General features: G+C 44.8%; 3 protein-coding genes, 1 long non-coding RNA gene and 1 pseudogene across 5 annotated transcripts; 4 read left to right on the top strand and 1 right to left on the bottom strand.

Annotated features, from left to right (window-relative positions):
* Window positions 1-23,924: 23,924 nt before the first annotated feature.
* On the top strand, window positions 23,925-26,718 carry LOC125543255 (endoglucanase 2-like). The gene is made up of 7 exons (XM_048706547.2): window positions 23,925-24,247; window positions 24,341-24,553; window positions 24,669-24,869; window positions 24,957-25,046; window positions 25,142-25,946; window positions 26,016-26,057; window positions 26,163-26,718. Exons 1-7 carry the CDS (start codon window positions 23,951-23,953, stop codon window positions 26,474-26,476), a joined length of 1,962 nt encoding a protein of 653 aa, XP_048562504.2. The 5' UTR covers window positions 23,925-23,950; the 3' UTR covers window positions 26,477-26,718.
* A 338-nt stretch (window positions 26,719-27,056) lies between these two features.
* Window positions 27,057-31,150, top strand: LOC125543256 (uncharacterized). 2 transcript variants are annotated; one of them, XR_007298360.2, is made up of 3 exons: window positions 27,057-27,227; window positions 27,325-28,439; window positions 28,529-31,144. It is a non-coding gene; the product is annotated as an uncharacterized LOC125543256 (long non-coding RNA). The 2 variants fall into 2 exon arrangements; XR_007298361.2 differs by having other exon boundaries at window positions 27,061-27,705; window positions 28,272-28,439; window positions 28,529-31,150.
* An 8,393-nt stretch (window positions 31,151-39,543) lies between these two features.
* LOC125546727 (cell division cycle protein 48 homolog) lies at window positions 39,544-46,513 on the bottom strand. The gene is made up of 2 exons (XM_087516686.1): window positions 46,460-46,513; window positions 39,544-41,786 (listed from the first exon to the last, which is right to left on the bottom strand). Exons 1-2 carry the CDS (start codon window positions 46,496-46,498, stop codon window positions 39,570-39,572), a joined length of 2,256 nt encoding a protein of 751 aa, XP_087372812.1. The 5' UTR covers window positions 46,499-46,513; the 3' UTR covers window positions 39,544-39,569.
* A 6,510-nt stretch (window positions 46,514-53,023) lies between these two features.
* On the top strand, window positions 53,024-56,234 carry LOC125548161 (putative protein phosphatase 2C 8). Its single transcript, XM_048711837.2, has 3 exons — window positions 53,024-53,634; window positions 55,550-55,652; window positions 55,755-56,234. The coding sequence occupies exons 1-3, from the start codon at window positions 53,077-53,079 to the stop codon at window positions 56,147-56,149; spliced, it is 1,056 nt and encodes a 351-aa protein (XP_048567794.1). The 5' UTR covers window positions 53,024-53,076; the 3' UTR covers window positions 56,150-56,234.
* A 4,283-nt stretch (window positions 56,235-60,517) lies between these two features.
* On the top strand, window positions 60,518-63,077 carry LOC147978932 (serine/threonine-protein kinase BSK1-2-like; annotated as a pseudogene).
* Window positions 63,078-71,928: the final 8,851 nt, after the last annotated feature.

Below are 71,928 nucleotides of genomic sequence, written 5' to 3'. Positions count from 1 at the left end.
AAGTCAAACGGGCCGGCCTTTTCACAGAATGGGCCTCTGTTGGGCCATGCGACGTGTCGACGTATCATAGGTGCCTTCCGTCCAATGAGTGGATGACATCTGTCCCAATGATGAGCCGGCACGTGTTTCCTCCAGCCAATGATGATTTTACACGTGGAAAATCCCCATTGGTCTGTTAACGGGTTATCGGATCCAAAACCCGACCCGATAGCTTAACGACGTTCCGTTACGGTGGATGCCACGTGTCGGTCACCCTTGACGAAAGCACTTCTGTGACGCGCGATTTATCGTCATGGAAGTGGACACTTCTGTGATGATAATTTTGGTAATGTCATGGAACACTTCTATGACAGCATAGGTATGACTATCTTGATTCTGTCATAAAATCGTCATGGATGTACATGCATGACAAAAAAACGCGACCTACTATGACAAACACGTATCATCACGGAAGTGTATTTTTTTTGTAGTGCTAGCTACTACTTAGATGCAAACTGTTGATGTCTAGTTACATACAAGACATGCGGTGTTGTAATATCTTGTTGTAGTGGTGAGGTCTAGCACACACACTCATCATAGGCACAACATAACAATCTGAACAAGCATTAGCCAAACCATAGTCATGATAACGATAGTCTTAAACAGACATGCCCCTAGGGATTAACCACACATATCTTTAAACAAAAAATCACTATTAATGAAAATACATTAACGAACAGGCACAAGTGCCCCGTCGTGCTTCTTGTACATGACCATCACCTCGCTATTGGAAAGGTTGAAGGCGATCACCTTGAAGGTGATGGGAGTCAGCACCTTGAAGGTGACGAGGTATCCAATCTTCAGCTGGTGAGCTATGGTGAAACCAACCAACCTTTTATCAAGGTTGAGCCTATCGTTGACCATCCAGAGTGTGATTTGATACGTATCCATCATATATACTTTTCCAAACACTTTTGCCCTTGTTTTGGACTCTAACTTGCATGATTTGAATGGAACTAACCCGGACTGATGTTGTTTTCAGCAGAATTGCCATGGTGTTATTTTTGTGCAGAAATAAAAGTTCTCAGAATGACATGAAAATCAACGGAGAATATTTTGGAATATATAAAAAATACTGTCGAAAGAATCAACGTGAGGGGGCCCACACCCTGTCCACGAGGGTGGGGGGCGTGCTGATACGTCTCCAACATATCTATAATTTTTGATTTCTCCATGCTATATTATCTACTGTTTTGGACATTATTGGGATTTATTATCCACTTTCATATTATTTTTGGGACTAACCTATTAACCGGAGGCCCAGCCCAGAATTGCTATTTTTTGCCTATTTTAGGGTTTCGAAGAAAAGGAATATCAAACGGAGTCCAAACAGAATGAAACCTTCGGGAACGTGATTTTCTCACCGAACATGATCCATAAGACTTGGACCCTACGTCAAGAAATAAAGAAGGGACCCACGAGGTAGGGGGCGCGCCTACCCCCCAGGCGCACCCTCCACCCTCGTGGGCCCCCTGTTGCTCCACCAACGTACTCCTTCCTACTATATATACCTACGTACCCGCAAACGATCAGATACGGAGCCAAAACCCTAATTCCACCGCCGTAACTTTCTGTATCCACGAGATCCCATCTTGGGGCCTGTTCCGAAGCTCTGCCGGAGGGGGCATCCATCACAGAGGGCTTCTACATCAATACCATAGCCTCTCCGATGAAGTGTGAGTAGTTTACCTCAGACCTTCGGGTCCATAGTTATTAGCTAGATGTCTTCTCTCTTTTTGGATCTCAATACAACGTTCTTCCCCTCTCTTGTGGAGATCTATTCGATGTAATCTTCTTTTTGCGGTGTGTTTGTTGAGATCGATGAATTGTGGGTTTATGATCAAGACTATCTATGAACAATATTTGAATCTTCTTTGAATTCTTTTATGTATGATTGGTTATCTTTGCAAGTCTCTTCGAATTATTAGTTTGTTTTGGCCTACTAGATTGATCTTTCTTGCAATGGGAGAAGTGCTTAGCTTTGGGTTCAATCTTGCGGTGTCCTTTCCCAGTGACAGTAGGGGAAGCAAGGCACATATTGTATTGTTGCCATCGAGGATAGCAAGATGGTTTTTTTAATCATATTGCATGAATTTATCCCTCTACATCATGTCATCTTGCTTAAGGCGTTACTTTATTTTCATGAACTTAATACTCTAGATGCATGCTGGATAGCGGGCGATGAGTGGAGTAATAGTAGTAGATGCAGGCAGGAGTCGGTCTACTTGTCTCAGATGTGATGCATATATACATGATCATACCTAGATATTCTCATAACTATGCTCAATTATGTCAATTGCTCAACAGTAATTCGTTCACCCACCGTAGAATACTTATGCTCTTGAGAGAAGCCACTAGTGAAACCTATGGCCCCCGGGTCTATATTCATCATATTAATCTTCCAATACTTAGTTAATTCCTTTGCTTTTTTAGTTTTCTTTTATTTTACTTTGCATATTTATCATAAAAATACCAAAATAATTATCTTATCATATCTATCAGATCTCACTCTCGTAAGTGACCGTGAAGGGATTGACAACCCCTTATCGCGTTGGTTGCGAGGAGTTATTTGTTTTGTGCAGGTACTAGGGACGCGCGTGCGCAACCTCCTACTAGATTGATACCTTGGTTCTCAAAAACTGAGGGAAATACTTACGCTACTTTGCTGCATCATCCCTTCCTCTTCGGGGAAAACCAACACAGTGCTCAAGAGGTAGCAAGAAGGATTTCTGGCGCCGTTGCCGGGGAGGTCTACGCAAAAGTCAATATACCAAGTACCCATCACATACCCTTATCTCCCACATTACATTATTTTCCATTTGCCTCTCATTTTCCTCTCCCCCACTTCACCCTTGCCGTTTTATTCGCCCTCTCTCTCTCTATCCTCCCTCTCTTTCCCTATTTGCCTCTTTTTGCCCGCTTGCTTTTTGTTTGCTTGTGTGTTAGTTTGCTTGCTTGTCATGATGGCTCAAGATAATACTAAATTGTGTGACTTCACCAATACCAACAACAATGATTTTATTAGCACTCCGATTTCTCCTCTTACCGATGCTGAATCTTGTGAAATTAATGCCGCTTTGCTGAATCTTGTCATGAAAGATCCGTTTTCCGGCCTTCCTAGTGAAGATGCCGCTACCCATCTAAATAGCTTCGTTGATTTGTGGGATATGCAAAAGAAGAAAGATGTGGATAATGATATTGTTAAATTGAAGCTATTTCCTTTTTCGCTTAGAGATCGTGCTAAAGCTTGGTTTTCGTCTTTGCCTAAAAATAGTATTGATTCGTGGAATAAGTGCAAAGATGCTTTTATCTCTAAGTATTTTCCTCCCACTAAGATCATCTCTCTTAGAAACGATATTATGAATTTTAAGCAACTTGATCATGAACATGTTGCACAATCTTGGGAGAGGATGAAATTAATGATACGTAATTGCCCTAGTCATGGTTTGAATCTTTGGATGATTATACAAAAAGTTTATGCCGGATTGAATTTTGCTTCTAGAAATCTTTTAGATTCGGCCGCGGGAGGCACTTTTATGGAAATCACTTTAGGAGAATCTACTAAACTCCTAGATAATATTATGGTTAATTATTCTCAATGGCACACCGAAGGATCTGCTAATAAAAAGGTGCATGCGATAGAAGAAATTAATGTTTTGAGTGGAAAGATGGATGAACTTATGAAATTGTTTGCTAATAAGAGTGCTCCAACTGATCCTAATGATATGCCCTTGTCTACCATGATTGAGAATAATAATGAATCTATGGATGTGACTTTTGTTGGTAGGAACAATTTTGGTAATAACGCGTATAGAGGTAATTTTAATTCTACGCCGTTTCCTAGTAATTCCTCTAATAATTATGGTAATTCCTACAACAATTCCTATGGAAATTATACTAATATGCCCTCTGATTTTGAATCTAATATTAAAGAATTTATTACTTCGCAAAAGAGTTTCAATGCTTTGATTGAAGAAAAATTGCTTAAGATTGATGAGTTGGCTAGGAACATTGATAGAATTTCTCTTGATGTTGATTCTTTGAATCTTAGATCTATTCCACCTAAGCATGATATCAATGAGTCTCTCAAAGCCATGAGAATTTCCATTGATGAGTGCAAAGAAAGAACCGCTAGGATGCATGCTAAGAAAGATTACTTTGTGAAGGCGTGCTCTTCTAGTTTTCATGGTAATAAAGATGAAGATCTAAAAGTGATTGATGTGTCTCCTATTAAATCTTTGTTTTGAAATATGAATCTTGATAATGATGAGATTGAAGATGAGCCACCTTTACCTAGAAGGCATTTCAAAAATTCGGAGTTTTTAGATCTTGATGCTAACATTGATAAAAGTGAGATTGAAGAGATTAAAACTTTAAATAGTAATGAACCCGCTATTTTGAATTTCAAGGAATTTAATTATGATAATTGATCTTTGATAGATTGTATTTCCTTGTTACAATCCGTGCTAAATTCTCCTCATGCTTATAGTCAAAATAAAGCTTTTACTAAACATATCGTTGATGCTTTGATGCAATCATATGAAGAAAAACTTGAGTTGGAAGTTTCTATCCCTAGAAAACTTTATGATGAGTGGGAACATACAATAAAAATTAAAATTAAAGATCATGAGTGTTATGCTTTGTGTGATTTGGGTGCTAGTGTTTCCACGATTCCGAAAACTTGATGTGATTTGCTAGGTTTCCGTGATTTTGATGATTATTCTTTAAACTTGCACCTTGAGGATTCCACTATTAAGAAACCTATGGGAAGAATTGCCATGATGCTCTTATTGTTACAAATAGGAACTATGTGCCCTTATATTTCATTGTTCTTGATATAGATTGCAATCCTTCATGTCCTATTATTCTTGGTAGACCTTTCCTTAGAACGATTGGTGCAATTATTGATATGAAGGAAGGGAATATTAGATTCCAATTTCCATTAAGAAAAGGCATGGAACACTTCCCTAGAAAGAAAATTAAATTACTATATGAATCTATAATGAGAGCCAGTTATGGATTGCCTACCAAAGATGGCAATAGCTAGATCTATCTTCGCTTTTATGCCTAGCTAGGGGCGTTAAACGATAGCGCTCGTTGGGAGGCAACCCCATTTTATTTTTATTCCTTATTTTTTGATCCTGTTTAGTAATAAATAATTTATCTAGCCCTGTTTTGGTTGTTTTTTTGTGTTTAATTAGTGTTTGTTCCAAGTAGAACCGTTGGGAAGACTTGGGGAAAGTCTTTTTGATCCTGCTGTAGAAAATAGAAACTTTAGCGCTCACGAGAATCGCTGCCATTTTTATTTGGAAGGTGATATTTAGTTAATTATTTTTGCAGATGATTAATAGATAAATTCCTCACGTCCAGCAATTTATTTTAGAATTTTTGGGGTTCCAGAACTTGCGTTAACTACAGATTGTTCTGTTTTTGATAGATTCTGTTTTTCTTGTGTTGTTTGCTAATTTTGATGAATCGATGGCTAGTAAAAGAGTTTATAAACCATAGAGAAGTTGGAATAAAGTAGGTTTAACACCAATATAAATAAATAATGAGTTCATTACAGTACCTTGAAGTGGTGTTTTGTTTTCTTTCGCTAACGGAGCTCACGAGATTTTCTATTTTGAGTTTTGTGTTGTGAAGTTTTTCAAGTTTTGGGTAAAGATTTGATGGATTATGGAACAAGGAGTGGCAAGAGCCTAAGCTTGGGGATGCCCATGTCACCCCAAGGTAAAATTCAAGGCCACCAAAAAGCCTAAGCTTGGGGATGCCCCTGAAGGCATCCCCTCTTTCGTCTTCGTCTATCGGTAACTTTACTTGGAGCTATATTTTTATTCACCACATGATATGTGTTTTGCTTGGAGCGTCTTGTATGATTTGAGTCTTTGCTTTCTAGTTTACCACAATCATCCTTGCTGTACACACCTTTTGAGAGAGACTCACATAATTTGAAATTTATTAGAATACTCTATGTGCTTCACTTATATCTTTTGAGCTATATAGTTTTTGCTCTAGTGATTCACTTATATCTTTTAGAGCACGGCGGTGGATTTGTTTTATAGAAACTATTGTTCTCTCATGCTTCACTTATATTATTTTGAGAGTCCTTTAGAACAACATGGCAATAATAAAAACTTTCATACAAGTGCATTGAATACTATGAGAAGTCTGATACTTGATAATTGTTTTGAGATATGGAGATGGTGATATTAGAGTCATGCTAGTTGAGTAGTTGTGAATTTGAGAAATACTTGTGTTGAAGTTTGTGATTCCCGTAGCATGCACATATGGTGAACCGTTATGTGATGAAGTCGGAGCATGATTTATTTATTGATTGCATTCCTTATGAGTGGCGGTCGGGGACGAGCGATGGTCTTTTCCTACCAATCTATCCCCCTAGGAGCATGCGCGTAATACTTTGTTTCGATAACTAATAGATTTTTGCAATAAGTATGTGAGTTCTTTATGACTAATGTTGAGTCCATGGATTATACGCACTCTCACCCTTCCACCATTGCTAGCCTCTCTAGTACCGCGCAACTTTCGCGGGTACCATACACCCACCATATACCTTCCTCAAAACAGCCACCATACCTACCTATTATGGTATTACCATAGCCATTCCAAGATATATTGCCATGCAACTTTACACCGTTCCGTTATTATGACACGCCTCATCATTGTCATATTGCTTGCATGATCATGTAGTTGACATCGTAGTTGTGGCAAAGCCACCGTTCATAATTCTGCATACATGTCACTCTTGCATCATTGCACATCCCGGTACACCGCCGGAGGCATTCACATAGAGTCATATTTTGTTCTAAGTATTGAGTTGTAATTCTTGAGTTGTAAGTAAATAAAGTGTGATGATAATCATTATTAGAGCATTGTCCCAAGTGAGGAAAGGATGATGGAGACTATGATTCCCCCACAAGTCGGGATGAGACTCCGGACGAAAAAGAGAGAGAGAGAGAAAAGAGGCCAAAAAGAAAAAAGAAAAGCATGCCCAAATAAAAAAATGAGAGAAAAAGAGAGAAGGGACAATGCTACTATCCTTTTACACACTTGTGCTTCAAAGTAGCACCATGTTCTTCATATAGAGAGTCTCCTATGATATCACTTTCATATACTACTGGGAATTTTCATTATAGAACTTGGATTGTATATTCCAATGTTGGGCTTCCTCAAAATGCCCTAGGTCTTCGTGAGCAAGCAAGTTGGATGCACACCCACTTAGTTTCTTTTGTTGAGTTTTCATATACTTATAGCTCTAGTGCATCCGTTGCATGGCAATCCCTACTCACTCACATTGATATCTATTAATGGGCATCTCCATAGCCCGTTGATACGCCTAGTTGATGTGAGACTATCTTCTCCTTTTTGTCTTCTCCACAACCACCATTCTATTCCACCATAGTGCTATATCCATGGCTCACGCTCATATATTGCGTGAAGATTGAAAATTTTTGAGAACATCAAAAGTATGAAACAATTGCTTGGCTTGTCATCGGGGTTGTGCATGATTTAAATATTTTGTGTGGTGAAGATAGAGCATGGCCAGACTATATGATTTTGTAGGGATAACTTTCTTTGGCCATGTTATTTTGAGAAGACATAATTTCTTAGTTAGTATGCTTGAAGTATTATTATTTTTATGTCAATATCAAACTTTTATCTTGAATCTTTCAGATCTGAACATTCATGCCACAATAAAGAAAAATTACATTGATAAATATGTTAGAAAGCATTCCACATCAAAAATTCTTCTTTTATCATTTACCTACTCGAGGACGAGCAGGAATTAAGCTTGGGGATGCTTGATACGTCTCCAACGTATCTATAATTTTTGATTGCTCCATGCTATTATATTATTTATTTTGGATGTTGATGAGCTTTATTTGACACTTTTATATCATTTTTGGGACCAACCTACTAACCGGAGGCCCAACCCAAATTTTTGTTTTTTTTCCTATTTTAGGGTTTCGAAAAAAAGAAATATCAAACGGAGTCCAAACGGAATGAAACCTTCGGGAACATGATTTTCTCAACAAACGTGATCCAGGAGACTTGGAGTGGCCGTCAAGAAACAAGGGAGGAAGGCACGAGGCAGGGGGCACGCCTACCCCCCCGGGCGCACCCTCCACCCTCGTGGGCCCTCCGTTGCTCCACCGATGTATTTCTTCCTCCTATATAAGTCCACGTACCCCCCAAACATCCAGGGGCACCACGAAAACCTAATTCCACCGCCGCAACCTTCTATACCCGAGAGATCCCATCTTGGGGCCTTTTCCAGAGCTCCACCGAAGGGGGCATTGATCACGGAGGGCCTCTACATTAACTCCATGGCCTCTCCGGTGATGTGTGAGTAGTTTACTTCAGACCTACATGTCCATAGTTATTAGCTAGATGGCTTCTTCTCTCTCTTTGGATCTCAATACAAAGTTCTCCTCGATTCTCTTGGAGATCTATTCGATGCGATCTTCTTTTGCGGTGTGTTTGTCGAGATCCGATGAATTGTGGGTTTATGATCCAGATTATCTATGAACAATATTTGATTCTCCTCTGAATTCTTTTATGTATGATTGGTTTACCTTTGCAATTCTCTTCGAATTATCAGTTTGGTTTGGCCTACCAGATTGATCTTTCTTGCAATGGGAGAAGTGCTTAGCTTCGGGTTCAATCTTACGGTGCTCGATCCCAGTGACATAAAGGGAACCGACACGTATTATATTATTGCCATCGAGGATAAAAATATGGGGTTTATATCATATTGCATGAGTTTATCCCTATACATCATGTCATCTTCCTTAAAGCATTACTCTGTTCTTATGAACTTGATACTCTAGATGCATGCTGGATAGTGGTCGAAGTGTGGAGTAATAGTAGTAGATGCATAATCGTTTCGGTCTACTTGTCTCAGACGTGATGCCTATATACATGATCATACCTAGATATTCTCATAACTATGCTCAATCCTATCAATTGCTCGACAGTAATTTGTTTACCCACCGTAATACTTATGCTCTTGAGAGAAGCCACTAGTGAAACCTATGGCCCTCAGGTCTATCTTCCATCATATTAATCTTCCAATACTTAGTTATTTCCTTTGCAGTTTATTTTACTTTGCATCTTTATTTCTCTTTATCATAAAAAATACCAAAAATATTATCTTATCATATCTATCAGATCTCACTCTCGTAAGTGACTGTGAAGGGCTTGACAACCCCTTTATCGCATTGGTTGCGAGATTCTTATTTGTTTGTGTAGGTGCGTGGGACTTGAGCATGGTCTCCTACTGGATTGATACCTTGGTTCTCAAAAACTAAGGGAAATACCTACGCTACTTTGCTGCATCACGCTTTCCTCTTCAAGGGAAAACCAACATAGTGCTCAAGAGGTAGCATGCCCTACCCCCCTGGGCACGCCCCCTGCCACGTGGACCCCACGTGGGGCCCCTCCACTTATTCTTGCACCCACACACTTCGTCTTTCTCTAGAAAAAATCATTCACCAGCTCAAACCCGAGTTCTAGCTCATCTTGCTGCCATTTTCGATCTCCTTACTCAAAGCTCCATTCACAAAACTGCTTTGGGGGATTGTTCCTCGGTATGTGACTCCTCCAATGGTCCATTTTTTTTTGTTCTAGTGCTTTATTTATTGCAAATTTTTGCTTCTTAGGTGACCCTGTTCTTGAGCTTGCATGTCACATTTATGTGGTCAAAAGTAGTTTTAATGCATAATGTGGCCTCTATGCACTTGTAGGAGTAGTTGCTATCAATCTTGTTGAGTTTGGTTCATTTTTACTTTTGAGTTACTAAAAATTTCAGAAATTTTTAGAATAAGATGAAGAGATTTTTGAGGGGCTCTTCAAGCCGAAGCTTGAAGGATAAGCAAAATGAAGAAAATAAGAAGCCCAAATATAACCGCCCTCGCACTGCGGAGGTTTGGCCGTGTGAATGGCCTTGTGATGAGTTCTTGAGAGAAGTCAGGATTTATGAAGATTTTTATTATTCGGCTTAGAATGTAGGCCTCACCGACTTCCTCCACGACCCGTGAACAGTATCTCCTACTCACCAATATTTTTTGCACAATTTTCATTTCTGTGCTAGGAGATCGCCACCTTCGGTGGAATTTTATTTATACGATGAGCATAAGGAGATGTCGCTTTATGATTTTTGCTGGGTTTGTAGGATACCCTTTGTGGGAAGCATAGAGTAACCACATCATAATGATGTGGAGGGATTTATTGATATGATTGCTGTAGGGGAAATGAGGAAAGTTTCCGATGCAAGAATCACTAGCATACATTTTCCTGTTCTACGTTACTTCGCAATATTTGCTAGTAGATGCTTAATTGGTCGCAGGAACTGTGGAAATCTTGGTGCCCCTGATATTGTTATTTTGCGCCATGCTTTGTTTCATGATACCACTTTTAGTTTAGACGCTATTGTTGCTACACTGTTAAATCTGAACCGCACAAAGGGTCCCGTCTTAGGAGGCATCTTCGCCTCGCGCCTTGTTGCACACTTTAACATACCTATTAGGCATTATGAGAAAGAGGAAAAGTTGTTGCCTCATATTTTTCTAGGTTATAAGAGTATGGTAGCACATGATTCTATTGTTAAGAATAAGAAGAAGCTATTTAACTATAGACTGATATTTGATAAAGACTACTTTGAGACTATTACCTTGCCTGCTCCTTCTTTGTTCCACATATTTTCAGGAATGTACCTTGTTCTGCCGGAGGCCATCCATGCCCACCGGAGCCTGACATCAGCTCCAGAGCCCAAGCCGGAGCCACCACTTGACCCTCACCGTCAGTCTGTTTATCAATGGGATCCGGAGGAGATCGCTAACCAGTGGCACCCTGAGGATCCTCCTCGGTACACCGGAGAGGGCAGCTTCGATCCGTGGGCATAGACCAACTTAGGCCAAAAGCCTAAGCTTGGGGAGTACGTATTTCTCACTGACTTTACATTCATGTTCACACACTCATGCCAGTTGTCGGTGCTCATACTTTTTCATTGTAATATCCATGCTAGTTTAATTTCCTTTTTAAGCTTTCTTCTTGTGTGTTTTAAAAACCTTAAGAAAAACCAAAAAAATTAGTTGTAGCTTTTAGCTAGTTTACTTTCCATGCTTGTAGTAGTAGTAATTAAAAAGAAAACCCAAAAATATTTCTCGTTCTTCTTTTGCTTGTTGGGAGCTTTCCCATGTAAATAGTTTTGTTTCTTTTCCTTTTCTTTGGGGGCCGAGAGGAGAAGACCATGATGAAAATGTTGAGTGGCTCTCATATGCATTATTGTTGATCTAACAGAGAGCCCATATTACCTTGTCTTCTCCCTTGAATGCTTGCAGATTCCAGCTTAGTCCAATGCACGTGCACTATTATTATTATCCACACCGTTCGGTCGTGCAAGTGAAAGGCAATAATGACGATATATGGTGGACTGATTGAGATGAGAGAAGCTGGTATGAACTCGACCTCTCTGGTTTTTGTAAATATGATTAGTTCATCGTTCCTGATTCAGCCTATTATGAATGAAACATGTTTGCAATGACAATTAGAGATTATAGTTGCTCATGCCATGCTTAATTTGCTAGGAGTTTATAATGGTTTACCTTGCGTGCCAACATGCTATTAAAATGGTTGTGATGTGGTATGATAGGTGGTATCCTACTTTGAACGATTCGAGTGGTTTGACTTGGCACATGTTCACGCATGTAGTTGAAACAAAATCAACATAGCCTCTACGATATTTATGTTCATGGTGAATTATATCCTACTCATGCCTGCATTCATTGTTGATTAATTTTAGTGCATGTTCATGACTGTTGTCGCTCTCTAGCTGGTCGCTTCCCAGTCTCTTTCTAGCCTTCACTTGTACTAAGCGGGAATACTGCTTGTGCATCCAATTCCATAAACCCCAAAATCCATATGAGTCCACTATACCTTCCTATATGCGGTATCTACCAGCCGTTCCAAGTAAATTTGTATGTGCCAAACTCTAAACCTTCAAATGAAATTCTGTTTTGTATGCTCGAATAGATCATGTATCAACTAGGGTTGTCTGTATCTTCCATGCTAGGCGGGTTATTCTCAAGAGGAGTGGACTCCGCTCCTCACTCACGAGAAAATGGCTGGTCACCGGGATGCCCAGTCCCATGCTCAAACCAAATCAAAATAATTGCAAACAAAACTGCCCCAAGATTGTTGTTAGTTGGAGGCACCCATTGTTTCGGGCAAGCCATGGATTGATGCTTGTTGGTGGTGGGGGAGTATAAACTTTACCATTCTGCTTGGGAACCGCCTATAATGTGTGTAGCATGGAAGATATCGAGATCTCTCGGTTGTTATGTTGACAATGAAAGTATACCGCTCAAAATATTATTCATCTCTATTTCAAAATCGAGTTCTGGCACCTCTACAAATCCATGCTTCCCTCTGAGAAGGGCCTATCTATTTACTTTTATGCTGAGTCATCATCCTCTTATTAAAAAGCACTAGTTGGAGAGCACCGCTGTGATTTGCATGTATTACTATTAGTTTACATTGAGTATGACTGTGACTGGATCTCTTTTACCATGAATTACAATTTCCAGTCAGCCCTTGATCTTTAAAGATGCTCTGCATTTATGTTTTGCGGTCTCAAAAGGGCTAGCGAGATACCATCTTGTTATATCATATTATGATTGTTTTGAGAAAGAGTTGTCGTCCGAGATTTATTATTATTGCTCGCTAGTTGATTATGCCATTGATATGAGTAAACATGAGACCTAAATGTTATTGTGAATATGGTTAGTTCATAATCTTTGCTGAAATCTTGAATGCTGGCTTTACATATTTACAACAACAAGAGCAAACCGAGTTTGTAAAAGTTTTTCTTTATCACTTTCAGTTTATCAACTGAATTGCTTGAGGACAAGCAAAGGTTTAAACTTGGGGGAGTTGATACATCTCCATAGTATCTACTTTTCCAAACACTTTTGCCCTTGTTTTGGATTCTAACTCGCATGATTTGAATGGAACTAACCCGGACTGACGTTGTTTTCAGCAGAATTGTCATGGTGTTATTTTTGTGCAGAAATAAAAGTCCTCGGAATGACCTAAAAATCAACGGAGAATATTTTTGGAATATATAAAAAATACTGGCGAAAGAATCAACATGAGGGGGCCCATGATGTCTACTACACAACCTTCTTCTTGTAGACGTTGTTGGGCCTCCAAGTGCAGAGGTTTGTAGGACGGTAGCAAATTTCCCTCAAGTGGATGACCTAAGGTTAATCAATCCGTGGGAGGCGTAGGATGAAGATGGTCTCTCTCAAATAACCCTGCAACCAAATAACAAAGAGGCTCTTGTGTCCCCAACACACCCAATACATTGGTAAATTGTATAGGTGCACTAGTTCGGCGAAGAGATGGTGATACAAGTGCAATATGGATGGTAGATATAGGTTTTCGTAATCTGAAAATATAAAAACAGCAAGGTAACTAATGATAAAAGTGAGCACAAACGGTATTGCAATGTGTTGAAACAAGGCCTAGGGTTCATACTTTCACTAGTGCAAGTTCTCTCAACAATAATAACTTAATTGGATCATATAACTATCCCTCAACATGCAACAAAGAGTCACTCCAAAGTCACTAATAGCGGAGAACAAACGAAGAGATTATGGTAGGGTACGAAACCACCTCAAAGTTATCCTTTCTGATCGATCTATTCAAGAGTCCGTAGTAAAATAACATGAAGCTATTCTTTCTGTTCAATCTATCATAGAGTTCGTACTAGAATAACACCTTAAGACACAAATCAACCAAAACCCTAATGTCACCTAGATACTCCAATGTCACCTCAAGTATCCGTGGGTATGATTATATGATATGCATCACACAATCTCAGATTCATCTATTCAACCAACACAAAGAACTTCAAAGAGTGCCCCAAAGTTTCTACCAGAGAGTCAAGATGAAAACGTGTGCCAACCCCTATGCATAAGTTCACGTGGTCACGGAACTCGCAAGTTGATCACCAAAACATACATCAAGTGGATCACATGATATCCCATTGTCACCACAGATAAGAACGTGCAAGACATACATAAAGTGTTCTCAAATCCTTAAAGACTCAATCCGATAAGACAACTTCAAATGGAAAACTCAATTCATCACAAGAGAGTAGAGGGGAAGAAACATCATAACATCCAACTATAATAGCAAAGCTCGTGATACATCAAGATCGTATCACCTCAAGAACACGAGAGAGAGAGAGAGAGAGATCAAACACATAGCTATTGGTACATACCCTCAGCCACGAGGGAGAACTACTCCCTCCTCGTCATGGAGAGCACCGGGATTATGAAAATGGCCACTGGAGAGGGATTCCCCCTCCGACAGGGTGCCGGAACGGGTCTAGATTGGTTTTCGTTGGCTATGGAGGCTTCTGGCGGTGGAACTCCCGATCTATTCTCCTCTCTCATGTTTTTAGGGTATATGGACATATATAGGCGAAAGAAGTCGGTCAGGGAAGCCACGAGGGGCCCACGAGGGTGGGGGCACGCCCAAGGGGTAGGGCGTGCCTCTTTGCCTCGTGCCTCCCTCGAGGCTTCCCTAACGTCTACTCCAAGCCTCCTGGATTGCTTCCGTTCCAAAAATAAGTTCCGTGAAGTTTCAGGTCAATTGGACTCCGTTTGATTTTCCTTTTCTGCGATACTCTAAAACAAGGAAAAAACAGAAACTGGCACTAGGCTCTAGGTTAATAGGTTAGTCCCAAAAATCATATAAAATAGCATATAAATGCATATAAACATCTAAGGTTGATAATATAATACCATGGAACAATAAAAAATTATAGATACGTTGGAGATGTATCAGCCCACACCCTGTCCACGAGGGTGGGGGCGCGCCTACCCCCCTGCCTCGTGGGTCCCCTGACGCTCCACCGACCTCAACTCCAACTCTATATATTCATGTTCGGGGAGAAAAAAATCAGGAAGAAGGATTCATCGCATTTTACGATACGGAGCCGCCGCCAAGACCTAATCTCTCTCGTGAGGGCTGATCTGGAGTCCGTTCAGGGCTCCGGAGAGGGGAATCCGGTGCCATCGTCATCATCAACCTTCCTCCATCACCAATTTCATGATGCTCACCGCCGTGCGTGAGTAATTCCATCGTAGGCTTGCTGGACGGTGATGGGTTGGATGAGATTTATCATGTAATCGAGTTAGTTTTGTTAGGGTTTGATCCCTAGTATCCACTATGTTCTGAGATTGATGTTGCTATGACTTTGCTATGCTTGATGCTTGTCACTAGGGCCCGAGTGCCATGATTTCAGATCTGAACCTATTATTTTTTCATGAATATATGTGAGTTCTTGATCCTATCTTGCAAGTCTATAGTCACCTATTATGTGTTATGATCCATTAACCCCAAAGTGACAATAATCGGGATACTTACCGGTGATGACCGTAGTTTGAGGAGTTCATGTATTCACTAAGTGTTAATGCTTTGGTCCGGTACTCTATTAAAAGGAGGCCTTAATATCCCTTAGTTTCCATTAAGACTCCGCTGCCACGGGAGGGTAGGACAAAAGATGTCATGCACGTATGACTATATTCGAAATACATGCCTACATTACATCGATGAACTGGAGCTAGTTCTGTGTCACCCTATGTTATAACCATTGCATGAGGAATCGCATCCGACATAATTATCCATCACTGATCCATTGCCTACGAGATTTTCACATATTGATCTTTGCTTAGTTACTTTTTCGTTGCCTTTGTTACAATCACTACAAAACTGCTACTGTTACTTTTGCTACCGTTGACGCTACTATCATATTACTTTGCTACTAAATACTTTGCTGTAGATATTAAGTCTTTTAGGTGCGGTTGAATTGACAACTCAACTGTTAATACTTGAGAATATTCTTTGGCTCCCGTTGTGTCGAATCAATAAATTTGGGTTGAATACTCTACCCTCGAAAACTGTTGTGATCCCCTATACTTGTGGGTTATAATGATTCTGCTGGCACAACCGGTGTTCGCCCTCATAACGACTTCTGGTGGGACGATGTACATGTACTTGCTGAAGTCACAGGGGATCGACAGACACTCCAACTTAGTTGCTTGAATGATCTTGCAGAAGTGCGATGGAATTGACTCCTCGTGGAAATGACCGTAATTCCTCGACCTGACATAAGCCTCTTAGCAGTGCTGCCCTCCTCCGCCTCCTTTTCCTTTGATCAGTTGCCCTCTACCACCACCTTGCCCTTCAGGCAGTTGCCCTCAGCAGCATTGCCAAGGACAAGCTTCTCGGTAGAGCACTACATTGAACAACTGAACAATACCAATGGAGCTTTTATTTAACAATCTAACCCTAAATTGACATGGTGATCGTCCAAAATCTGACCCTATATCGACATGGCAACTCACCAAGATCTGACCCTATATTGACTACATATGTACATAGGAAGTCAACAAAATATATATGTATGTCAACACCCAAATCTGACCGGACTTCAACACTGAAATGGATCCCTAGACCCCAAATCAACCCCTTACCTGACACCCTAATTGAACACCAAAATGGATGACCAAATCATGCTCTTAACTGATACCCCAAATCAAATCCTAATCGAATGCACGAAGTTTAAATCCATGCCTAAATACACCGCAAATCAAATCCTAAATCAGGGAGACAAGGCTTACCGCCATTGAATAAGAATTGGCGGAGGGAAGATAAAGCGATGATGAAGCTGGTGGTTGCCGTCAGTGCTCGCTATCCAAATCTTTTCCCCTATAATGCTCTCCACCACCTATGAGAGAGTGGGGAGAGGGGAAAGTGAGGATTGAGATAGGGGTGAGGGGATTTATGGCGCGGCTCCAGGAAACAATGCGCCTTCTCTCACGTGCTCCCACACCTGTAGTCGGCTGCAGCCGCATGGCCTCTTTGTGCTCGCTCAGGCCAGGCTCGCTGGAAACGGCCGATTCAACTATTCCTATGGAGCCAGGCTTTGGAATGCTTTAAGTTTGATGCGATGCAGGCCAACACGCTAGCGTAGACAACCAAACGGGCCAGAATTGCATCACCGGGGCAGGCTGAGGGGGATTCATGCAACCAAACATGCCCTAACCAACGCTAAAATGAGGAAGAACATAACTCGGAACCTCTACTACTTAGACGTATACCCGCATTGTGCATTAAGCTGAACCATGCCGGTTCACATGTAAAATAAAACCAAAGGACAACTTCAAAATGCTAACTTTGTCAAAAGGTTCACTATTTGCAACACAACAAAGGTTCACAACAACAATAAATGATCAGAATACATAAAAGGTTGGCAATGTGAGATGTTCCGATCCGGTGGGCATTAGAGGGATGTATTGCTGAACTAGTGATTGGGGTGAGGCTAGGGTGAGGGTTCAAGAAAAGGATAACATGTGTATGTGTGTGAGAGAGAGAGGTGATGAGAGGAGAGGTGTAGGCGGAGGCGGAGACTTACCCTTGGAAGGAGGTGAAGTTCTACAACACTCATCGGTGTCTGAACAAGATTACATAGGAGAAACCTGAGGTTCTGAAAGAATTGGGGTCGGGGAAGAGAGGAGTGGAGAAAGAGGTGAGTCAGCTCACCGAGAATTCTCGCCAGCAATGGGGAAGCTGGACAACATGGGGACGAAGTGGAGGCGAGGAGGGAAAAAGGAGGTAGGGGAAATGTGTCAGGGTGGGAGGTTACAGGAAATCCAAAGGAATGATAACTGAAAGAAGCGAATCTGTTTTAGCTTTCGTATCCCTCTATGGAATCTTATATTGAGTTCCTACACCCAATTCCGGAATAGCCAACCATGTCGATTTCATAAATCGAAATTGAATTCCATGAACTCTAACCCAAATGATGGGTGCCAAATGAGCTTTTAATAAATGTTGCTTCATTTAGAATGGACTTGTCTTAAATGTTGGTATCATTGCGTAAATATATAGTGGGTTCTAGCCAACATGAATCAATGTTAATCATTCATATGACAAGCTGATAATACTTTACTCATTAAGTAGTAGGGGGTTAGTCGGTGTTTGCAAACTTAAGTTCAAATATCAAAGAAGGTGTTGGTATTGTCGAAGGAGAGGAAGTGTTCGTAAGATGATGGTAATATTGAAGGGGATGAAGCATTGAAAGTTTACATCAGTTCTGTTACTAAGATATTTTTGGACCACATGTTGAGAACTTGGTTTTTGTGGATGAGATGAAAATTATGAAATACTATGTTACAAGTGGATGATAATGTTACTTTAGAGGTTGAACTCTCAGAACATGAGGTAATAAACTCGAGCATTCCGATGGAGCATAGTTAGCCCTTTTGTTCAGATCGTTTTCCCACTATATTCCACCATCATTTTTGGGAGATTATTAATGGCAATATTCTCACACGTTTTTGGATTTCCACAAAGTTACATTTCCTATGTATAGTTTGAATTATGTATGAGCCGCCTAAAGGTCCAAATATTTTCAAAATAGCAGGCCCCAATCGGGGTAAGGTAGTGGTTGAACATCATTCAGCCAACACATATGATGGCTTTGAGGAGGGCTACACCATGGGATGTGTAGTTATTTTGCATGACACTATTCATGGGTAACATGAAGATGGGTGTGGTTATTTTCAAAGTTGACCTCGAGGAAGCTTATGATAAGGTGTGATGGTTTGTTTTGGAGAACGACATGTGAATGAAGTTTTTTTTCTTGTTTTGGAGGGCTTGGTCAACAACTTTGTCAAACAGGGCAACACTGCCATTAAGTTAAATGAGCCAATGAGGAGGGTTGTTTAGCACTCTTATTCACCACCTAGTAGATGAAAAAAATACATTGTTTACAATGCAATGCTGACGCGAGTATTTTATGGATCATGTTTTGGCCATAGTAGCTTATGTGGAATAAATATAAGAGTGTTTGAACAACTATCTAGGTTAATGATTAATTTACACAAAATGGAGCCATGCAGTTTTGGAAAAGCTAAGGAGCATGAACTCAAGTATACCCAAATTTATGGCAGTGGGTTGAGTCCATTCCCCTTTAAATACCTTGAAATTCCAATACCCTCTGAGAAGCTTCATCAATGGGAACCGAAGGCAATAAAAAATCCTCTTGAGAAGGGTCCTATTATTGGTGGTCCAAGAGCCTTTCCTATGATAGTCATCTATTCTTGATTAAGTTAGTACCGAGTAGTCTCTCCTCCCCGTTTTGGAAATCCTGGAAGGGGTTCAGAAGAATCTATATTTTAAGCATTCTCTAGCTTCTTTTGGTAGTAGGATTAGCATAAGAGCTATACCGTTTAGCACAATGGGAATTTTTGCGTACACCTAAGCACCAAGGTGGCCTAGTTATTCAAGATTTATATATCAAAAGGAAGTGTCTATTAAGTAAATGCTTTTTTGAACTATGAACTGGTGGTGGGGTTTGGCAATGCTCTTGCAAAACAAGTACTTGGGGTCAAAACCACTAATGTCAATTAAAGACAAACTAAATGATCCATATTTCTAGAAGGGCCTCAACTAGAGGATGTGTTCATTCATTTTGGTTTGTTTCATATAGGGAATGACAAATCAATGAGATTTTTTCAGAGGACCGTGGATAGGGGACATGCCCGTTTCGACTAGGTACCCATGTTCATTTAATAATGTTTGTTATGAAGACATCATGATAGTCGTTTTAATTTTGAGTGGAAACCCTAGAGGTTGACTTCATTAGCCTCTTGGTAGTCATAATTTATGAAACTGAAATGAAATCGTCCTCAAGATTTCATATGCGTAACTAACTTAGAGGAGGAGTTAACTAAGTGGGCCCTGGATACCAGCGGATTTAATTTCTTGCTGGTCTCGCGGCGGCCCGCGAGCCTTCTTCGCTGGGCATGCTTGGGTATAACGACACCTCACCTCCCAAGTCCTGGTTAACTCTCTTGCATTCTTCTTTCAAGATATTCCTTTGTACCAAAGTCCTCTATTTCCCGTCGCGGTATGTATGATAAAACCATATATGCGCTTCTTGATGTCATATCTGGTCCTTATGCCTCCAGTCATATTCAATGTCGTTGTTCCTTCCAAGGATTATACGTCTTGTCTCCTTGGGGGCAGGGCACATGTGAACGTGTCATACATTTGGAAGCGATGGATCATGCAACATATTTGTGGTGGCCTATTAATGTACGTTCCCTGGCCTCCTTTTCTCTTATTCTATGTTGGGATGTCTAATCTTGTCATATTTCTCGCGTGCTTGAACCTTGTGAGGTTGTCAGAGTATTGGCCGTTCTCCTGCATTCTACAACTATATTTTACTTTGTATTTCATCGACAAGATCCTCTGGGGCACTTTCCTGCTACAGTGGCTCAGCCCTAGAGAAGTTTCATCGGGACCATTTTCTCCTGGGTCTCATATTTGACTGTTGCATTCTTAGTGAAGGAATATCTTGTGATATGAAGGTTGCGACATCGGTAAGAACTACACTGTACCTTGGTCAGTCTTTTCTTTCTTCATGCTGGCTATTTAGTCTTGTCAGATTACCATATTTGGCCCATATGGAATATACATATGTCATTGACCATATCCTTTCTCTTCTAGCGTTAAGCTACTTCTTGTTGTTTCTATCACATGGAAGGCATCAGGTGCTTATTTTCCAGCTAAGCCCTTGTGCTTTTCTTTGGTTTGTCCTCGTGTGCCATAGTTCTTGATGAATCCTCATCCAACGAGGATGATGAAAACAAAGAAATATATCCCACAAAGCTACTGTCATTCAGATGAAATCCACATGGCAATGATGACTACAAAGAAAAGAACCAGTCACAAGAAGAGCCTTCACTAGTATTGATCAAATGCTCGACCCCTCTTTCTTAGCTAGTGCCAGACGCATTGAGACATCAACCATTCCAAAAGGGGCGACTCTACGAATCATACACCCCCTGCAGTTTGAAGTGTAAGGCATATTTCGATGGTTCAACATGTCATACATAGGTAATTATTGTTGAGCCAGACGCCAAAGAAATAAATTCAGCTTTCAAGGAACATGATTTTCCAAAGTTGTACCCTATCCTTAGAAATACAGTCATTATTGGATGATCCCACTGGTTCCTCCAACCAATTACCCCTACCGCATGTAGTTTGTAACAACATTTTGTAGGCTGAGTAAATAGTAACCATACTTTTTTTCTTTGCTCTAAGACCAAAAATCTGAGATACATCACGTGCAAAGCGATATGGACAACATATCGTTGGCATCTATGCTAGAAAATATTCCGTGCCATCTCCTCCCTCCAGCATGCAGACGTCTCATAAAAGAGTTCACGGACAACTTAAGGGCCATCAATAGGTGGAATAGTGATCGGCCGCATAAAGCTCTCCGGCGGGAGCTAGTTGTGGCTCCAAATGTTAGTGCTTACACTATATTCTATTCTCTTAATAGGGTTCTATGCTAGAACATCTCAACCCTCCAGAATTGGTGTCCACACATGCGATGGATGGATTCCCAAATTTGCATCATGAATTTTGGTATGAGGGAATTAAACACTTTTCAAATTCTTGCACATAAGCACACTCCATGCCTATCTAGCCTACAAAGAAAGTTGAAAAGTTCCAAATCACGAAACCCAACACCTCCCATGAATCTTTGTCTAGTCATAACCTCCCAAGATATACCCATGCCACTTTTCTTGCTCCCCATTTACTTCCCTACCATAAATTTCAAATGACGGAATTTATATGCTCGCACAAATCCCTCGGGAGTTTGAAACATGCCATGGAGTACACTGGTATGACTTGGACAACATATTTAACCAAAACCTCCTTGCCTCTTGCAGATAAAAGTTTATCTAGCCACCCTTGGACCTTTTTGCAAATTATGTCCTTGTGGTATTTAGAAGTACCATGCTTGGATCTCCCTACATCATGAAGGCACGCCTAACTACTTTTCACTTAGGGATTCATTTGTGACATTCAGTGAGAGCTTTGCCTCCTCTCTTTTGGTTATCCATTATGAAAAAACTAAAGACTTTTCAAGGTTAATTCTCCGACCTAAAGCATTGAAATATATATCCAATAGGTATGGTAGCTTTGCCGCCCTTCGTGACTTGCTTTTTAAAAACAACATACTATCATCTGAAAAATGTAAATGGCTCACTGCATAGATTCCTCCACTTTGCTTCCACACAAATTCGATGACTGATCATTAGCTTCGAGGAGGCACAAAAGTGCCTTTTTGCCAATAAGAAGAGACAGGGTAAAAGAGGATATCCCTGGCGGATACGTCTTGATGGTTTGAGTCCATCTAGTTTTTTTTACCATTAACATAACTGAGAAAGAGACTGAGCCCACCATACCCATCACTACAAAAATCCACTGATGATTGAATCAAAGTTTCTCTGTGATTGTCTGAAGATAAAACCACCCCCCGGTCATATGCCTTCAACATGTCTAATTTGAGAGCACATAACATGTGCTTCCTTGCCCTATTTATTTTCATGAAATGCAAAGATTCATAAGCAGAAATTATATTATCAGCAATTAAACGTCCTGTCCAAAGGCAGATTACTCCTCTAAAATGATTCCCAATATAATTTGCTTCAAGCGTTTGCAATGACTTGGAGGATATCTTGTATAGGACATTACAAAGGCTTGTTGGACGAAACTATGACAAAGTGGAGGGGTTAACTGCCTTTGGGATGAGCACGATAATGGCGCTATAGACTCTGGACTATCAACCCCTTACACTATGCGCAAAACGACATTAGTAACATCATCTTCACACATGTCCCATTTGTTCTAATTTTTGGGGGATGGATAAATGTTTGGACACAGAGATTTTAAAGGAAACATTTGAAAAAGAGATATTCTCACCTCTTGGAAGTAAGACACTGTGAGAACTGAGGTCATAGCCTCTGTAACCTTAATTGGAACTGCTTAGATACACCCTCTGTCTGGAAAACATTTGCATCGAATTTAGTAATCAGAACTTCCATCTGAACTGTGTCTTCAATTACCAGACCATTCGCATCAGCAAGGCTTTAAAAAATGTTTCTCTTGCTCCTCTTATTAGCTCTGTAATGAAAGAAGTACATGTTTTATCACCCGTTCATAACCATTCTTTGCGAGCTCCCTATCTCCACATGATCTCCTCCATGTGTTTGAGTTATATCAGGTTTTCATTGATCTTTAATTCTACGTGGTCAAAATCAACCCTACCAACCCTATTCCTTAGCCGGTCCAGCTTGGAACCAGGGACGGACCTGCACCCATGGTAGCCTGGGCTTTAGCCTGGTGCTTAGGTCCAAAACTACAATAGATGCTCTTTAAAATGTAGAAAGAAACATCTATAGAGTAATATAGCCCACATACGTGACCCAGCCTGAGGCTCAGCCCAAACCGAACGTCCGAACCAGGGTCGGTCCATTTATGTAACACCCCAATAATAAAACTTTAGATGACCTACAACTTCGTATTTTTTTCGAGATCTGGTACCACATATCTATTTTTTTATGATATTCTATCATTACTTAATTAGTTTTAATACTTCCTCAGATCCAAATTAATTGATGCAATCTCTATACAATGTAAAATAGACATTATATAGAGGCTGCGTCAATTAATTCAGATTGAAGGAAGTGCTCGTTTTATGTCATGAAATCATGAAACTCGGATACTCTATTTCAAAACCGAAGAAATTAGGGTGCATTCATTGTTTATTTGTAGAACTATAGATATGATTTTGAGATGTGCACGATCTGTCTCATTTGCTTTCAAATATTTAGTGTGCGCTTTTTCATTTGTGCAGTCACCATTTAGATAGCCAACAGATTAAAAAACCAGACCTCCGCCACCTTTGAGCGCCGTCCTGGCGTCCTCTTCCTCCCGACGGGACACGCTATAAATACACATGCCCTCGCGCTCCAGAGCTCCCATCCAAAGCACTACACAGTGTGGCATTCCCTCTTTTGCTAGCCTCATGGCCTTCAACCAACCAGCCATAGCCATGGGTCTCCTCGTTGGCTTGGTCCTTTCCGCCATGGCACAGGTGGCGTACTGCGCGGGTGGCCGCACCACCCAGAACTACCGCGAGGCGCTGGCCAAGAGCATCCTCTTCCTCGAGGCCCAGCGGTCCGGCGTGCTCCCCGCCAGCCAAAGGGTCGTCTGGAGGTCCAACTCCGGTCTACACGACGGGAAGGCCAACGGGGTATGCAGCTGCCTACTGGAAATCTCAAATCTGGGTGCAACTAATTAATCTATGTACCAGTATCAACATTAACTTCTGCATTTTCCAACCCAGGTGGACCTTACGGGCGGCTACTACGACGCCGGCGACAACGTCAAGTTCGGGCTGCCGATGGCATTCACGGTGACCATGATGTCGTGGAGCGTCCTCGAGTACGGCAGGCAGATGCAGGCGGCCGGCGAGCTCGGCAACGCCCTGGAGGCCATCAAGTGGGGCACCGACTACTTCGTCAAGGCGCACCCGGAGGCCAACGTGCTCTACGGAGAGGTAATTCGTACTTACTTTTCTGAAGCACTCGAGTGCATGCACGTCGGGTTTACGAGGTCATACGCGTAGTCGGTAGCTGACCAAGTGTACGCATTTCGAACGGATTCTTGTGCAGGTGGGAGACGGTGACTCCGACCACTTCTGCTGGCAGCGGCCGGAGGAGATGACGACGAGCCGTCAGGCGTACCGCCTCGACCCCCAGCGCCCGGGCTCCGACCTCGCCGGAGAGACCGCCGCCGCAATGGCCGCAGCGTCGCTCGTGTTCCGCCGCTCCAACCCGGGATACGCGAACCTGCTCCTGCAACACTCCAAGCAGGTTTGTCCGTTCTAAACTAACCATCCATGCTGAAATGATCCAATAGTTGATCCTGATGTTTCTTGGCACCATTGGTGGATGGCTCAGCTGTTTGACTTCGCCGACAAGTACCGGGGAAGGTACGACGCCAGCATCCCTTTGGCGAGGAACTATTACCAGTCAGTCAGCGGATACAGCGTAAGCAATCAGATCAGATGGACACTCCGCCATGCATGTTCAACATTTGGCATCCCGTCTTGATCTGGTAATTAATCCGAGTGGTGCGGTTTCAGGACGAGCTGCTGTGGGCGGCGGCGTGGCTGTTCCAGGCGACCGACGACCGGCGCTACCTGGACTACCTTGCTAACAACGCGGACGCGATGGGCGGCACGGGCTGGTCCACCGCCATGTTCAGCTGGGACATCAAGTACGCCGGTGTGCAGGTCCTCGCCGCCAAGATCCTACTGCAAGGCAGAGCCGGCAGGCACGCAGCCGTGCTGCAGCGGTACCGGCAGAAGGCCGACTTCTTCGTGTGCGCGACCCTCGGCAAGCAGGGCTACGGCAACGTCAAGCGGACGCCCGGCGGCCTCTTGTATCACCAGCAGTGGAACAACCTCCAGTACGTGACCAGCGGGTCGTTCCTCCTGGCCGCCTACTCAGACAGCCTCGCCGCCGCCCGGCAGGCCGCCGTGTGGTGCCCGGCCGGGGCGGCGTCGCCCGCGCAGATCATGGCGTTCGCCAAGTCCCAGGTGGACTACGTCCTGGGGAGCAACCCGAGGGCGACGAGCTACATGGTCGGGTACGGCTTCATTTACCCGCTGGAGGCGCACCACCGCGGCGCGTCCATCGTGTCCTTCAAGTCCAACCCGTCGTTCGTGGCCTGCAAGGCCGGGTACGCGATCTGGTATCCCCGCAAGTCCAGCAACCCGAACCTGCTCGAGGGCGCCATCGTTGGCGGGCCGGACGAGTTCGACAACTTCGTCGACGACAGGAACAACTACAAGCAGACCGAGGCGCCCACCTACAACAACGCGCCGTTCATGGGCGTGCTCGCTCGGCTCGCCGCCGGCCGCCGGTTTGATCAGTCAATTCCAGATGGTACGTACCCGATTTTTCAGAAGTTATTATCTCAGGCACCAAGCATCATTTGATATTCTGTTCTTGCAGGGCTTGACAACCAGACCTCAGTAGTGCCATCTCTTTCTGCTGGTAATAATCTACCTAACATCATGGCTTTCTAGATTCAGTTCAGAGACAGGCTTGTGTTTTTACAACCCAATCAGAGTTTGATTCTTCACCATGTGCGCGTTGCAGCGGCCGATCAAGGTGAGCACGCGTCACCGATCGTGATCGAGCAGAACGCGACGGCGTCATGGACGGAGAAGGGCCGGACGTACCACCGGTACGCGGTGACGGTGACCAACAGGTCGGTGAACAAGACGGTGCACGAGCTGTACCTCGGCATCGCCGAGCTCTACGGCCCGGTGACGGGGCTCGACAAGAATCGGTATGGCCACCTGCTCCCGGACACGGCCCCGTCGGTGCCCGCCGGCGGGAGCGTCACGTTCGAGTACGCGCACGCCGCGCCGCCGGCAAACGTCTGGGTCACCGGCTACAAGCTCGTCTGAACTGAAACCAATGCTAGCCAGTTTGTCAGGTTACAATTACAATAGGGAAGTTGGAGTGATGGGTCTAGTGACAATCTCTCAGTCATCCTCCATATTCCGTTATAATGAGCTAAACTATGCTAGGAGTAACTAGTGGCTGCGTGTTATCGTGGTTGAAAATGTAAGAGGAATGGTGTTGTTGCGCTATAAAGTATAAACGAATTGGATTATAATTAAAAACAATCTCGGTTTCATTTTTTAATTTTTTAACAAGAAGCTAATCCAGATAAAAACTAAAGAAAGAGCTATACAGCAGAGAAATTATACAACAAAGACACTGCTACTGCCGTTGTGGAAAGGATTGGATATTCTAAATATACTAAACCTGGCCAGGTTTAGTTTATCAGGTTTTTTTTTTGACTTTTTTCTATTAGTAAAAATCGGGCCAATAGGGTAGTGACACGTTAATTTGTGGGGGAGCTAGCGGGGTGCGCTTCTGGATGCGTTTAGCGATTTTGCCGTGGATAGATGGTCAAAGTTTGGCTGTTGACTATAGATTGTAATTGACTGGTTTGTTAGTACGTTCGTATAGTCGGTCGTCGCTGAAATCGCTAGCAATAGGTACTTCGAGAGAGGCCTCGTCGATGTCAAGGCCACCACGGCACCGCCGAACAAGACTATAAATAGACTTCCTTCGCTCCGCCTCACCTTCCTCCCCGCTCCACAGCCGAGCTCCTGTTCCCTTCATCCGCCCTGGCCGGAGTGTGCCAAGGTGAGGAGCTGCCATGACCATGGATCCCCCAACCTCCTCTGCTCCTTCTAACCTCTTCTACCCCTCCCTGATGTGCTACATGCTGCCCTCGCGACAGAGACGACGGCCAACCTTTGGTTGCACGGCGCGGTGGCTCGCCATGGGACTCGACGGTACTGTCGCCGGCGCTCTGCACCTTCCTCCGGTGTCTCCTGTACGTGCCTAGATCACTCCCTGTACCCTGTCCCCGCTACAGCCGGTGGGCCTCCACATGTGGGACGAGAACGAGGGCACTGACGATCATGGCCAGTCCCATGACACCATGCCTCACCCACCACTTTCGGTGGCTTTCTGCTGCCCCTGCGCGGGGAGCTCAACATGGAGGGACTCGCCATGGATCGAGCATCGCTCTGGAGTCTAGACGCGGCTGCCCACTGCCCTGCAAGTTGACTGTTCCAACGCCCACCAAGTGTTTGACGTAATGTTTTGACGGCTGTAGGTAAAAGAAAATACGTTCTATCCAGAAGCTGTGTTGCTATACTCCTAATTTTGTGTTCTTCCAAGATATTTGACTTCACCATTAATAGATCAAAAGGACTTCCCTCAACCATGCACCATATATTGTTTCCACATTCATTTTTCTCTTTATTAACTTAGTTATTCTCTTATTATCATGTTTATGATTTCCGCTGCAAAGTTTGATGACATGTTTCCTCTTATAGTGTTGATGATAGATGATCAAAGGTTATATGCGTGTTCCATCCCAAGCACAATTCTTTTTCTTTACATGTTCCTTCTGTGATATGTCTGCTTATGCAATGAGGCTCATGCTACTGGTGGATTGCAGCCTGGAAATATGTTAAAAGAGAGATTTACTGTCAGGAAGCCCTCCATAGGAAATAGGATGCAGTGTAAAATGGACTCTGCCTTAACCCTTGTTTGGTATGAACTTCATGGATGAGGCAATTGAGCTCTACACAACAAGCATATTTAATACATCAAGGTTGTTAGGCACAATTGTTCATGTAGAACCATCTGCTAAACTTACTATGACTTCCTTTCTAGGGTGCTCCATGGAATCTTCGAACAGATCAATGGATAAAGCAAAAAAGAGAAGTCCACACAGGGCTCTATGAGTCCTGCTGCTTCCGGTCGTCCTCCCCATGAATGTCGGGAGAAGCGGCTGCTACAGAACATATCGCACCCGCACGCTATAGGCTCATGGGTCTTCAGGTCAGCTCCCTCTCAAGTCATGCATGCATCTTCTTCTGAGGAAAATTTAGAATGCATTTCAGTTAATTGTTCCATTACTGTGTTTGCAGGACAGAGATGGGAGGCTCTTCTACAAGCTCATGATCGACATCGCGGAGCTGCATATCCTTGTTTATAGAGATAATTAGAAGTTTGTGAGAAATTTAGTGTGCTCTACATCTAATTTCAGAGGAAGTACATGTATTGTAGTAGCATGCAAGTGGGTTCATGCCATTGTACATAGCAGGTTCCAGCTGCCGTATATCCTTACTTTCAGAGACAATTAGTAGTTTCTTAGAATTATATCTCATAGCACGAGCACGTGACTATGAGAGATTATTAGAACAGTAGTTCTACCTGCTATCACATGCATTTTTCCGTTAATTGTACAAGTTTACATGTACATCTCTGAATAAAGAAGAACCTTATTACTGAAGTTATAGAACTGAGGTGGTGTTGCTCTGTATATACAGGCTATTATTTGCATGCTTTTCTGAATAAGTGCAGCTTAAAATGAGTTGAAACCTAAGAGCAGACAGTTGCATGTTCGACTTCCGTTGTGCAGTACCATTTCTTGCAACATACTTTCAATTAGAATAGTTGTCCTGCAATATTTGCCTAGCTCTAATACCAACCATTCCTCACAAAATACATACACCCTTTTTAGTGTCTGAATTTTATTATCTGTTGGCGATCAGTCTTTCCTACTGCAGTTCTTGGATGTGCTATCCACCCTTCTCACTCTCAGGTTGTAGCAGCAAATGGATGGCAAGCATCACGAAGCATCTCAGCTCCATCGCCTCCAGTGGCGGCAAGGTCTGTATGCTCAGCCCAACCCCGATGCTCTCTGTGCATTTTATTTATACACCAAAATATACTGAATGGAGGACAAGTTCTACTTTTTGTTAATGGAGCTAGCTTGATTGATTTTTTTTCAGCATTAGCTTGATTGATTTAATCCCCGTGGATGTGCTACTTTTTGTTCATGCCAACGTGTATTTGTGTTAATGTCTACAAGGGAGCAAGTGGACTAGAAGGATGGTTGGACGGAGAGTAATCTGCTACAATGTTTTACATCTTTTATGGTTATTTCTTGAATCTGTGATATAACATATAATGCATTCTGTAGAAACCAAAATGATGTTCATTGCAGCTTCACTCTTTCTATGTTTCTTCCATTCATTTCTGCTTTGAGAAAACTCCATACTTGAAAAATGTCTCTTCATAGTTTCTTTGAAGTTTTTTCTGTAGTTTTCAGTCTTGGGTGCATGCAGTTTCTTCATGTCACATCTGAAATTTGGGGCCAGGTATGTGCATTCTAATTAGTAGAGCCTTCTCAGTTTATGATACTAAATGAGGTACTTCTATATATAGGTTTGCACCATGGCATTTTTTCCTGTGATTAATTGATCTTCATACCAAGAAAATCCTGTTCAAGGGATATCGTGCACTCTGATTTTCAGTGCTTTTTATGAGAAGAGGGTTGTCAAGTAATTATTTTTATCTTTGATCTGAACAACAATAATACTTTAGGATTGAAAAATGATCAACACCTGTGTAATATGTAGCATAAGTTGTGGCTCATGGTAGTACACAACATGGTTGAGTACCTGAGATGGAAAGCCAATCATTAAGATTTTTTTCCGAAGACAATCACTAAGTATTTTGAACATATTTTTCCTGCCATCTTTTTTTGAAATTGGTTGCTTGATTAGAAATACTCACTGTTATAGTATATACTACGGATAAAGTGTTGAGGTGTTGGTTATAGTCCGACTAATTTATATTACCATGATGTTCAGGTAGGTTGCTTTCTTGATGTCTTCTCCCTGAGTAATCGAGGAAATACAGACCTATCTTGCACGTTTTGAAGAAGCACAATCAGTCTTATGGTGTAAAAAGTAGTAGCACCTGAGGATTGTTAATCAAGGTTGCCTCTTCCATTTCTAGAAAGGCATGATGTCATGACATATTTTAAGTTTGAACTGTGAACATTATTTTTAGGAAGTGGAACGCAGCAATATCGTAGAGATGTGTCCTGATAGAATGAAAGAAATTCCTCCGACGTATCCATCATTTTCCTTTTGGTGTTGTATTGTCCAAAGGACTAATGCCCATAAGGGAATTTTATAGAGATGCAATGAAATTCATATAAGATTTTGATGCCCGTCTTTAGGAATCATATAGTGAACTACTGACACATCATCATACAGGTTGGTTCTCATCTTGGAACACAATTAAATGGAGATCAATAGCAAAACACGAGCTGCATAACTGTTAATGTAATCCTAGAATCAAGCTTCATCTATATATTTCAAAGTGGTTCATGATATTTCTGCGTACTATGGCTGTGTTGTAACACATATGGGTTACAAACATAGTTTTTTTGCGGGGTTACAAACATATTTTTCATGTCTAACTACTGAAATTTAGTACGGTTTCCTTGATACTATGGTCTGCCGAGCTGCCATTTCTACTTACGTTCGTGCGTGCGTACTCCTGGTAATAGGAAAACGTGGCTTCGGCTTGAATGGCGTTTTGGCTCCCGGTAGCGCACGGTCCCTCGTGAATAATAATAAAAAAATATAGTGAATGTTTTCAAAAAGTTCTGAATTTTTTTAGATGTTTGTGTTAGTGTCACAAGTATCTTTGCAAATTTTCATGAGAGATGGAGCAGGGGCGTTTCTTCGGTGGAAAAAATAAATTTTGCGTGACATTTTGGGGTAATATTTGGTGTTTATTTTGTTCTTTTTTCACAGGCCAAAATGTTTAATCTTTTTGCCTATAAATTTGTATGTAGCATTCGGATGTGACAAAGAACACATGGACTTCTTGTTGATTATTTTTTTACATTCTGAAAATATTTTCATGCGCAGGAGCACGTGCTCCTGGGAGCACCAACGAACTTCCGCTTGTGGCTTTATTATGTAGCTTTATTAGTAGGAATGTCTGCCCGTCAAAAACAATTAGTAGCAATCTCTTGTATAGGAAGTGATCTCTTCCCTTTGCCTTGAAGTCAATGTAAATTTTGGGGTATACTCATCTGTTACAAGCATCACTAAAGGCAAGTTCCAAAATTTTAATATAATCAAAACAATATTGGAAACGATTTTTGGAGTGTAATTTCTCATGTAGGCACTTAATTTGGAGTGTAATTTCTCACTTATGCACTAACCGCAAATCCTAATATGCTGCTATATGAGCTCTAGAGCAAAAAAAAATTATTATCAAGCCATGGTTGATAAAAGTAATGAAGTACACTCACATTTAGTCAGGTTCAATAACAGTAATTCTCGGTTCATGCAGAACTCAGACCCCTATTTCAAGATACATGGCTTATAACTTGACTCATGAATCCAGGATCTCTATTTAGTCTACTATCAGAGGTACCAAGGCCACTTTTCATTGTTGGATTAGTATATACTCCCTCCGGTCCTTTTTAGTTTGCATATAAGATTTGATTGAAGTCAAGCCTCATAAAGTTTGACCAACTTTATAGAAAAAAGTACCAACATTCACAATCTGAAATCAATATCAATAGATGTGTCATGACTTAAAATTTCATATTGTATAATTTTAGCATGGCAGATGTTGATATTTTTTCGTATAGATACGGTCAAACTTTGTGAAGTTTGACTTCAGAGGATTCTAATATGCAGAGTAAAAAGGACCGGAGGGAGTATCGTGTTCCCTCACTTACATAGAGCTTAAGACACTAAGGGCATAGGACATTTCTGCATCGTTACTACATGAGCATAGCTATGAAACAGACATGTCTGAAAAGGAAGCAAGTTAGGAAGTATTTGTCTCTTTTACTCCCTCTATTCCAAATTACTCGTCTTAATTGACTTGGATTTATCTAGATACGGATGTATCTAGACATGTATAAGAGTATCTGATCTTTTCAAGTCATGGATAGTACGGTTTACAGTTGAATGTAGGGAATAATTTTTAACTTAGTATCAGACGTCGGTCTTACTCGCAGTATTAACCAAGGTAATTAAAAGGCCACAATGCTTGGTTATTTTCTTCCTGAAAATTGTTGTCCGGGAATATGTGGGAGAAGTCCTTGAATAAAGCACCAAACCAAACACACACACACACACACACACACACACACACACACACACACACACACACACACACACACACAGAGAGAAAAAAAGAGATGTAGGAATCCCCAGCTCAAGAGTACATACGGAACAAAAAGAAGCTACTCCTGGGAGTCCCTACATTAGATCAAACCTCATCCTGTTGTAATTGATTGTAGATCCGTGTTCATGGGTCCATCCAATGTATGACACCCCACTATTTCGAATCAGCTACTTACGAGCCATTCAGTATATTTATGCATTTCGTATACAAATTACAATACATGCAATCACTTTCTTGCACGGTGTGACTGGGGAACTCGGGGTTTCCCTATGTTGTATCCTTGATCAGCTGATGTATTTTGAGCCCCTACATCCCATTGTTTTGTACCCTCTCTGTCCGGAATTACTTGTTGAAAATTAATGTATCTAGATGTGGTTTAGTTTTAGATACATCCATTTCTGAGACAAGTAATTCGGGGCCGAAATTACTTGCAACAAAAATGGATGTATCTCAATGAATTTTAGTTCTTTTTTTCGAGAAAACGCAGAAGATTTACGTTTCATTGTATTGAAAAGAAGGGGTTTGTAACAATCCTCCTAGGAGGCGAGTTGTAGGGCAAATACAAGGGCATTAGTGAACATCCCAGGTTTGGGGCAGGATGACGCGGAGGCCAAGGGCCCCAGCTCTGGCCCAAAGGGCAGCCTCAGCCTTGATCGTGGCAATCAGGGAGGTGACCGAAGGGCGGTCTCCCTCGAAAACGCAGCCATTGCGATGTTTCCAGATCATCCATGGCACGAGCAGAGTGGCGGAGGCGAGGCCTTTGTGCATCGGCTTGGGCGCATTCCGTTTAGCCAAGCGCCACCAGTCGTGAAGCGAGACATCGTTGTTGGGTGGTGGACACGGGAGGCACAGCCACGAGAGGATCTCATGCCACACCTGACGAGCGAAGGGGCATCCCAGGAGAAGGTGGTGCGGTGTCTCTGGGGCTTGATCGCAGAGCGGACAGCAGGGTGGGTGAGGCAGGTTACGGCTCGCTAGGCGGTCGGCAGTCCAGCAGCGGTCGAGGCTCGCAAGCCAGTGGAAGAAGCGCACCCGTGGTGGCGCCCAGCACTTCCAGGTAAGCCTCCAGGCCTGGCAGTGGGCAGAACCGTGGAAGGTGGCGAGGTAGGCCGACTTGGCTGAGTACGCGCCATCCTCGGTCCACTTCCAGCGGAGGCGGTCCGGCGCGCCGTGGAGATTGGTTTGGGCAATCAGGCGCCAGAGGCAGAGGTATTCACCAATCTCCGGGATACCAACCGTGCCCTGTATGTCGGTAGCCCAATGGTTTGCGTGGAGGCCGTCGGCGACGGTTCTGGACTTGCGGCGTCATTTGGGGATGCAAGCGTAGAGGAGAGGCGCGATCTCGCTAACGGCGCGGCCATTGATCCAACGGTCCTCCCAAAAGAGGGCGCGCAGCCCGTTCCCGATCGTCATGGTGGTGGACGCGAAGAAGAAAGCCCGCTCCTCATGCGAGAACTGCAGGTCGAGGCCGTGCCAAGCCCTCTCATCGATGTCGCGGTTGAGCCAAAGCCAGCGGGTGCGCAGGGCGAGACCGGTGCACTCGAGGTCGTGCACGCCAAGGCTACCGAGCTGGATAGGGCGACATACGCGCCGCCAGTTGACATGGCAGTTGCCACCATTGGCATCGGCGCGGCCAGCCCAAAGGAAACCTCGCTCGATCTTCTCGAGTAGCCTGAGGGTCTTTTTTGGCGGCGCAAGCACGAGGAGCCGGTGGACGGGGATAGCGCTCAGGACGGCCTTGACAAGGGCCAGCCGGCCAGCCTTGTTCATGAGCCAGGCTTTCCAGGAGGGAAGCCGCCCGGCCACCTTGTCGACGACGGGCTGCAGCTGGGTGGCGGTGGGGCGACGCAGCGTGAGAGGGATGCCCAAGTACGTGATCGGGAAGTCGACGATGGGGCACCCCAGGCGCTCGGTGACAAGGGCAGCGTCATCGGTGTCGCCTCGGATGAGGGCCGCGGCACTCTTCTGATAGTTGACCTTGAACCCCGATGCGCGCCCAAAAAGGCGCAAGATCTCCTTTACCGCCGTGATGTCGCCTGGCGTGGGGTGGCAAAAGAGGATCACATCATCCGCGTACAGGGAGATGGGCGGTATGGCGCGGCGGGGATGGAGTGGTTGCAAGACTCGGAGCTCGATGGTGTGGTAGAAGAGCCTCCCCAACGTGTCAACAGCCAAGACGAAGAGCTGTGGGGACACGGGGTCGCCTTGACGCAGCCCACACCTATGCCAGATCGGAGGTCCAGGGGCTCCGTTGAGGAGGATTTTAGTGCTGGCCGACGACAAAAGGAGGGCGATCCAGTCGAGGAAGCGATCGCCGAAGCTGTGGCAACGCAGAACATCGAACAGGAACGACCAGGAGATGGAGTCGAAGGCGCGCGCCAGGTCAAGCTTCAGAAGCACGCGTGGGGCGCCAAGCTGGTGCAGAAGCTGCGCGGATTGACGCACCAGGGTGAAGTTGTCGTGAAGGCTTCGGCCAGGGATGAAGGCATTCTGGACTTTGCTGACGAGGCTATTGAGCTTGGGCGCGAGGCGGAGTGACAGCAGCTTGGCGAGGACCTTGGCGACAAGATGAATCAAACTTATGGGTCTGTAGTCCCCAAGGCCGCTCGCATCCGCGCGCTTGGGAAGAAGAGTGATAAGCGCCTGGTTGAGGCAGCTGAAACCACGGCCGCGGAGCGCGTACACTTGCTCGAAGATCTTCAAGAGGTCCTTCTTGATGATGGGCCAGCAAGAACGGAGGAATTCCGCTGTGAATCCGTCGGGGCCAGGCGCTTTGCGCGACGGCAAGCGCTTGATGGCCTGCCAGACCTCATCCTCGCTGAAGGGCGCGTCAGGATCATCCAGGCAAGATGGCACGATGAGCTGCGAAAGGTCGATGGTGCAGTCCTGTGGCACGTCAGTCCCAATCAGAGCATCGAAGTGCGCAAAGGTCGCCGCGGCCATGTCGCAGGGGTCGGTGAGGACTGCGCCATCGACCGAAAGGGAATGGATCCAGTTCTTCTGCTTGCGGAAGGAGCATTGGCGATGGAAGAATGAAGTGTTCGCGTCACCATCTTTAAGGGACGCGATGTGCGCGCGCTGGCGGGCGATGGTTCGCTCAAGGGAGGCGAGGCCCAGGTAGGAGAGCTTGAGCTGGCGACGCAACCAGTCCTCATGCGGCGACAACAGCCTATGTTCGAGCGCAGAGTCAAAGCGTAGGAGCAGCTCACGGGAGATCGCGAGCTGGTCACGCACGTTGCCAACCGAGCGCGCGCTCCAGCTTATGAGTTTGCGCGCGGTGGCCTGCATGCGTCGCATGAAGCACCGAAAAGGATCAGCGTCCTCCACCGAGTTCCATGCGCTGGCGACAATCTCCTGGAAGCTGGCGAGGCGCGTCCAGAACTCCTCGAAGCGGAAGCGTCGATGCACCGGGTGCATGGGCGAGCAGTCCAGCAAGAGGGGGGCGTGGTCAGAGACGACCGTGGCCAGACAACGCAGGTGACACTCACCATGCATTTCCTCCCAGTCCGCGGAGCACATCACCCGATCAAGATGGACCAGGGTAGGCGGGTTCTGCTCATTGGACCAAGTATAGCGCCGGCCGTTGAGATAAATCTCCTTGAGCGCGAGGTCGTTGAGAACACGCCGAAAACGACCCATCATACGTCGGTTGAGGTTGCCGTTGTTCTTGTCTTCATCCCGATAGATGAGATTGAAGTCGCCGCAGATAAGCCAAGGCCCGGGGCACGTAGCACGCACATCGCGGATTCTGTGGAGGAACGTGATCTTTCCCGGGTCATCTTGGGGTCCGTAGACAATGGTTAGCCACCAGGGCACGCTGAAGCCATCGGTGGTCACGACCCGGGCCGAGAGAGTGTTGGTGGTGAACATCGGGCTCGTGATGGACATGGCCCGGCTCTTCCAAGCCAACAAAATCCCACCACAAGTGCCGATCACAGGGAGGTAAACGTACTTATCAAACTCGGAGCCCAACGTCTCGAGGACAGTCGACGAGTAGATGAACTCCATCTTAGTTTCCTGGAAGCAAGCGATCGAAGCGCTGGAGGTTACAGTAAGCAAGCGGATGGCGGTGCGCCTTGCGCGAGAGTTTAAGCCGCGGACGTTCTAGTTGATGATGCAGAGGCCGTGATCCATTGAACAGAAGTCGACGGATGGGCACGCAACAGTGCGGCTATGTTGCGATCGGGCTGCCAGCAATCACCGTGGTGATAGGCGCCGTAGAAGGATCAGAGGGTAGCTCGCGGCCGATTAGCGCGGCGATGGCCTCCAGGACGGTGTGCGGGAGAGGTGCGGCGTAAACTCCCTCGTAGGCCTTCATGGCTTCAGCAAAGATCACCTGGCCAATGCCGATGATGCCCAAGGTACGAAGGAGCTGGACCTGCGCACGGCGCTCAGCGGTGGACGGGGCGGCCGTTTTTGCCTTCGCGATGGAGGCAGAGCGACCACGCCGCGGCGAGAAGTTCAGGGGCTGCCGTCGCCATTTGCGTCCAGGGTTGGGAAGGGCTGGACATGTTTGCTTGGTGGCGGCGGCGAGGAAGTCTCCCAGGGTCCAGGAGCTGATGGAGCTGGCGCGCTGGCGAGATCGATGCAGGGTAACAGGCGGCGAGGCGAAGCGTGAGGCGCTGCCGAACTGGATCGCGTGGGGTGCAGGGGCTGGAGCGGGCGACGAAGGGCCTGGGTGGGTTGACGATGGTGGGCCTGGAGGGGGGGGTGAGCCCATCAATGCCACCAGCCACGGGCTGGGGCCGCTGCAGAATGCGCCGGGGTGACTGGGCCGAAGAGGGGGCGCGGCCCAGCTCGGGCCTGTCGTTGGGGGCAGCAGGAGTTGGAAGCACGGCGGTTCGAGGTTCCCGCGCGCTCTCCCGCAGCGCGCAAGTGGGGCTGGGTCGCAGGTCAGCGGGCCCGCAGCAGCAACAGGAGCTGACGAGGGTGAAGCCCCGCTTTGCCCCGACAGGGGATCATCCTCGGGGGCAGTTGGGCGCTCCGCAGGAAGGGGATCTGGGACCTCACTGGTGGAGGACAGGCCATCCTGATCCCCAAGTGCGCATGGACCAGTCGTTGGTGGCCCTTCCCTGGTTGGGTTGTCCCCCTGCGCATGGTGACACGCGAGACAGGCTCAGCGCGGGCCCGACAGCAGGAGGAGCGCAGATTGGCACCAATGCGGTGGGGCCAGCTGGCGAGGTAGGCACCACCAGCGCTTGGGCAGGTGGCGCGGCCGGCCTCGGATCCGCCGCAGCCGTAGCTTTTGCGAGCGCGGCCAGAACCCTTGCACGCTTTTGCTTTCCTCCCCGCTTTCCTCTTTTGGCTCTGCGACAAGGGGGTAGGGCCCAGCCTCTTTGGGCCATGCAGCCATGCATCTCGCAGACCCGTGTACGGACGGCGGCGCACGCGAAGCGGTGGCGGCGCGGGATGCAGGCCAGCCGTGGGCAACCGCCAAGCCGTCGGCGCGCGAGCGACCATTCGAACGCGTCCAGCCGGCCGAGTCCACCGCTGAGCGCCGTGCGCAGGCATATAAATTTCTACTGAAGCCATGACAAATGTATCCAGAACTAAAATAAGTTCATCTGGAAGGCATACAAATTTGGCTGAATGCCTTTAAAAATGAAATCGTTTGTACTGTTCCAAATACCCCAGGAAATTAAAGTGATCAGCTCAAGGAAGAATTGCATGATAAAGTATGCTTTAAGTTGATTAATCTGTTCCTCAATGTCACAGTGCATCGGTGTCCAAATTCACATGGGACAAAAAAGGGATCCTTGTTTCCAGAACTCGCAAGACACATAGAACACAAGTGCAGTCTGCAACAAAGAAATTTTTCCTCTGCAGGAGTGCATTGGTATTCAATCTATTTTGGATTATCAGCCAAAAAAAAAAGATCTACTTGAGCTGGCAGCGGGAATTCCATAGCCATTCTCGTGCGTATTCGAGAAAAAATTCCATAGCCATTTAATGGCAGGAATGACAGTGGCCACTCCAACCAGCAACTTATAAGTTTTTGAAACCTTAAAGAGGAACTTACGAAAGTAATTTAACTCTTCGAAACCTAGAGGAACTTATGAGTAGTTAAACCCTAAAGAAACTTCCCTTCTTTCTTTCTCTTGTTGCAAACCGTAAGTGCATTCTGTGAATGTGATCATGAGCACCAAGCAGTATGCCCAGCCCGGCCGTTGATGGTGGACACTGTGATCATGAGCACCAAGCAAGCTCCCCCAACCAGAACTCACAACAGGAAGAGCATACTGTGAAAGGCCGGGCTGAATAACATTCAGTTGGGTACAACAATTGGCCTCTGGATAAGGGTAGTATAGATCAAACTCATTGTTGGCTAACAAAGAACTCTCTGCAACTAAGACTGTTGAGAGCCATAAGTTTCAGACAACAGGTGCTCTCTTACAAGTTCAATCCGAAATTAACCGGAGCAACTATTGGTAATTGAGGGTTAGCCAAAGCAGGATCTATGATTCGGTTGCTTTTCTTCTCCTGATTTTCTGATCCAAATCCTATTTCATTGATTTTCTGACTGGAATTCAAGAAGGAAAACAAGGAGAAATTGACTTGAATTTTCCTTTTTGTTTCCAGTGGTGTTGTGCAGGAGCAGAGAGGGGTTGTCAGAGAACGGTGGTAGTACAAACTACAACAAGGAGCTTATTATTTCAGTTAACGCTTAGGCTAGTTTCCAGAATCTAGGAAAGCACAACAAGAAGCTTATTATTTCGGTTCCGTCTAATCGACAATTCAGTTAACGCTTAGGCTAGTTTTCAGAGTCTAGGTAAGCACAACAAGGAGCTTATTGTTTCATCAACTGTATTTCTATGATGTATGTAAAATTCTTACAAACGAAAATTATATACATGGAAAGAATCAACAATATACATGATCGATGAGAGAAAACAGAACAAAAACATAGTCTATAATATTCTGGTACTCCTACTTCATGTTCTAACAATGGTTATTGGATCACCTGTACAGATCGTCTTCATCCTCATCAGCTGCCGCGGAGGTGTGGACAGCAGCTTCTGCTGCCTGTGGCTGCGCCGGGAAGCGAAACTCGGTGCCGAACCCCCTAGACTGCTGCAGCGTCTGCGCGAACGACTGGTACTTTCTGATGTCGGTGTCGCTCACGCTCCGCCTCGCGTACTTCATCGACTCCTCGAAGTGAGCCGCCTTTATTTCAGCCACCTCCTCCTCTTCCTGCCCGCCGTCCACCTCCATGGTGTCTTTTCCCATCCTCTGCCTCTCCATGTCCTTTTCAATGTCCTCCCTGATGGCGAATTTGCACGCCCTCTGGCAGATCTCCGTGATGTCGGCGCCACTGAAGCCGGAAGTGAACCTTGCGAGCGCACCGAGGTCGACGTCCTTGGCCACGGGAGACTTCCTGAGGCATGCCTTGAAGATCTGATGCCGCGAGGCCTCGTCTGGTAAGGGGATATAGATGAGCTGGTCTAGGCGGCCAGGACGGAGCAACGCCGAGTCAATAATGTCCGGCCTATTGGTGGCGCCGATGATGAAGACCGTCTTTTTGGCATTCATGCCGTCCATCTCAGTGAGCAGCTGGTTCAGGACCCTGTCTGCCGCGCCGCCGGCGTCGCCCACTCTGCCGCCCCTTTGAGTTGCAATGGAGTCGAGCTCGTCGAAGAACAGCACGCACGGCGCGGACTGATGCGCCTTGTCGAAGATCTCACGCACGTTGGCCTCGCTCTCACCGAACCACATGGTGAGCAGCTCTGGCCCCTTGATGCGGATGAAGTTGGCCTGGCACTCGTTGGCGATCGCCTTCGCCAGCAAGGTCTTGCCGCAGCCTGGTGGCCCGTAGAAGAGGACACCCTTGGACGGCGACATGCCAAACTTCTCGAATTTCTCTGGGTGCTCAACCGGGTACTGGACGGTCTCTTGCAGCTCCCTCTTGACGCCGTCGAGGCCGCCGATATCGGTCCAGCTGACGTTGGGCACCTCGACGACGGTCTCACGTAGCGCAGATGGGTTCGTGCCGACGAGAGCCGTCTTAAGGTGGTCATTGGTGACGGCCATGGAGTTCAAGATCTCGGCGTCGATGGTGTCGTCCTCTAAGTCGATGACGTCCATCTTCTCCCTGATGCACTGTAGCGCCGCCTCAGTGTAGAGCGCGGCCAAGTCGGCGCCGACGTAGCCGTGTGTATCCTTGGCAATCACCTCTAGGTTGACATCCAAGTCCAGCTTCATGTTTTTGGTGTGGATGCGGAGCACTTCGAGACGCCCGACCTCGTCCGGCACGCCGATGTCGATCTCGCGATCAAACCTTCCGAAGCGCCTCAAGGCAGGGTCGATGCTGTTGGGACGGTTCGTGGCGCCCATGACGATGACATGCGCGCGGGCCTTCATGCCGTCCATCAGAGTCAGTAGCTGGGAGACGATGCGCCTCTCGACCTCACCGTGAGTCTTCTCCCTATTAGGGGAAATGGAGTCGATCTCGTCGATGAAGATGATGGAGGGCGCGTTCTTCTCGGCCTCCTCAAAGGCCTTCCTCAGGTTGCTCTCGCTCTCTCCAGCCATCTTGGACATTATCTCCGGGCCGTTGATAAGGAAGAAGAAGGCCCCCGTCTCGTTCGCCACCGCGCGGGCGATCAACGTCTTGCCCGACCCGGGAGGGCCGTAGAGGAGAATGCCCTTGGGAGGCTTGACGCCAATGGTCTTGAAGATCCGTGGATGCCTGAGTGGCAGCTCGACGAGCTCCCTGATCAGAGTTAGCGGTTTCCCCATGCCACCCACGTCGTCGTAGCCGATGTCGTCAAGCCTCTCCTCGTCCTCCCGTTTTACCGGCTCGCCCTCGCAGAAGATCTCCGTGTCAGGCGCCACGATGCAGTACTCCATCGCGGGGTCGATCTCCATGACCTTGAACTCGACGCTCCGCATGCCGCCACGCATCAGGAAGAGGTCACCCTTCTGAAGCGGGCGGTAGGCTTCCACGAAGTAGGGCTTGAGGTAGGCGTCGAAGAGGTTCCCCGCGATGCCCTCAACCGTGTCGTCGAGACGAAGGATGTGCACGCGTCTGCCGAACTTGGCGTCGTGGCACAGGTGCACAGACACGACGTCGGTGATGCACACGCGCAGGTTGGAGCGGGCCACCTTGTTGATCCTAAGCTTGTGCCCCTCGCAGGTGTCGTCGGGTAGTGCCAGGCAGACCGTGTTGTGGCGGCGCTTGTTAAGCAACGCATCCTTTGGATTCAGTTAGTGCTGCCTATTATGATCATTATAGCTTAGTGCTAGAATGTGGAAGGTCTAGAGACCTTTCTCTTAATTATCCATCATCGCTTGAGCTGTAACTGAACCTGTACTTGATGTATATAAACTAGCAATACTAGTGTAAGCCATCACGGCATTTCCATCTAGCTGACTTGGTATACAGAGCAAAAAGATCCTATCCCCATGGCCGGCACCGCCGCTGCCGGCTCCAGCTCTTCAGCTCCGATCTCTGTCACGTCACTCGCCAACCTCATCACGATCCGTCTCACGCGGGATAACTTCCTGCTATGGAAGACCCAGGCCGTTCCTGCCCTTGCCGCAAACGGCCTGTACGGCTATGTCGCCGGCACCGTGGAAGCACCACCGCACACCATCATGCAAGGAACCGGTGAGGCAGCCGTCGAGGTGGCCAACCCGGAGTTCCTTCACTGGTACCAGCAAGACCAGCTCGTGATGATTGCTCTCCTAGGATCCATGACTGAGGATATTCTTGGTCAGATGACACAGTTGACGACCTCTGCTGCAGTTTGGACTGCTCTCCATGACATGTTTGCTTCACAAAATCGAGCTCGTGTTATGCAACTAAGATACCAGCTCTCTAATCTGAAGAAGAACGACTTCTCTGCGTTGGAATACTATCGCAAGATGAAGGGGTTCGCTGATGCCATGGCCTCCATCGGCAAGCCCCTATCTGATGACGAGGTGCTTGGGTACATGCTCGCTGGGCTGGGCTCCGAGTTCGAGCCTCTTGTTGCGTCGATCACGACACGTGATGACCCCGTGAGCCTCAACAACTTTTATGCATTTCTTCTCAGCGCTGAAATTCGTCTTGAGCAGCAGAACTCAACTGGAGAGATCCATCCCTCTGCCAACGCTGCAGCACGTGGCAACGGTGCACGTGGCGGGCAAGGCGGACAAGCTCGTGGTCGTGGCGGGTGGGGTCGCGGCAATGGGCGCTCCAACCTGAAGTGTCAGGTGTGTGGCAAGTTCGGCCATGACGCGCTTCACTGTCACAATCGCTTCAACCACGCGTACCAGCCGAAGGAGCACCGCGAGCGCTCCGGCAACATCGCCAACACCGGCTCCTACTCCGTGGACATGGACTGGTACGCGGACACTGGTGCCACCGACCACCTGACGAACGATCTTGACCGCCTAACCGTCCATGAGCGCTACGGTGGCAAGGACAAGGTGCACGTCGCCAATGGGGTAGGTTTGTCTATCTCACATGTTGGTCACTCCACTATTTCCGGTTCGTTCAAACCTCTTTATCTTCGCAACATTTTTCATGTTCCCCGTGTAAACAAACACTTGCTATCCGTGCACAAGTTAGTCTCTGACAATAATGCTTTCGCTGAATTTCATCCTCACTTGTTTTATCTAAAGGACCGAGCAACAAGGAAGGTTCTTCTTCGCGGTAGATGTCGTGAAGGTCTTTATCCGGTGCCAAGCTTCAAGTCCTCACCTATCGTGTCTGGTCATCGCGCCTTCTCCGGTGTCAAGCTCTCCTCGGATCTTTGGCATCGAAGATTAGGCCACCCATCCAAAAGTGTCGTTGAGTCAGTTCTTAGGTCAAATAAATTTTCTTGTGCACCTTCGATCGAGTCTAATAATGTTTGTGATGCTTGCCAACGAGTTAAGGTCCATCAATTACCTTTTCGAGATTCAAGTCATGTTACTCATGCTCCGCTTGAAATTATTCATTCTGATTTTGGGGACCTGCTATTACCTCTGTTGGAGGCTTCAAATATTATGTGAGTTTTTTGGATGACTTTAGTCGTTTCACATGGATTTACCTTCTCAAGAGAAAATCCGATGTCGAGCAAGCATTTTACACCTTCCAAAAACATGTTGAGCGCTTGCTTAATACTAAAATCAAAACTGTCCAGTCTGATTGGGGTGGGGAGTACCATCGCCTATCTAAATATTTTCAGCGGGAAGGCATTACTCATCGTGTATCCTGCCCACACACCTCACAACAAAATGGCATCGCTGAACGCAAGCATCGCCATATCATTGAAACCGGCATCACACTCCTCGCTCATTCCTCTCTCCCAATCCGTTTTTGGGACAAAGCCTTCATTACCGCTTGCTATTTAATTAATCGCATGCCAACTCGTGTTCTTCAAAACACCGCGCCACTCACGTGTCTTCTTAACGAGAAACCAGATTATACTTTTCTCCGTGCCTTTGGATGTGCATGCTGGCCGAACCTCCGCCCATACAATAATCGTAAACTTGATTTTCGTTCCCGACAGTGCGTATTCTTGGGCTATAGCTCTATACACAAAGGCTACAAGTGCCTTGATTGATCAACTGGCCGTATTTATATTTCCTGCGACGTTGTTTTTGATGAAGAATTTTTTCCTTTTGCAGCCGCATCTTCCACTACTCCCACCACCACACCCATTCTTCCTACACCTCCTTCGGTTTTTCCTGTAGCCGAGCCGGCCATAGTGGATGATCGCATGCAGAGATATGATTTAACCTTGCTTTCTAATGCGTCGTCAAGTCCTTCTGATGTGCATGCAGATTCCAGCGACTCGACATCCTCTGGCTCTATGTCGCCATGCACGCCGCATCGTCGCCATGCAGACGGGCCAGCTCCGACGTCCCCCATCCTTCCGAGCGGGTCGCAGACTCCAGCCTCGTCTACAGCCGAGTCTTGCACCTCGCCTGGCCCAGACACGAGCTCTCCTGGCGCGGCGTCCCTAGCGTCTCCGACTTCGCCGAGCGAACAGGAGCCTCCTGCTGCTCCAACTCTGGAGCAGCGTCCGCCAGCTGCTCCTGCCACAGGCACTTCACATCCGTTGATAACGCGTCTCCGAAATAACGTCGTGAAGACGCTGGTACCCACGGATGGCACCGTGCGTTATGATCCTCGGCGTTGGGCCTTTCATGCTGAGCCACGCACGTACCGCGACGCACTCCAGGATGAACAATGGCGCCCCGCCATGGAGGCCGAGTTCTCCGCTCTTCAGCAGAACAAGACATGGACTTTAGTTCCACGCCTGCCCCGAAAAAATGTTATTGGATGCAAATGGATTTTCAAGGTGAAGCACAAGTCTGATGGTTCTCTCGACAAGTTCAAAGCTCGTCTAGTCGCACACAGCTTCACACAGCAGTACGGAATTGACTACTCCGACACCTTCTCACATGTGGTTAAGCCTGCAACCGTGCGACTCGTGCTCTCTCTTGCAGTTTCCCATGGATGGCAGCTTCGTCAGGTTGACATTAGCAATGCATTCCTGCATGGTATTCTCACTGAAGAAGCTTATATGCAGCAGCCACCCGGCTTCCAGGATCCCTCGCGTCCAGATTATGTGTGCAAGTTGCATAAAGCTTTATATGGCCTGAAACAGTCCCCTCGTGCCTGGTACGCCCGACTGAGTGAACATCTTCAGCAGCTGGGTTTCTATCCTTCAGCAGCTGACACATCTTTGTTCATTTTTGCACGCGGTGGTGTCACCATATACATGCTGGTTTATGTTGATGATATAGTCATTGTGAGTTCTTCATCATCGGCCATGACACGACTTCTTCAGCATCTCTCCGTCACATTTCCTGTGAAAGATCTTGGCTTTCTTAATTATTTTTTAGGCATTGAGGTGCTTCGCAATTCCGGGGGAATCACTCTTAATCAGAAGAAGTATGCTCTTGATCTTTTACAGCATACAGACATGGCGAATTGCAAACCAGTCTCAACACCGATGTGCACTCATGAGAAGCTTAGTCGGGAATCTGGTCATCGACTGTCCGAAGATGAAGCTTTTCGTTACAGAAGCATGGCTGGCGCTCTCCAATACTTGACCTTAACACGGCCTGATCTCTCATTCTCCGTTAATAAGGTGTGCCAGTACTTGTCCTGTCCGACTGATATTCATTGGGAAGCAGTGAAGAGAATACTTCGGTTTGTGAAAGGGACGGTGTCGACCGGCTTAAATATTCGGCGCTCGCCTTCAACTCTATTGAGTGTGTTCACGAATGCGGATTGGGCTGGCTGTAGCGATGATAGGCGTTCTACTGGCGGGTTCGCAATTTTCTTCGGTCCGAATCTTATTTCATGGAGTGCACGCAAGCAGCCGACCGTGTCTAGATCATCGACAGAAGCGGAATACAAAGCTTTGGCAAATGGTACGGCTGAAGCAACCTGGATACAATCATTATTAAAGGAACTAGGTGTTCCTCAGCCTCGTGCGCCCGTCTTGTGGTGTGACAACCTCGGCGCAACATATCTCACGGCGAACCCGGTGTTCCATGCCCGCACGAAATACATCGAAGTTGATTTTCATTTTGTGAGAGAGAAGGTAGCCATGGGTGCTTTGGAGGTCAAATTTATTTCTTCAGCAGATCAAGTAGCTGATGCATTCACCAAGCCTCTCACTAAGGTTATGTTTACTCGATTACGTTCCAATCTAAACCTTAGCACAGGTTAAGATTGCGGAGGAATGTTAAGCAACGCATCCTTTGGATTCAGCTAGTGCTGCATATTATGATTATTATAGCTTAGTGCTAGAATGTGGAAGGTCTAGAGACCTTTTTTTTTTTAATTATCCACCATCATTTGAGCTGTAACTGAACCTGTACTTGATGTATATAAACTGAGCAATACTAGTGTAAGCCATCACGGCATTTCCATCTAGCTGACTGCGCTTGCCCTTGAGCATCACGATGTCGCCCTTGAATATGGAGAGCTTCTCCATGGTGTCTGGGTGAAGGGTGCACACGGAGTTGTCGTTGTTGGTGGCGGTCTCCTCCACCACCAGCCGGTTTGCCGCCTTCTTCGACGGCGCTGCGGTCGCCATCGCCTTCAGCTCTCGTAGTCTCGTTGGTCGACTTGCTGCTCTCGTGTATTACTCTCGTGGATCTCGAGCGCCAGGCTAGTTTGCGTTGGTGTTGAGGTGAAGAGGATAGCTGGGGGTCAGCCCCCCTTTTCAAGGCCCGGCCTGAAGAAATCGACTCGGGTTGGAAGGCCCGTAGGCTCGCGCACTTCACACGTTCCGAGTAGAGATCGTTCACGTACGTCATAGCCTGGATTAACGGTGAGATGGATTCGTACACTTACCTGACTCTTTTCCAACCTGAATCATTTTTATCTGATGAAAAAATTAGTATACTTTGTATACGATCAAAAACGGAAAGAACCGTTTTCCAAATAACTGTGCCTAGCTGCGTCATCATTGGCCTGTCCGTTCTATGTGAGAGTATGAGACTTTTTTAGCCTCATCTAGCCTAAAAAATGTCTTATATTGTGATATGGAGGGAGTATTTTTTTTTTTTTGAACTGGGAGCACTGCGCAGCCGGCTGAAGGATGTCCATGCCCCCAAATCTTATTTAGCCCTTAAGCACTGGATACTAGTGTTCTTCAACATGACGCACACCCATGTTTGACCTTGGGCTTGGCTCATTTAACTCTTTTTTTTAGAACATACGCCAGGCGTGCTAGGTTCGCTAGTTCGGCCGGTCCGTGAAAGATTTTTTCCTCACCGGTTTTAAGAATCTTCTAGAAACTTCTATCATTTTTTTCAGAGAGGCTTTCTCCTAGTTCATTCCAAGACGAATTTTGTACATTTTTTTGCTTTTCCTTTTTTGTTTCTCATTCTCGCAAACTTTTCTTAAATCTACAAATATTTTTCAATTTCTTTAGCATTTTTAAACTTTAAAATTTTCAAATTCATGAACTTTTTTTAAAATCCATGAAAATTTTCAAAATCCACATTTTTTCAAATCCATGATTTTTTAGAATTCGTACTTTGTTTTCAAATTCCCTTCATTTTTTGAAATGCATGAATATTTTTAAACTTTTGATTTTTTTTCAAATTTATGAACATTTTTACAATTGTTTTTCAAACTCATGTTTTTAAAATTTGAAAAAAATCGAATTTGTAAACTGTTTCAAAATTTGTGTTTTTTCTCAAATTTTATGAATCTTTTTAAATTCATATTTTTTTCAAAGTTTATGAAGTTTTCAAATTTATGATCATTTTTGGTTTTTATTTATTTCAAAAGTCCAGAGTCAACCAGTCCATCGATCAACTAGGTGTAGCTGGGTCGGCCCACAACACATCGCATGTGAGCGCCAGTCTGCGTGCTAGTGCCGTGAACGCGGGCTAGGAGGTCTCGTCCGTGCCATTCCATGGAATTTTATATGTGTTCAGTCCGAATGTGTGAAATTTCCTTTGAAAATATTGTGACTTGGAGGCTAACTCAGCCCATTTAGAAATCCATATTTGTTTACCTTTTGCGTGCCACATGTGAAAGTATAATGTTGTAATTTTCTTGCGGGGTAAAATGTTGTAAAATTTTGCACATTCAGAAAAAGAAAGAACCCGTCCCTTCTCAATAATTTTTCCTAGTTGATTTGCAAAAAGAACAATTGTCCCTAGATGCACTAACAATGACATGTTCCTTTTAGAGGAGAGTGTTGTCGTTGTGAGATGCAAGACGGAGAACACCGATTCAACCCATCGATTGTTTTTAGGGAAAAGTCAAGAACCGACTATAAATAAAGCCATTACAGTGAGTTCACCATAACTCACAATGCAAGACATAAAGACCAAGTGTAGATCACCAGGATCAAGACAAAGACACACAGGCCAAGCAACAGAGAAGGATAAATCTTAATGGCTATTCTCATCAGGGGTCTGGGTGATAGAGGAGGCACGGATCTTGGAGACAGCCAAGATGAAAATATCAACACCCACAACTTTAATGAGAGGTCTCCACTGTTGGACAATGACAACCATTTTGAGCAAACAATTAGAAGGACGGTTAGGGAATAAGTGTTCAATCATAAATTTGTTCCGGGTGGTCCATAAGGACCAACCGAAAGTGGCAAATGCAATCCGGAACACATGAGAAAATTGGCCCAAGTAATTTCGTAAGATGTCAAGTAGTTCATCTAGGCTAGTCGGGTTCCAGGAAGTCCAAGAACGATCGAACGCAGCTCCATATAAGTTAGCTAAAAAACAGTTAAATAGGATGTGTTTGGTGGTCTCATTCTCCCCACAAAGAGAGTAAGCAGTGGAAGCATGTGGGCATACTGCTTAAGGATTTGATTACTAGCCGGGCGTCGTCGCCTGATGGCTTGCCCAAGGAAGGTATTGGTCTTAAGCGGGATCCATGCGTTCGACAGACCCTTGAAACGGGGGGAAGGTTGTCCTGAGAAAGCTTAAGGTATAGTGATTTTAACGGTAAATTTGCTATTAGAGGTGTGGTGCCAGGAGATCTAATTCGGGCTCACTCAGAGTGACTATAGAGGGGTAGTGAGGGCCTGCCAATCAGCTAACACGGGACTAAGTCTAGCGTAGCCCAAGGCCCTAACTAGCAGTTGCAAGCTCCGAAATGGAGATAGACTAGTTGGAACAGTAAGAAAATAGAGCAGTGAAAGAATGGAAGAGGGGCCCCTCTCTTGACCACCAATCAATCCAGAAGCGAACAAAGGAATCCAGTCCAATAGTAGATTTAATCAAGCTATGAAACTCATACCGGACTTGGTTAAGGACGTTTAGAACTAAGAGCCACCACCAAACATCATGAAACAACCACTATGCCACATGCCGGATCACGAAGTTGACCATCAAGCTCTTATATTATGAGATCCAATATCAGCCACACCAGGCTGTTAAGTCTGAGGTGTTGGCAGATTTTATTGCCGAATAGACGGAGATCGAGGTCCCTAAAGAGCATGTTGCCTATACAAATTGGGTCATGTATTTCAACAGATCCAGGATGTTGGCCGACTTGGGGGCTGGAATTGTCCTCATCTCCCCAAGCAGCGATGTCACAAAGTACATGTTGCAAATCATGTACACGGACTCGAACAACACACATAGTATGAGGCACCACTACACTGTCTTTAGATGGCCGTCTCCATGGGGATCCAATGTCTGGAAGTCCGAGGTGACTCTAACCTTTCTATTTCCTAGATCAGTGCTGAGTTCGATGCCAAGGACCCAAAGATGATGGCATACAACAACCGCAGAGCTATATGTATTGCTGGGGGGCTATGCCCCCACCCCCAGCTTTGAAGCAACTTGTGAATATTTTTTTTAGCTTTTGCCCCCCCCCCCCCCCCCCAAAAAACACTCATATATTCCTTCTTGTCCCCCAACACATTTGGTCTAGCTCCATCACTGGCATACAACAACATAGTCATGCAGATACCAGCTCAGCTTGATGGCTTAGAGTTTCATCACACCCAGCGCGATGTTGATCAAGAGGTCGATACACTGGCTAGATTGGGTGCACGGCGGGAGCCAGTGCCCCAAAACACGTTCCTTGAGCTAGAAAGGAAAACATAAATTTGATTTTTCTTTTTCTTTTTCCATATCTATTACAAACACCTATATAATTCCTAAGAAGGCCTTCCCGAGATGATTGGGCATAGAGGATAACTTTTTGTATCCATTACAAAAATACATCAGCGGGAACATAATTCATATTGTCGATATCGAGCCTTGAAGATGAATACAATTATCTGGCGAATGCCATTGCCGAAACCATCTAGGTTCAGTCATTGCATAACAACTTGGTTTCCCTTAGAAAAGAGTGCCATCATCTTGTTGTGATAGTTTAGTAACAAAGTAACTTTCATCTTATCATATCTTTCATGCAATGAAAAAACACATATAAATTGGTTTGCATTTCATCTATATCTATATCCTATATAATATAAAAAAGACTCGAAGTTGAAGATTTAAACAAATCTCGGCCATCAAAACAGATCAATCCAATGACTCAGACTGCTCCAATGGTGAGCGCTCAACACGTTTAAGCATGCAGTTAATATGATATCAAATATCTATTCCACGCTATAATTAGCATACAAATAATATCCTTCCTATTTTTTTGCATGCAATTAATATACTGCCTAATATCAACGTACATTGCACATACGTATTTACTAGTCATAGAAAGAGTTACAAAGCATCTTGAGATTCGATCGTCCCTTCATCTGTAGATCAATTGTGCACTAGCTTCAGGAAGGCACCTCCGGTTGAGCTCCTTGAAGAATTCCAGAGCAATCAAAATCTTATGAGGTTGAGAGGGAGAGATGTTAGATATGATTTGATATTGTACCCTTCTCAATCTATAAAAGATCGGTTATGTTTAACCATGGATATGCCTTGAATATTAAATTTGTATTAAGTCATGTAATCCTTGTCAATTTGCCTCAATTAATATATACATACTCATGTGCCCCCGTAGGTGGATACGCTGGCCACAAATTTGTACATTGTACAACAAATTTGTACATTGTCAAGCATGATTTTTTGCTATTGCTATAATATTTAATTAATATATCAAATCTAATATAGTGGTAAATCCAATAATGGCAGCACCAAGGAATAATTCAAGAAAAACTGGAATTCCCTTCGTTTCTAAAATAGATGATATTGCCCTAGAATGCGTGCAATCAAAGTATAACTTCCACAAGCATACTCATTTGCAAATATTAGTCAAAGTTATTATGCACTAGACACCATATCAAAATCTAAGACCTACTAGTTTTTTTTTATATCTTGCCACTCTGCTAGTTACTTCTCAAGGGCCCTTTACAACTGAGTTTTGGTCTCTGGACACTCGGATTCTTGGGAGTGCTAAGGACATCTACAAGCAGATCCTTGGGAGTGCTATGGACTGTCCAAACGCAAAATTGCTACCCAAGCGAACGCCTGAAACACAGCCCAAACGTCTGGGTTGACCGGTAACCCCATATTCATCTCATAGGTGGGGCAGATATAGACACATCCGGACATGTCCGACATGTCAGATTCGTTCCACATTGGCCCACCGACTCCACAATATTTAACCCTATCCGCGGTTCGAACGAAACTCTAGCTGCACTCCAGTCCACTTCACTCCCCTTCCACAGTATCCAAGCTCCTCTTCGGCGAACTCCGGTGTACACCTTCATGGTGGGCACTAGATTTGACTTCGAGAGGTCCGGATCTGAGGACTGGGACCTCATCCCTTGTGATCCCGAGGAGGAGATGGCTATCAGCGCTATTCTTCGACGCTCTCGGGAGGAGTGCGACCCCCGCGGTGGAAATTTATCCGTCGGGAATCCATTGCCTCGGCTCAAATGGCACTAGAATCAGCCGGGGCCGGTGGATGAAGGCGGTCTGCTCAATTGAAAGCAATTAAAATTAAAAGAAATGGCATAAAATCTAGTCAAACTTGATATCTACAGAAACTTCATAAAATTTCTAATATAATGCAAAAAGAATCAAATTAAAATACTAAAAATCCTAATTGATATGAATTTTCTAAAACAGTAGAGTAGGTGTTGGCCGAAGAGGGACTCTTTGGTCAACGGTTGGCCGAAAAGTTCTTTTTGGCCAACAGTTAGCCGCAAAGTCTCTCTTCGACCGACATGAAGCCGACAGGGTGATACTATTGATTTTTCTGCATTAGGATGTATAGTTTCCGAATTTGCTATAAAAATCATCATAGTTTTAAAAAAAAATCATGCTGGTGCAACCGGCTTGGCCAACGGAATCACTTAGGTGACGTCTCGTCCCTGCGGCACCGGGAGCCCAAACAGAGGCCATATCCGCCTCCATGGTTTGCAGCCAAAACGAGCAAGAGGCATGGCATGCCCGCCGCACGAGGCTGCGGGCGCGAGATGCCATGGTAGCCCTTAACGTGGAGCCGCACGCCGGCACGGGAGGAGGAAGACCTCCGTGCCCGCATCACCGACAAGCGGCGAAGGAGAGCGGTCCATGCCATGGCAAAAGAGCAAAGCACGGCGGTTCGTGGCACCCCCCCCCCCCCCCCCCTCCCCAGGAGAAGGACGAGGACCGATCAGACAGCTCCGACGGTGAGCAGACCGCTTTGATTTGTTTTGCGTCTTTGACCGCTACTCTGACAAGGAAGATGACAAGGACAAGGACGACCTTTTTCATTGTCATTTCATTTGTAGCAGAACATGTCAATTTTTGATAGTCCGGTGACATGTGTCTAACGATGTATGTAATTTTACTTTGCATGAGACTAGTATGAATTTAAGGATTCGATTTGATGAAACCAATTGTACAGGTTTATTTTTAATACCTACATGACCACTGTCCGTGAATATGACCGGACGCATCCGCAGACATGTAAGATTCGGATTTGACAATTTTAGTTGTAGATGCTCTAAGGAGGATTTAAGACAGGCTCGGGCACCACTATTCGGAAGCCAAGCTGCAGAGGTCTCCCCGTCTCTCCCGGAACGCGGCAAAGACGAGTTAGATAGCGATGCCGACCAACGGTGAGGCCCCAGCAGCGGAGACGGCGGCACCGGCGGGACCGTCGTCGCTTGGATGGGGATGGGGTTCATGTCCTGCGCTGTACGTGTCCTACGGCTTGTCCGCCCTCAAAGGCCGGCAACCGGAGCTGACGGGCGCCCTGGCTGCCGTGCCGTCGTTCACGGAGCTGTCGCCGCCCATGGGGCTCGACTACTTCGGGGTCTTCGACGGCCACTCGGGCGCGGCCGTCGCCAATTACCTGACGGAGCGGCTGCACGGCGCCATCGCGGACCAGATCTTGCGCGAGCTGCTCGCCGAGGCCCCGCGGTTCCTCCACGGGCCGCAGGGAGACGTGGAGGGATGGTGGAGGACGGCCATGGCGGACGCGTTCCAGACAGTGGACGCGGAGCTGCTGGAGGGAGCAGGCGGTGTGGACGCGTCGGTCGCCGGCGCGACGGCTCTCGTGGCGCTGGTCCTGGAGGAGTACGTGGTGCTCGCCAACTGCGGCATCTCCAGGGCCGTCATCTCCCGCGGCGGCGAGATCTTGCAGCTCACCTCCGAGCACCGGGTAATTACAGCAGTATCTTTCCGATGATTATACTCTAATTTCACTAGCTGTGCCTAGTTCGTGCTTCATTTCCGATCGAGCACAGAGGGCGAAGCTACGAGGGTTTTCTCTCGAGATCATGCAAGCTCTATGCATGTCTCGTAGTATCTTTTTGGAGATCATGCGAAAGCTCCATGTCTCGTATCTTTTTGGAGATCATGCAAAAGCTCTATATGTCGCGTATCACAAGCTAGATGTGATTTCTCAGTTGTACCTTGGAAATTTGGCAAGTAATTAAGCTGTGCTTGTGTAGTAGCTAGACTCACAAGCAATCCATTTTAAGGCTATTTGAAGTAAAAAGGAGAATCTTAAGCTAGGTGCGATCTTGTACTCGGGCTCTTCCAAGAAATTTTAGAGGTCAGGTCACACAACGCATTCCTTTAATCGGAGTTTCAAACCACTAAAAAAATTATAGTTTCCTCTGCAACTGAAATTCTTAGAAGATGCCCCCAAATGCTTGGAACACAAAGAACACAAAGGAGCACAAAACTAGGACACTTGTCACAAATGAGAAGAATGGTTTGGTACTTGGGAGGTCTTGTTTGCACATTTGGCGAGTACGTAGGTTTGCTTGTGTAGTAGCAACAGTAAGTACGATTTAGGTTTGCTTGAGTGGCACAGGATCAGGAAATATGGTGCGATAAATATATGCGGCATATTTTCCACTGGCACCAAACACTATGATGGATGTTTGAGGTTGCCTTCACTGCGTTGCATGTGAATTTTGTAGGGCAGAAGTGCACGTGCAATGTCACTGTAGCCAAGCCATTGCCCATCCAAAACTTTTCTTGGTTTGCCTAGTTATTTATGACCAGCTCCTGTGTGTGCAGAACCCCTACAAAGACAATAAGGACCAGCCGGTCCAAGCTAGTCCATCAAACATCCATGTAAGGTTTGCCCATTCCTCTGGGGTGGGGTGAGTTGTCAGATCCAAATGTACCATTTGAGTCATAGTGCAGGCATCAACTTATGCTCGTAGCTTTATAGTACATGTGAGGTGAAAGCCTGAACCATCAGTATGTATACATGAATGAAAAAAAGAGGGTACCCCTCCACCCACCACCTGATTTCTATTAATAGAAACCAAACATTAATACGAATTAATATGGCTTACAATTTCTTGGTAATCTACGATGTAGACTAATTTTTCCAAACAATGGAAGGATGTTTACTTTCTGATTTACAAAGGTCTCAATTTTCAGTCTCTATTCGAACATACAAGTTCTAATGAACTTTTGGTTTTGCGGAATTCGTAATTTGCAAAACATCTATGTACTCACTGGGTATAGTCTAGACTAGACAGAGGAAATATATCTCCAACTCTTGGAGATAGTAGTATAAGGTACATGCCCAAATACCCAGTAGGTCCCGGGTCCCAATGGACCTGAATTGGAAAAAATAATTTAGAAATTGCAAAAAGAGCAAAAAATTCCTGATCTTTTTTGGAAACAACATTAGTAGGTGTTAAATTCGTGTGAATTTTTTTGTAAAGGAATAGCTTCGACCGACTCCAGGGGCAAGAAAATAAAATCATGAGTACAAAAAGTGTGAATAGTAACTTTTATATAGTGCCGATTTTGTTTTTTTATTGCTCATAATACCACTGAAGTCACTCATTCACGAAACTTTTCACGTGAGTGCAACACATGATCATGTTTGATTTCAAAAATTCTCAAGATTTTTTTTGACTTTTTTGCAATTTCTGAATTTTTTTCTCAATTCGTGTGCATTGGCACCCGAGATCCAAAGATCCTCGTTGACATGTACATATACACAATTTATCTTCTCGCGTAGTCGAAAAAACAATGTAATTACTCTGTTTTATATCGCCGAGAAAATGCTTACAGTACGTATGAACATGCTGTGTGCGTCACAGCCAAACAGGCCAGATGAGAAGCAGCGTGTGGAAAACGGCGGGGGACGCGTGGACGAATCCACCAACACAGTCGACGAGTTTCTGCCAACCTCCCGCGCATTTGGTATGTACATACTCATTGGCTGGATCGATCGACCATTTCTGGTTAATTTCTGCGATCCATGGTAGCTAGCTAACGATCTTACTGTAACACTGTGCCCTGCAGGGAGCTATCTGTACAAGCAGTACGTGATCGCGGAGCCCGAGGTGACCGCGGTGGGTCGCGATCCGCGGGACGAGTTCCTGATCCTGGCCACGGCCGGGCTCTGGGACAGCGTCTCGCCGGTGGAGGCGTGCCGCGTGGTGGAGCGCAAGCTGCGCAGCAGGTCGCGGAGCGCCATGGAGTGGGGGAAGGCGGCGGACAACAACACGGTCTCGGCAACCGTGCTCGCCAAGGAGCTGGCCCAGCACGCGGTCCGCGCAGGCAGCACGGGCAACGTCAGCGTCATCGTTGTCCTCTTCAGGGACGATCCCGTTGCCACGGCGTCTCCTGCTCCGGTGCTGGCCAGCGGGCGCGTCCAGCGCCCGCGGCGTGGGTGTCGCTCGTGTGGCTCTCCGTGATGGGTGTCCCAACTTGTAAGCAGCTGGAGAAACTACTCTTCGTCAAATAACATTTGCTTTAGTTCTCCGTTCCGAATTTGTCAGAACTGGATTCAGTAAGAAATTAGCATGTTTCATGAGCTTCAACGTTTACTTACAGCATCTACAACTAGATCATTCAAACCCTTCCCAAACATTCGGCGGACAGCCCGGCACCGTCGGTACATAAAAATGGCACCCCCACTCCCGAAACACCAAAAGACAACCCAAACGATCGGGCTGTCCGACACCTATCAAACACAATCCATATGTGGGGCTGATATGGGGGCACACGAACACGTTTGCTAAATCCGACAGGCCGTACCCATTTCAAACCCCACCAAATTTACCAAACCGACCGTCCTCCTCTTGCGTCCGAGCCGTCGTCCTCCTCCACTCTTTCTCTCCGTCCTCGTCCACTGTTGTAGATGTTGATGCTGAGTACCTCGTCCCCAACCACCACCATGGACAATGTCTTCGTGGAGCCCGTGTCGCTCCCGACCGCCGTCGTCTGTGGAGGAAGAACGGGCGCCACCCATCGCTACTGCCATCGGCGTGCACAACTTGGTCGACAAAATGTCCCAAAGGTAAAAAAAACATCAATGCAATTGTGATGCGATTCGAACCTTTCAATGCAATTGTGATGTGATTCGAACTTTTCAATGCAATTGTGATGTGATGTGTCCCTATGTTACTCAATTTTTATGTATGTAGTCTTGATGATGAAACGTTTTTGCACTACGCGAATGTTGCATCGCCAGATTTTGTGTCTCAAGAAACCCCCTCTCAAGAATACGAGACACAATATGATATGTGCAATTTTGACATGGATGAGGAGGGTTTTTTTTATTCAACACCATCGGAAAGAAAAAACTATCAAGTAGATGAACACATGTTGTTTAACATAGAAGAAAATTGTTTGTTTGCTCAAATTTCTGCATTCTTTTCTTTATCTCCCTACCACTTTATATGTGTTGGTGTCTAACTTGTTTCGTCAATTGTGATATGTAGCTCAACGTTGTTCAAGCTTTGTTCAAAGGAAAAGGAAAGGGGAGAAAAGGGAAGCAAGGCAAAGCATTCACCTCGCATCATCGTTGGAAGGAGCCTAAAAGTGAGAAGTGAAAGAACCGAGAGGCATATGAAGTTCCTAATATGAATAACTCCAAGAGCTTGGTTGAAATGCAGTAATGGTTGGTGCTGATGATGCATCAAGTGGCGAAAAAGGAAAAAAGAAGCCCCACTCCCAACTCGGTTGCTCCTACAAGAAGGTCTGGTGAAAGAAGGAATGGCAAAGAAAGGGCATGAAGGTTGGAGACAATGACATGAAGGAATCATTGGAAGCCATCATCAATGCAAGAAAAGAGACATCCCAAGAAAGAAAATGCATGAAGATCAAAGACATGGAGGAGCGGACGGCAGCAGAACAATGGAGGGTTGTGACCAGGGACAGGTCGACGGCGGCTGATGAGAGGAAGGTGGCGACTGAGGAGGGGAAGGTGGCCATGGAAAACCTACAAGCATTTGCCACGAGAAAAACTTAATGTTCATGTGCTCAAGTGGTTTCAATGAGAAGAAAAAAGCATACATTGAGCTTTCTTGTTTTGTCCATGAAGTCAATGAGCATTGAGCTTTGTCAAAAAGCATACATTTCGATCGGATCTATAGTTCAGTAACTGACTACGGATTGCCCACCTCATATGCTCCATTTAATCAAGAAAAATAAATTAGTTGTCAGCTTATATGGATTTCAAATTGTGTGTCCCACTTCTTAAGTAATTAGTGCTACACATGGATTTCAAATTGTCAGTACATAACGGCACAACACAACGAGAACATAGTGTTATTATTAGAGAATAGCATAACTCATTGAATTGTTGTATAAATCCAAATTCTACAAGTATTATCCAAGAAGATGAAACTGTAACCCTATCATATCTCGTTACCCCCACAAGCCATATCTAAACAAAAACTCATCACAACTAGCAACTATACCAGTTAACGAACTGTCAGCTACCCCCTGCCAACCTGAATTTTGCAGCCTTAATACAATTGTTCCTATGGTGCCCCTCGATCCCACAATTTCCGCACCTCCCAGGTCTAGAGGTTGTGTCGGAAAAACACCTTTTTTCTAAGCAGGAAGTCCTTTCTCATGCCGCAACAAGTGGTGGAAAACCATTTCCATCTCCTTTCGCTTTACAGGCGGCGGTAAACCACCCAACCTGTTGCCTAACACAGATACTGCACTGTTATCAACACCTTCAACACTGGAAAGTATAGCTAGAACATCACAATTGCCTCAGTTCCTCTCCATGTCTATTTGATTCTCAAAAACTCCATTGTTTGCCAACACTTGGATATTCATGAAAACTCCATTCAGGAATCCAAAGGCAGAAAATAGCACACATGCTAAACACTTGGATAAATCTCCCAGGCCCAAGCGGAGGGTACTACCACTCATCTTTGTCCCCTTGCTGGTGTGGATTAATCTACTGTCCTTTTAACCTAAGGAGAGAAAAAAATGTAAAACAAATGAACTCATGAGGAAGGCTTGCAACATCAAGTCCAGGATAAAAGTAAACACTTTCATAAAGGCACAAGACATACAACTTCAAATAGGAAATTAATTAGGATGGGCATAACACATCAAACTAACCTACACATGACGTTTTTTTATATATGCAAAAGAAAACATTCAAAAAAGGATATGCAAGACATAAGCATCAAGCTGAAAGGTTCATCATTATAGCTATGTTTTGGGCTAGTAACCTACTAATATATCAGTTGTGCCAATGGCAAGTCTGAATATGTGCAAATACTCTAATTTTGGAACTTGTATCTGCGAAGATGGTATCTAGCTAAAAATAGATATTATGCTATGAACTAAACATCAGAGAGTCAGGGGTCGTAAAGAGAAAGGAGCAACTACCAGAGATTCATCGTGGACCACATCTTGTTCATTTGCTTGCCACATGATGGTTTGGCCCCATCTCCTCTCCACCTCTCTTCCTCCTAGCTGTGCGGCTCGATTGATACACAAAACTATGAACCGACCTCTCTTGCCACACGCTGTGAAAAAACAGATCCTCGGGTTAAAATCTACAATGACCACATAACTGAGCATGAGAAATCTGAACCTTCCTCGGGTCTGAATGGTGCCTTTGTGTAAACGGGAAAATTTAATACCTCAATCCCAAATACATAATCACATCACGTGAAAAACTGAAGCAAAACAGGTATGTCTTTGGCCTCCAACATAGTGACGATCACAATATTTTCCTTCTATATAGAAGGATTATACTCTGACAGGCGGAAATGAAACTATAAAACAACAATGTAAAATTCAGAAATGTCTTGGAATATTCATGGATACCATCGCTATTCAATCAACCATATACAAAACAAAAACATCATTTTGTTCCATCAATATGTGATCTAGTGATCATATCATTCAATTCCTGACAAGTAGTGATTCTGTACAACATCAGATAAATTACCCAGTATGTTGTCTCATAATTACAAGCAATCACATTCAGATTTGCACACGTGAATTTTGCAACATAGACATTCTATCTTTTTAGTTCACAATTTATGGTTCAATTATTTATCCAAGGGCTCAACAATATGTGCATGCCGATTCATCCAGCTCACAATCAAATGATGTGTCCCTGTTTTGTACTCTTGTAATTACAACCAACCACACACATACGACCTCGGATTGTTCATATGCACCTCAAATTATATGCAACCAACCACACACATACGAAAAGTGATTCTCCAAATTTACACCATTAAATTCGGAACTATTGTATTGAGCATGGAAATACCCGCGGCTCCATCCTGGAGCTCTAGGTCCATCTTCCCTATCGTTTGTTCGGAACTCGGAAGCCTGCGGTGAACCCTCACTTTGATCTCCCACCTCCACCTCCCGCACGCAAATATGCTCGTCAAAGCTATCCGCGGGTTTCTGATGCTGCTCCGTCCCCGCAATCGGTGACCTCCTCAAGCACCATGGATCTGCGCAGCATGAGGACGAAATTCCAGATTGATACCACGGGATCCAAAATCGAGCAAAAACATCAGGTGAGTCTAATGAACTAGTGTGGTACCTTTGAATTAGCTGTATCAGGAACTTCATGCCCACTGGTCAATGCGGTCTTCTTGTTGGATTCACTTCCGGACGAACTCAGCCCTGCCGCAACTAGAAAAGTCCAGCGGCCTGAGGTAGGAGACAACAGTACCACGACTGACCCCCACCCATCCCCCACTCCTCCTATTACTCCTCCGCCGCCAGAGATAACAAAAAGCACGTACCTGATCCACGGATCAAGAAAGATGTCGACAAGTTGAGCCATGGCTCAGCTTGCTGCCGTCTACGCCCGCCTCCCTCCTTCTTTGTCAGCTCATGTGTATTCCCTCTTTTCCATATTTTCAGTCGCTCACAAAGTTGGTCCACTTTTTTAATGCGTGGAATCCCGAGACGCTACTGACCGCCCAGATACAGAGCACACATGTGCTCGGGTTCAAAGACACCACGTCCTCTGAAAGGCTGCTTTGCTTGCAATATTATCCTAACGGAAGCCTTTCTGGTTATATTTTAGGTATAACAATTGAACACGGGCATATGTTGCGTGTGCGTCTGTGTTTATATATTCAGTTGCCTATGACTTTTTCGTTCCATAATGTCTATACCATAATTTTGAGATCCTTAAGATGTTCGACAGTTAATTATGACTTCGTAGTCTTCGTTCACCATATTTTTGGCTGGGCAGTGTGGGTTAGGATAACTTAATTTGCATGTATACAATATGGTTGTTATAGTTTTCAACTTAATTATGGATATGCGATAAACACATCGGTCATGACGAAGGAGAACACAGTTCGAATCTGCAGTGTTTTCATATATTATCCATAGCGCAAAATAGATTTTTGCATAATTTGTGAAAAATATGTTATTTCTTTTTGTGAAAAATGTAGATGAATCTTCTGGACTTGAGTAGGACACCCGCTATGACATAATTTCCGGGATTTGCTATGGTTTAAAGTACCTTCATGAGGAAAAAGGTAAGCATGTGCTCCATGTGGACCTAAAGCCGGTGAACATATTGCTGGATAATGCTATGAAGCCAAAGATTACAGACTTTGGTCTTTCAAGACTAATCTATCAACAACAAACTATAAGCACTTCAAGTCGTGATGGAACACTGTAATTATCCATTCTATTTTATTGGTTTACAAAATATTTCCCCTGCACAGTGTTGTTATTTTGTATCTTCAAAATTCACAAACTTAACCTTGTGATGTAGGCGTTACATGGCACCAGAATACCTACATGGAGGTACGGTCACAGCTAAATCAGACATATTCAGTTTGGGTGTAATAATTTTGGAGGTAATAACAGGACACAAGGACTACCCAGATGTTACAAGAACAGTCTCCGAGAGATTTATGGAGCTTGTAAGAAATCCATGTCCTCTTTCCACAAAGAGGATGTTACATTTTACTTTTTCATACTGGTAACACTCTATATTCATTTTTCAATTCCTCGGACACTTGATAAATGGAGGTCGAGAAATCCATCGAACAAATCACCAGGCTATATACCAAAAATAAGAAGATGCATTGGATTCGGTTCGTAGCTCACACCGTTGTTCGTTGCATGGATTCGATTCGTCAATGCTCAAAGAAAAATTGCTTCATCCCAATTAGTTCATGCTCAAACCCCTGTTTCGAAATCCAATTCAATGTTTACCTCGCTTTGTTTCATAAATGAATTGATGATCACTTACAAATCCATTCCATTTTTCAAACCAAATGCCCAAATGTAACCATTACATTCCTTCAAATTACCCACATCAAACACAACGACGGAACCAACCCATTACACTGGAATGGAACCATGGCATTCCATTACACTTCGTTCCCGAACCAAACACACCCTGAGATAGGTCTAGTATGTGTGGATCCTGAGCAGAAGGGAAGGACATCAACAGGCGAGCTTATCAAGTTGCTACAAGGAAGAATGATGTTAGACAAGGTATAGTAATTAACTTAATCATAATGCATGTAAATGTCATAAAAACATGCATCGGGTGTGTCCTAATTGTGATCACTGTCAGGAAATTTGTAAAATTTAAATGAGGAAAAATATTTTCATAGTTAACAAGTGCAATATATATACCATACAGATTGGAGTGTCTAGAATGGAAGCAACCCGTTTCCTGCCGGACCTAACTGCCATAGATGAGATTCTAGAGAGGGAGGGATACAAACCAGAGGAAGGGCTTCCAAATGAGGTAATTAAAGAGAACTATTCCCTCTGTTCCAGATTATAAGATGGAGGTAATACATTCTTGTTTCACCTTTATTTTTTATTTTTATTCAGTGGGCTTACATCTTCATCATCCTCCATGTTGTAGCTATCTTTCCAAATGTGGACAGACCTAATGCGAGAGTCATTGATCCAAAGAAAAAAGGGTGATGCTGCATTCCGAGCTGGAGACTTTCAGATAGCATTGGACAATTTTACTAAGGTAATGCCTTGAATTTATCATCAGGAGATATTTTGGCGTCCTAGACTGCAATATGCCCTGATTGATCCATTTCCTATCATTGTTTCACAGTTTATTGATACTGAGGTAATTATTTCATGGGTTGTTTATGCCAGACGCAGCTTGTGCTACCTTATGTCTGGCTAACTTGATGCTAGTGCATCTTTGAGGAATGCATTACGAAATGGCCCACGACACTCTACATGGAGAAAGTTGCGGTTTCAATGCTAGACAATCAGAGGCCTCGTAGCGCAACCGAAATGTTGAATGAAGCGTCGCACATCGAAGAGGAGAGGCGTCGGAATGAAACATTCAGCTTTCAGACCAACGAGGGATTTACATTCCCAAAATTGAGGCAATAGTGCTTAGACGTTTTTGTAGTTCAATTTGAGTAGCGTCCTATGCGAGTAGACTATTGCACTTGTGGAAATGGAATCTTTTGATAATAGCAGTTTGTCTTAACCCTTTGATGCCACGGTCGGTGCAGTGCGAACAACAGGGAATGACGCCTCTAATGCCATCGCTACCAGTGAGGTGGGCGGCTCTGCCACTGTCGTAACAGGGGCGGCACGATCCCTCCAGCCTCTCCGACAAGATCTACGTCGTCATCCGCCCAAGCGGCAGCGTCCTCGCCATGGCGCAGCTCCCGTATCCAGAAGGTGTATGACATGCCAAGGGTGGGCTCTGTTGAGCGTGCTACCAAGCGCAAGGCAGCCGGCAACTCCTTCAATGGCGGGGCGCGGCGCCGCCCTGGCTCCTCTGCCACTAGGAAGAAGAAGGCCAAGCTGCAACACGTGTCCGAACTCCTCGGGATCCTTCAAAAGACGCCTTTGCCACTTACCAGGGGCAAAGTTATGCAGATCGCACGCTGCTGTGATCTGAATGTCGACGCCATCCTCGAAGCGGTCTCTTAGAGCTCGTCGTCACTCCACTCGAGTGCTTCCTCGGCTCAATCTGCATCCCCCAAGACTGCACATGGATAAATGGTGTTGGGCAGACCATTCCCTCCGGAAGTCGTTTGTACTTTGTACACTGCATGCTTATGAGCCCAGCTTGGTTATCCTTTTAGGGGTTGTTTTAGCTGCATTTCCTCGTATGTCACTGCATTGTTGTCATGTTTGCAACTTCTGTTTCAATCTTAATGAGATTTATCGTTTGCTTTCAACTTGCACACATGAACGCGGCTAGCTTTTGTTCCTACAGTTCTTTAATATGCCAACTAATTTTGCAATGCAGAGTTCAATCCATTCAACTCATTCTGACGCAGTGTACTTGCAGGAAACAAAACTATTAATGTGCCAACTAATTTTGCAATGCGAAGTTCAATCCACTCAACTCATTCTGACGCAGTGGGCATGCAGGAGACAAAACTACAGTGCCGGGGGGGGGGGGGGCATTTCCTATTTGGTGCATAAGCGCCCGTTCGCAAACGGGCACCTGAAGCGCATCCCTCCCACTGGTGGGAGGGCCTGGCCCATGAATGTTGTTTTTATTCTTTAAAAATAGTTCAAAAAGGAGGTGGCGCAACCGGGAGTCGAACTGCAGATCTCTTACTGAATCTCGAATGAGAGAACCACTACGCCATCGAGGAACAACTGATGCCTAACTTGTTTTCTTTTAATTCTCTCCAGTCGTGGGAATCCTCCGGTTTTGGGAAGCTTCTTGAATCTTCCCAAACCTGGTTTTTTCCCGGTTCGTTGTCATTTTCGTGGCTATTTTTATTTGGTTTCTCTTTTCCTTTTCTTTTTCAAATACGTCTTTGTTAAAATTCATTTTTTCCAAATTGATAATTTTCCATTTTTGTGTTTTTATAAAAAAATCGATGAACTTTTTTCTACATTGATGAATTTTTTTTTTCAAATTTCATGAACTATTTCTATATTTCCATGAACTCTTTTACAAATTTGATGAAGTTTCGTTCAAATTCGATGATTTTTTTTAAGTTTGATGAACTATTTTCAAAATTGATGAACTTTTTTTCAATTGTGATGAACCTTTTCAAATGTGATGAACTTTTTTAAAAACCCAATGAACTTTTTTCAAATTTGATTAACCTTTTTTTTAAAATCTATTATTTTTTTCAAATCCGGTGAACTTTTTTTTCAGATTTATGAACTTTTTAAGATTTCATCGAATTTGATAAAAGTTCATCAAAAAATGAAAAAAATGCATCGGTTTGATAAGAGTTCACGAATTTGAAAAGAATTAATTATATAAGGAAGAAAAAAAAACAAAAAGTGGAAAAAGGGAAAAGGGAAAAGGAAACAAGAAAAGAGGGGAAACGATGTAAGCTATCAGATGTGCCTAAGTGGCCGACTGGTAAGCGCGTTGTACCCTGGAATCGGAGGTCGCTGGTTTGATCCTTCTCCCATGTGCCATTTTCTGTTTTGTTTCCTTTTGGTTGCGCCTCTGTTTTGGGCCGGCCATAAGTGCGGCAGCGTGGACGTTGGAACTCCTAGTTGGCGCAGAAGGCGCTGACTAGGAGCTCCCTGGGGAAGCTCCTAGTCGGCGCCGATTAGGAGACGCGCGCTCGCAACAGCACGAGGTGGGCCGGCCCATGAAGAGGACCGCATAAAAATGGAACTAGAAAGCGCGAAAACTATGCAAAGGTAGGGCAACCGCGGCGAGCTGAACTCATGACCTACACATCCAACAAGAGTTGAGCTAACCACTAGGACGAGCGGTTGCAAGTGACTTACTGCAGCGCTAAAACCTTAAAACCTATTATAGCCGCTCTTACATGATGTTCTTAAAAAAACTTCACAGATTTCGGAAAAGGTTCATGAACATGCTAAAAAACTTTGGAAAACTTTGCCCTATTCAAGAAAAGTTCAATGATGTTGAAAAAAGTTTATCAATTTTAAAAATAGTTCACAAAAAATAGAAAAATGATCATCAAAATCTTTTAAAAAAAGTTCACCAATTTCAAAAAAGTTCACAAAACTGAAAAAAGTTCATAAACTTCAAAAAAAGTTCATCGAATTTAAAAATGATCATTGAATTTGAAAATAGTTCACTGATTTTGAAAAAAGTTCATGAAATTTGAAAGAAAAAAAATCAAATTTGAAAAAATGTTCATTGAATTGAAAAAAGTTCATCAAATTTGAAAAAAACATTGCTTTTTACAAGTAGTTCACTAAACATAAAAAAGTTCACACAAAAATGAAAAAAATTATCGATTTTGAAAAAAACGTTAATTGAATTTTAAAAAAGTGCATCCAATTTGGACAACATTCATCAAATTCAAAAAACTTCATTGATTTTAAAAAGTTCAACGAATTTAAGAAAAGTTCATCGAAATTTTAAAAAGTTTATTTAATTCGAAAACATTTAATCAGTTTTCAAAAAAGTTCATCGCATTTGAAATAAGTTTATAGAATTTGAAAAAAAGTTCATCAATTTTGAAAAAAGTTCGTCGATTTTGGAAAATAGTTCATCGATTTGTTGAAAAGTTCATTGAATATGAAAAATAAAAAGAGACATGGAGAAACGAAAAAACAAGAAAGAAAAACAAAAAGAAAAAGCTAAACAAAAAAGAAGAAAACCGGGTAAATGAAAATCCCCGGAACCCAGCCCAAAAAACCGGTGAAAAACATGAAACTGGGACTCCCGCGACCTAAGGGAAAGATAAAAAAGAGGAAAAAGAAGAACCCTAGCAGGTGTTGACAAATGGCCAAGATGGTTTGTACGGCCGGCCCAGCTTATGTGGCTAGACGCGCCGGTTAGGAAAATAGCCTCTGCAGCTTATGTTTCTTGAAAAAATAAACCTGCCATGCTGGAGGGGAAAATATTTCCATGTAGTATGGCATATCTATTCCATTTCACTAAGTTTGCCATACTTCATAAAATGGAATTGCCATGGCCAGGGGAAAAATTTCCATGTAGTATGGCAAATCTATTTCAATTAACTAAATTTGTCATGGTTCGTTAAATAAACCTACCATGGTGGAGGTGAAAAAATTGACATGTAGTATGGCAAATCAATTGTATGTGCTATAACCATTTTGTACTCAACACAAAAAATCCATTTAATTAAATTTTCCATGCTTTGTAAAACAGAATTGCCATGTTTGAGGTGAAAAATTGCCAAGTAGTATGGAAAATCTATTCCATTTGACTAGATTTTTCATGGTTTGTAAAATAAATTTGCCATGGTCCAAGGCAAGTTAATGGAAAAAATTCATAGCATGGCATGTTCCATATCCGGTCACATGGCAAATTCATAAAAAAACCTTTTTCCCAGAAAAAGCATGTCAATGGTGTAAAAAAATCTTTGAAATGTCCACATGGCAATTCTAGGAAGTTTATAACTTGTCACATGGCAAATTTATATATATCTTCTTAATGGTAAATTTATTAAGGTTATATGATCATTTACTAAAATTTGCCATTGTCTTGGCAATAAAGTAAAATTTTGATGGCAAATACATGAAACTAAAATTTGCCATGATATAGGTACTAAATTCGCCATGATCAATTACTAAATTTACCATGATCAGTGAAATAAATTTGCCATGGTTATGTCGGTTTCTAAAACCTACATATGAGTTGTGAGCAACAACTCTTCGAGAGTTCGACCAGGGACTAAACATGTCCAACAATCCTAAGTCATGTGTGAGATGTGATGGATGAACTACAGATGAATCCGAAGAAGTACCCAGGTTTGCGCCACCTTCTTGGTGTAATACCCTACTCCTGCTTTGTTTTGTATTGCAATGGTAGAGAGCTACAATATGTCTTCTACAAGGTGAAAGAATCGACCCCCTGTGAGGCTTCGGTCTCCCCTATTTGTAGCATCCAGGGAGCCCTTATTGGAGCTCTGATTGGATGAATATACATTTGAGTAGGCTAGCATAGCCTATACCGCGACGGCATGGCCGCCCATGACATGCTTGTACGAGCACTACTACAGGTTGCTGCTAACGCGACACTACGATCTGAGACCCTTCGACGAAACTGTGTGCGATGCAATAATCACAAACGGTGGTGTAAAAAACCCATCAAAAAAGGTGCAGAATGTTTGCAATGACGAATGCATCAAACATGGTTCAGATTTTAGTTACGTGTGCGATGCAGGGCATACGGTTCAGTTCAATTAACTGTTTGCGATGAGAAGGAACAAAAGAAACGGGCAGCCAGATGGAGGTGTGTGCGATATATAGCATACGGTTCACTCGGATGAACTGTTTGTGATTAGACAACACAAAAGAAACGGTCAGCAAGATCAAGGTGTGTGCGACATACGTCATGCGGTTCACTCGGATGAACTGTTTGCGTTGAGACAAGAGAACAGAAATGGCCAGCCAGACTAAGGTGTGTGCGATGTACATCATACGCTTCACTCGAATGAACTGTTTGTGATTAGGCAACACAAAAGAAACGGTCAGCCAGATTAAGGTGTGTGCGATATACGACATGCGGTTCACTCAGCCTTTTCGTCAGTGTGTGACCTCTGTGGCAACCGTTCGCTCCCCACTAGCCTCTTCTTGTACCGTGGCAACTGTCCATCGCCTCTTCGCCTTTCCCTCTCGATTTGGAACTGCTGTCGCACGCTCTTCCTCCCTCCATTTGCCTTCACCCTTCCTTCTGCCATTGTTCGATCATCTTCTCCATGGAGGGAACAAGCCAGAAACGACCCCGTTATTCTTGCCCTGATCTAAAAGATGATGTGGTGGAGGAACTCACTGACCGGTGTGACATCATCACCTCGGCTAGCATGGCAGGTTCGTTCAAGACCATTCTCGACTCAACTAATAACATCATTACAAGCAACCCAAGGGTCCAGGAGCGGTTTGATCTCCCCTATCTTCTTCGCCGTGACCCTACTGACTGGCGTGGGGATGAGGAAAGCCTCGCCTTGTGCAAGTTGATGCCGCTTGATAATGATACGTGTGATGTTAAGATGCCATAGCTTGAGGGCAAGGCTTGGGCAGGCGCAAATGAAGATTGTGTTGTTTATATTGGGTACAACTGTGAGTGGGAACTTGTGAATGTGTACACTTGTCACCGGGTTCCACTTCCAAAAATCCCAGACTGCCCAGAGGTTGAGCACACAGATGATCTACGTGAGTTCAAATACGATCATGGTAACTGTCTTCTACGGAAGATAGCAATTTGTCGAGTTCCCAACCGCTCTTGGGATTACACGAACTATGAAGTTGTTGCTATGTTTGACAAGCTTGTTACCTTCCTTACTTCCACGCCTCGATGGATATTGCTCAAAAATCAATTTCTGTACACGAATGAGTACTGTGATGCAATTCAATACGAGGGTCTTGTGTTTGCTGCCGCCACTCGTGGCACTGTTTTTGCATGGAATCATCATGCTTTCGGTACGTTTGTCTTCCACCGTAATTATAATTGTTTCATCCACATGCATGCGGGTTAGCTAGTTTCCCTTTACTAATTAATTAACCTTCTTGTGTTTCCAAGGTCCTGTGAACATTTCACAACCTATACTTCAAATTTTTTATAACCAAGGGGGAGATGACGATGCTGATGATCATGATCATGAGGACGAGCAGGACCCATATACTCAGTAGCGCCTGGCAACTTATTTCGATGGATCACCTCTTCTTGTCTGTATATAGGGCACTGCTGATGTTACTAAGGAAGGAGGTGTTGTCCCGCATGGTCACACTCTTCGAGCCTATTCCAACATCCCTTGCAGGGTATTCAGGATGGATACTAGTGTACTAGCGCCAACACCTTCTCCCTGATTCAGTATTGAAAGTCTTGGAGGAAACTCACTCTTCCTTGGACAAAACTATTCAATGATGGTGGAAGGCGATCCAGCTGCTGTTGACACAACGTTACTACCATTTATGAGAAGCAACTATATCCATACCTCGGACATTGCTATGCTTCCCTACCGTCCCAATATGGGTCTTGACATAGGCCGCTTCAGCCTAGATGATCAGTCCTGTGTTGGTCTCGAGATTGACAGTAGTTGGCCCTTCCCAGAGAATCACTTCTGGTTCAAAGCAAGCATTTCCAACGCCGACGAGTGGTTGAGCTGAAGTTCATTTCATCGCTTTGTTATTTGTTGTGTGAGAGAAACTTTACTTTACTAGAATGTTTTGTTGGAAATGATCTATAATCCAACGTGTATCCTCGTTGTCGTTGTGGGTTGATGACTTGTTGTATGTAATCAATGGTATTTGCATATGCGTCCATCAACTCATGCCTGCTAGTGGTGTCCATATGAATAGTGCTAGTGATTTTAGTTGCAAAAATTAGATAGTGCAAGTGATTTTTAGCTGCATATTTTGACAAATCGTAGTGTTACAAGGTTATCAAATGGCAATGTTACTAGGTAAACAAATGTCAATCTTTCCAGTTTGACAAATGACAACATACCCAAAATGACAGATGCAAATCTTACCCAATTGTTTCTACGTGGTTGCACACAGGTCATGCATAATAACCGTTTGCGTTGAAGGGATGCAGAAATCCCGCTCGGCACATTTTCCCTTGGCTTCCTGGGAAGCTGTCGGTTTGCGTACGGGTGTTCTAACTAAAACGTTTGCGATCAATGTTTTATATTTAAAAACCATTGACGTCTTTCTCAAAGAAAATCGTTTGATAAGTCTGTACATTAAGAGAGAAAAATGCAAGTTCGTTCAAACCATATCTTTCATTTAGTCACACTTCGAATTTATATTGTGAATTTATATTCATATGATCGAGAATTCGAGATACAGTATTAAACCCCCAAAAGAACTATTTTCGATAGTGGCGGAGGCGGCGTGCCACGCCGTCGTTGTCGTTGTCATCCTTCGGGACGCCGTTGTTGAAGTCTTCAAGGCAACACAAAATGTTCTTCACTTGTAAATCAAACATCATGTCGTCGCACGATCGACGGGAGGGGCACGGGAGGACGGCAACTGGCGCTGCTGAGAGCTAGCGGTCGACGACAGCATCCCATGCCGCTGAGGGGGGCGTGCGCACGGGCACGGGCGCGGCGGGTGCAGCCAAATTCACGAGGACCGGCACCGCAGTGGGTGGAGGGGCGCGCACGGGCAGGGGCACGGGCGCGGCGGGTGCAGCCAAACGCATGGGGGCCGGCGCCACGGTGGGTGGAGGGGCGCACACGAGCACGGGTGCTGGCGCTGGCATGTACACGAGCTCGGGCGGGTCCGTGGAGACCTCGCCGACGCCCGTGGCTTCCAGCTCTGTGATAGTGCTCGACGACCAGCCCGTGAACGCTACGGGGATGGTCGCTGGCACCAGCGCGGGGATGGGAGCTGGGAACGGAGCGGGGGCAGCAACCGCCGTGGCCAGCTTGTTCTAGGCCATGTCCATGAGGCCCCATTCCTCCTTATTTTCTATCTCCTTTGGCTCGGAGTCGACTTCACCAAACTTGAAGACTAGTGGCAGATGATCATTCTGCGCCATGGCGTTGGTGGAGGTCTACGGGAGGGAGGGGAATGGGAGGTGAACAGTAAGGCTGCCCGTATTAAACAGCGGCTCGGGCGCCATTAATGGAGAGGAAGGCGGGCGGCCATGGAAGTCAAAGGGCTCGCTTCCTAGTGAGACTGCGCAGCGTATAGCTCGCATGCTTCCCGATGAGCCTGCGCATCAGAGGACAGCTTGCACACCTCTTGGTCAGCCTACGCACCGGACTCCGCTCGCACACCTCCCGTTCATTCAAGGTCAAGCAGCTGTCCGCATGGCACCTCCTATAGCCATTAAAACGAAGACACATGGCATCACGTGAGTGGTTAACAGGACGCACAAGATTTGAATTATACAACCGTTTGAGATATTAAAGTGGCAGCTATTTTTTCAAAATGTCTTTGTTGGCTGTTATTCGAGCGCGCCTTCTCTCAAAATGGACACGAAAATACCACATCATGTTGGGTGCCATTCCATGATAGCATGCCAACTTTCATGAATTTCAGACGAGTTTTAGATTTACTAGAATTTAAAAACAAAGTATCTCAACGTTTTGCTGGCAATCAACGATGCCCTGGTGTTTGAAATTCATTCCCATCTCTTGCATGTGACCTAAGCATGCACCCAAGGACACAGATTTGATTTTTCAACCAATTTATATGCACTGGAGCATGTGCATGTAGTTCAAATTTGAATTATGCACATAAATGCATTGAAAATTCAGTTAATGCATAAAAATGTCCAAACGAACCCCGAAAAATCACAAAAATTGACACAACACTCCTGTTGTTCTATGTTCACACGAGAAAAAAATTG

The sequence above is a fragment of the Triticum urartu genome, chromosome 3A (genome assembly GCF_056163025.1).
Source record: "Triticum urartu cultivar PI428250 chromosome 3A, HENAU_Tu73, whole genome shotgun sequence".
Classification (NCBI taxonomy): Eukaryota; Viridiplantae; Streptophyta; class Magnoliopsida; order Poales; family Poaceae; genus Triticum; species Triticum urartu.
Note: the sequence above shows the minus strand (reverse complement) of the source record. Positions and strands in the feature narration are given on the sequence as shown.

Bases quoted from the DNA above. Each gene is read 5' to 3' on its own strand.
- LOC125543255 (XM_048706547.2), top strand. From the start codon at position 23,951: ATGCCCTCGCGCTCCAGAGCTCCCATCCAAAGCACTACACAGTGTGGC. The intron at 24,870-24,956 runs GTTTGTCCGTTC...TGGATGGCTCAG, and splicing joins TCCTGCAACACTCCAAGCAG to CTGTTTGACTTCGCCGACAA. The intron at 26,058-26,162 runs GTAATAATCTAC...TGCGCGTTGCAG, and splicing joins AGTGCCATCTCTTTCTGCTG to CGGCCGATCAAGGTGAGCAC.
- LOC125546727 (XM_087516686.1), bottom strand. From the start codon at position 46,498: ATGCTCAAGGGCAAGCGCAGTCAGCTAGATGGAAATGCC. The intron at 41,787-46,459 runs GTGATGGCTTAC...TTGCTTAACAAG, and splicing joins GTCAGCTAGATGGAAATGCC to CGCCGCCACAACACGGTCTG.
- LOC125548161 (XM_048711837.2), top strand. From the start codon at position 53,077: ATGCCGACCAACGGTGAGGCCCCAGCAGCGGAGACGGCGGCACCGGCG. The intron at 53,635-55,549 runs GTAATTACAGCA...TGTGCGTCACAG, and splicing joins AGCTCACCTCCGAGCACCGG to CCAAACAGGCCAGATGAGAA. The intron at 55,653-55,754 runs GTATGTACATAC...TGTGCCCTGCAG, and splicing joins GCCAACCTCCCGCGCATTTG to GGAGCTATCTGTACAAGCAG.